At 44.8% G+C, this 72,089-nt stretch overlaps 1 long non-coding RNA gene across 1 annotated transcript; it reads right to left on the bottom strand.

The window, feature by feature from the left end:
* Nucleotides 1–11,696: 11,696 nt before the first annotated feature.
* On the bottom strand, nucleotides 11,697–68,082 carry LOC140393524 (uncharacterized). Its single transcript, XR_011935645.1, has 3 exons — nucleotides 67,942–68,082; nucleotides 21,499–21,700; nucleotides 11,697–12,627 (listed from the first exon to the last, which is right to left on the bottom strand). It is a non-coding gene; the product is annotated as an uncharacterized lncRNA (long non-coding RNA).
* Nucleotides 68,083–72,089: the final 4,007 nt, after the last annotated feature.

Raw genomic sequence — 72,089 nt, 5'->3', positions numbered from 1 at the left:
AGTTATGTCATGGTCAAAACTCGGACTAGGAAGGGGTCGGAGCCGCGATGGGACGGGCCCTTCCAAGTTCTCCTTACCACCCCCACAGCAGTTAAAGTGGAGGGGCGAAGTGCTTGGGTCCACCTACATCACTGTAAATTGAGTCCATCTCCACTACTGTAAAAGGTCGGATACTAACCTGCCTCCCTTCTCCAGTGCTATTTTACAGGTGTGGAGCATGATGGAGTGGCTACGCATCGTCTGTCTGATATTTGGCCTCACTTCGCTTGGCGTGTTATTGGCGATGGACATGGAAAAGGGGAATATTATGTATCTGTGTAGCCCCAACCAATCTACAAGGATACATCACCTATGCAAAGGTGATGTTCTTCGCTGCCCCCATATACGAGGACATGGTATCAACTCTTGGAAGGTCATCAAAGTTAAGGAGAATGCAGGAGTCATGAAGCAGTTGCACCGGTCCCGGCGATGGGAAGGGAACATTATATGGACATTGCCTTGTTTTTGGAATACATGTAAATTTGATTTTGGATGTGTTAAGAGTGGTGCAATAAAGGTAAAATCAGGCTGTCAGAAGAGTGTAGGAAGAGGCTATGAGAAAGAGAAAGGGACTAGAGAGAGGACGGGGCGTATGAGAAGGGAAGTACAGCTAGAACGTAGGTTACCGGGAGATACACTTAAGTTAATTAAAGGCCAAACTGAGGAAAACCCGGGTAGTATGAATCTCTTCTACCAGATTTACCACCGCTTGTATGGCCAGGGACGGGTTGTCTGCTACCCAAACCCCGCAGCGGTGTCTAGGTTATTTTCTGTTTCACCGCTTTGGGGCACTCCCCAAACGGTGGTTCATTGTCAGCATTCCGAACCACTGCCCGATCAGGTCACTCTTCCTTACGATCCGGGTTCAGCACCACCGGCTATTTGCCTTCCCCTTCCTCGGGATAATTCCCATTCACAGTACGATAGGCTGCGACGGTGGAGGGCGCATATACCTAGCCACTTCACTCCCAATAGGGATTCCCGGTCGTACGAGAATTGCTTCAGCAGTGAAGGATATGGCTGTTTGCTGGTAGAGGTGGACACAAATATGACATGTCTGTTTCCCACCTGTACGGACAGGAGGTGCCATATCACCCAGGCGTCTGGCCAATGCGTTTGTTACAACACCACTTGCGTTCCATTGAACGCCGGCCTCCAGCTCCTCTGTGGCTGGGCGAATGTCTCTCATATCACTTATCACTGTTGGGACTAGGGCTTTCCGCATTGCTGGGCGGCCCGAATGGGCATTTAAAAGTTGGATAAACTGGGCTACTGGGAGGTCCTTACGCAACCGATATGCTGATTGTGATGCTAGTCTCCACACGGAACAAGGATACTACTTTTTATTTAATGTACAGCGACCAACGTTTTGTCACCCCCATTTCCCCGCCGAATTGCTATAGGGACTCTAGTCCCTACCACAGTCCCCTGCCCTTCGGCGTGGAACCTGCATAATCAGTTAGCACGCCGGGCAGTCTCTGCTGAATTTTGCGAGAACTGGAAAAAAACCTCAGGTTCTTGCACCCAACCGGGGCCACTCAGCCGGGTGGGGCATTCTGAGCGTATTGACACTGGGAGGTGTGGGGGGTTCCTTGGCTGTCAGTGATCGGAATTATTTTATTTGCGGCCTTACCATCTTGGGAAATGAAACCTTGGGAGCCCTCGGGGCAATAACTAAGGAGTTGTCTCAGCTACGGTTGTTTGCAATGCAGAACCGGTAGGCTCTTGACTATCTTCTGGCCCGTGAGGGTGGGGTATGCGCCATAGTACAGGGCAAGTGTATCATGGGAGTTCAGGACTTGACCGCTAACATCACTAAATTTATGGATCGCATACGGGATCACTTGGACGGGATGCAGGATCCTGGCTCTTGGGGTAACTGGGGATTTGGAGGATGGAAGGACTGGTTGATAAATATGGCCATGTATCTAGTGGTAGTTATCGGCTGCATCTTTGTGGGCCTGGCCATCCTTAAATGTGTGATGGGTAGAATGTGGGGTGCACTGGATCAGATCACCGCCCCAATCACCGAGAAAAAAAATTTAACTGTTAAAATCCATGAGGGTGAGGCAGATGAAGGGGGGCTAAGACAGGAATTGGAAATGCAGCGACAGATCTTTTTAGATGAGGAACCGTAGCTATGGATTGGATAGTTCGGTTATCATGGAATGATAAAAGGAGGGAATGACGAATGTGATATAAAATAGTTACTTTAGAGATACTAGTTAATGTAATGTAGAAATAAGCCACTTTGATTCTGGCAGTTAGGGACAAAGGGGTTTGAGACCGCATGGAAAAAGCAGGAAGAGGTGTGTCTATGAGAGTGATGCTGCATTGATAGGGGCCAGAGAAAGGGATTGGAAGTGAGCCAATCAGAATAGATCAAACAGGTCAGGAGGGACATAGGCTGACCTATGTCCGTCGAGTATGTGAAACTTGATACCATTTGAATTGATTTTACAGAGATCCCTTTGTCTCTTTGTTCAGTCGTTTTTCTGGAGCTTAAGAGGCTGGATGTCTCTTATGTTTCTGTAAGATGACTTAAGCTTGCAAGCTAAATAAATAACTTCTTTTTACGTGCGAATCCATCTCAACTTTTATTGAGGCCAGACTGACAGAGAAAGAAATTTGGGAATCAACAAATGAAGAGGTGGGTTCCACAAACACATATATAGACAAAGTCAATGATGCAAGATGATACTTTGAATGCAAGTCTTTGCAGGTAATTAAGTCTTTACAGGTCCAGATGGTGCGACTGGAGAGAGGGATAATCACAGGTCAAAGAGGTGTGAATTGTCTCAAGCCAGGACATTTGCATTTCGCAAGCTCAGGCCAGATGGTGGGGGGGGTGAATGTAATGAGACATGATTCCAAGGTCCCGGTTGAGGCTGTGCTCATGCGTGCGGAACTTGGCTATCAGTTTCTGCTCGGCGATTTTACGTTGTCGCGCGCCCTGAAGGCTGCCTTGGAGAACGCTTACCCGAAGATCAGAGACTGAATGCCCTTGACTGCTGAAGTGTTCACCAACTGCAAGGGACCATTCCTGCCTGGTGATTTTCATGCGATGTCCATTCATCCTTTGTCGCAGCGTCTGCATGGTCTTGGCAATGTTCCATGCCTGGGGAAGTACTCTAATTGGCAGAAGATGACTAGTGGTGTACCACAGGGATCTGTGTTGGGGCCTCAATTATTCACATTATTCATGAATGACTTGGATGATGGCATAGAAAGTCATACATCCAAATTTGCTAATGATACAAAGTTCGGCAGCATTGTAGACAGCCTAGCTGCTGCCTAAAATTGCAAGGAGATATTGACAGACTAGGTGAATGGGCAAAATTGTCGCAGATGGAATTCAATGTAAACTAGTGCGAGGTTATCCATTTTGGACCAGAAAAGGATAGAGCAGAGTACTTTCTAAATGTACAGAGGTTATGTACAGTGGATGCCCAAAGAGACATGGGGGTTCAGGTGCATAGATATTTAAAATGCCCGTAACTTGTGCAGAAAATAATCAAAAAGTCTAATGGACTGCTAGCTTTTAAATCAAGAGGTTTGGCGTATAAAGACACAGAAGTTACGCTACAGCTCTACAAAAGCTTGGTTAGACCCCACTTGGAGTACAGGACACCACACATTAGGAAGGATATTTTGGCTTTGGAGGGAGAGCAACATCGGGTTACTAAAGTAATACTTGGACTATAGGGGTTAAGTTACGAGGTGAGATTACACAAATTCGGTCTGTTTTCGCTAGAATTTAGAAGGATAATGGTTGATCTGATGGAAGTATTCAAGATATTAACAGGGAAAGACAGGGTAGATAAAGATAAACTATTTTGACTGATTGAAGATTCCAAACCTAGGGGGCTTGGTCTACAAATTAGGGCTAGACTGCTCAGGGGAGATGTTAGGAAGAAGCCCTTCTTCACTCAAGGGGTAGTAGAGGTTTGGAATTCTCTCACACAAGCAGTAGTTGAAGCTAGAACAGTTGTTAATTTTAAATCTGAGATCGATAGACTTTTGTTAAGCAAAGATATTAAGGGACATGGACCAAAGGCAGGCGTTAGGTCACAGATCAGCCATGATCTCATTAAATGGTGAGAGAGGTTCGAGGGGCTGAATGGCCTACCCGTTCTTATATAAGTATTGGAAACCGTTAGCAGGCCAGGCAACACCTATGGAGAGAGAAAAACAAAGTTGCTGACCCAGAATTTGGCTGATACTAAATTTGTTTTTCTTCCCCTTTACCCTTGGGCTCCAAATAATTTGCGTGGCAAAAGTTTGATTGCAATCCACAGGACAGCAGGGACCTTGGTGAATGTGAGGACGAGTAGGCGCTAAGCTACCTAACCAATGAAAATTTAAGGGTGGAGGAAGAAACAGTGGAAATGTCAAAGATAGAAATTAGTCAAATTAGCTACAGAAAGAGAAATAAAGAGAGGGAAAGAAATAATGAATTGAGGGAGATAAAATATAAACGAGACAGAAGGGACAGGTGAAACAAAACCGGAGCTAGGGACAAAAATAACAAAAATCACAAAAAAGATGTTTAGGGAGGGGATTCCAGATCCTCAGGTCTTGTCAGCTGAAGGTAAGGTTGCTTATGGTGGTGCGATTAAAATTAGGGTGCTCGAAAAGCCAGAATTGTAAGAGGGTAGGTTTCTTGGAGAGTTGCCAGGCTGTGGAGATTACATAGGCATGGAGGGGAAAGACCACGGAGGGATTTGAAATCAAAGATGCGAATATTAAAACAATTTACTAACTTTGTGAATGAGCCTCTGCAAGTACCAATTGTTTCAAGCCTCCAAGTTTGAGAGACATGCCTGGACTATTGACCATCCATTAACAGGGTTGTTTACACTCTGAACTAGCATTCTGAAATCTCAGTTGCATGTTTCATTTTTACTTAATGTCAATTCAGCAGTTTCTTGAAACTTGTGATGAATTTGGTGATGAGCTCCCAATTTTGCAAGGCTGTTGATGGAGCCGTGCAACGCATCCAGCAACTCATGACATACCTTTTCCTCACCAAAGTCTCTGGAAAGTTTACACACTAATAATAGCATGCACCTTGAATTAAACTTTTTTTTTGGCAAATTGTGAGACACTTTGACTTAATAATTAACAATCTTTATTAGTGTCACAAGTAGGCTTACGTTAACACTGCAATGAAGTTACTATGAAAATCCCCTCGTCGCCACACTCCAGTACCTGTTCGGGTACACAGAGGGGGAATTCAGAATGTCCAATTCACTTCACAAGCATGCCTTTCGGGACTTGTGGGAGGAAACCGGTGCACCCGGAGGAAACCCATGCAGGCACGGGGAGAACGTATAGACTCTGTGCAGACGAGGGATGAGAAAATATCAGCCATGATTGAATGGCGGAGCAGACACGATGGGCCGAGTGGCCTAATTCTACTCCTCTGTCTTATGGTCCTTTGGTCCCTGGCGCTATGAAGCAACAGTGTTAAGCACTCCCTCATTGTTGACCTGCCAAAATGGGTTTCCTCCGGGTGCTCCGGTTTCCTTCCAAAATTAGCATTAGTGCTTTACAGAGTACACTGCATCTGTACTAAATTCTCACTTGTAAAAATATGTTTCAATAGTTTCTCTGAACCAATCAAGTTAACAACTCACTATTCTCCAGCTGCTGGAGTTAAGCAGTGTGATATCAGCCTCAAATTATCTTTACAACCCAATATTGTTCTAATGTTGTAAAGCATCAGATTATTTTTCTAAAAGCGTACTTTTTTGAATTTTTATATATTTAGAGGGAGCTCCCAAGATAATTGCATAAAAATGGGAGAGATTTGTTATGTATTGATTTGAAAATTCCAATCTTTTAATTCATAAAAGGGTTTACATTGTGTTAGGAAATAGAGATTGTTTAAGTAACTGATATTTATATTGTGTGTAATAAGGATAAGATTAAGTATGCTTAATTTGTGTTTCTGTATTTGTGTGCTAAGAAAGAGTTAACACTTTTATTTAATTTCATGTTAAACAGAAGTACTTACAAGATTTTAGGCTTAGTTTCACTTTAGGTTTTGCCTGCATTGTAATGAAGATTTTACAGTGTAAAAACAATTGCAGTGTTTAAAAAAACTAAGCTGCTGCTTTGCAACCAGACACCCACGCTAATGAGAAGAAGCACTTGAGTTTCAGTTTGGAACCAGGAACTCAAAAGGCAAGAAGCATCTCACAGAAACCGCTAGAACAGGCAGGACAGTGCACAGGGACAGAAAACCAGTCCTAATCTAAAGAACAGAAAGTTATAGAAACTAGCAAATGGGACAGAGGAAAGTCCCTGTTCGACTGTGAATTCAAAGGCAGTTAAATACAGGGTCAGAGAGAGGCTCCCAGTTAAAGACAGGGCTGCAAGGTGCCAACCTGGAGACGTCGGCTAGTGAGAAGCCGGATAGCCAAAGTAATCTAAAGTTTGGTGACACCACTGTGAAGCAGTGGTGTTCTGTTGGCATGGCTGGGTACCTGAGAGATTTTGTGGAAGCTTGAAGGTACATGATGATCCAAGGCAGAAGAATACAGAAAGAAGAGATTGAAATCCTGGAAGTGAATACTTGGCGAAGACATCCAAGAAAACGCATTGCTTGGAGGAAGACCAAAAGGTGTGTTCTTCAAAACCCTCATGTGAAAATCTGGTCAGTCCAGTTGGTGCAGAGTGGGTGTAAGCATCTGGGCTGATTTTATAAGAAATCCAAAAGGTTGTTCTGCGTAATACTTGTCACTCGGTTTCAATGTGATGTGTCTGACCACATTTCACCTATAGGTTTGCATGGACTATGTGCTTACTTCGTGCATAAAATATATTTTATGGAACTTGAATTATCCTTACAAAGCTGTGTATATCTGTAAATGCACAGCTGGGGTGAAGGAGTAGTGCATTATAGTTAATCTTTCCTCATTTATAAATGTTTTGTTCTTTTGTTAAGAAACAATTGGTAGTCCTGTTAGTCTGTTCATCCACATCTCTAAATAAAAAATAAAATCTATCAAGCTGGGTTCCATTCAGGAATCTGATTTATCCAGCAGTAACATCAGCTGGGATCATAACAAAAGAGTAAATAAAAAACATTTCCAGTGGCTGAAGGGTTGATAACTAAAGGCCACAGATTTAAAGTAATTGACAAACAAATCTGAGGCGGCAAAATGATTTTGTAAAAGTTCAGTAGTCATTTTGGCTTTGAAATGCACTGCCTGATAGTGTAATAGAATCAGATTCAATAGTAGCCTTCAAAATTGAATAAAGATTTGAAGAAGAAAAAATTGTAACAACCGAGGAAAGCGTGGAGGAATGGGACGGACCGCTCTTCAAAAAGAGAGGGGAATACTCGAAGGGCCAAATGGCCTCCTCTTATGTTATAGTATTATCATATTTTGATTCTATCTTTTTGTCACGATGCGAAGAACATTTGCTGAAAGAATCAGTGCTCTATGGCTTGCCTCCCCTCTCACTAATTATCTTCCTGAGCCCTGTGGCTCAACTGCTGAATCAGGTTCAACAGTGGGTTCAATACTAATGATTGCAAATGCAAAAATTGCGTGCAGGCAATGATCATTTCCAACAAAGGAAGAGTCTAAACACCCCCTGCTTCATATTTGTCACTGAATCCTCCACCATTAGAAATCTGGAGATTGCGATTGACCCCAGAAACTGAATTGGCCCAGTCACATAAATACTGGAGCAGGAAGATCTAAAAGGCGGTAAGGACCCTTTCTGACTTGAGAGTTTCACTCACTTGAAAAGGTTGTGGAAGATCATCCCATCAATAATTTTAAAAGGGGGTTGGACAGATAATTGAGGATGAGGAACTTACAAGGTCTGTGAAATGAGGCGTGACTGCATTTCTGAAGAGCTAAGACAAGCAGTGTACTGAAAAGCCTCCTTCTGTGATGAAAGTTCCTTTGGTTTCTTTTAGACTTCTAAATATAGTTGAGTCTTGTGGGATTAGCAAACTAATTTTAGTTTGGATGAATTATTGGTTGCATTCTCAAAGACAGAAGGCGGTTATTCATGGCAGTGCATCTGTCTTGACTCTGCTGTTAGGTCCATACCAATATCGTGGTCATAAATTGAAGCAATCCAAGTCAGTAGGTTGCAGTAACTGTGACTTTATTCAGAAATGTACTTGGGAGATATAACCTTGCTCCTACAGAGTGTCTGCCTGATACCAAGGCTATGTTTATATCTTTAGGTTATAGGAAAATGGGAGGTTGCACACTGAAAGGGTTAAAAGCCAACAGGCTCACACAGGCTGCTGCTTGCTTGCTGGTAAATTCTTAAAGACAGAAAACTAGTTTTGAGAAACCAATTGTTTCAGCTCAGAAAATCTACAAATCTATGGACCCTTGATATATTAATTACACAAAAATTCAATTTATTTTGCAGTGGCAGCTTGTGCGCCTTACAGAAACACTGGACAATGGAAGGAGGGTACGGTACATCACAGCTCAGGCATATCTTTAGCTTACTCATGTTATTGTTATTTACAGCACAGAAGGAGGCCATTTAGCCCATAGTGTCTGCACCAGCTCCCAAAAGAGCTATCCAGCTAGTCCTATTCTCCAGTCCTACCTTTGTAGCCCTGCAAATGAATGACTTTCAAATGCGTATCCAGCTCCCTTTTGAAACCTCCTATGGAATCCGCCTCCACCACTCTCCCAGGCAGTGCATTCCAAATCCCAACAACTCTCTGAGTAAAGAAGTTTCTCCTCATCTCGCTCCTAGCTCTCTTGCCGAACATCTTAAAATTGTAACCCCCCGAGTCACTGACATATCAACTAGTGGAACAGAATATCCTTCTTTACCCTGTCAAAATTGTTCATAATTTTGAACACCTCTGCTCCAAGGAGAATGAGCCCAATTTCTCCAATCTTTCATTGTATCTAAAATTCTTAACTCCTGGTACCATTCTGGTAAATCTCCTCTGCACTCTTTCCAGGGCAATTAACATCCTTCCTTAAATGAGTTGCCCAGAACTGAACACAATACTCCAATGTGGTATAACCAATGATTTGTAGAGGTGTAGCATCACTTCCTTGCTTTTATACATTATGCCTCTATTTATAAACCCAAGGATAGTATAAGCCTTCTTAACAACCGTTTCAACTTGCCTGGCCACCTTCAGAGAATTATGCACTTGAACCCCGAGGTCACTCTGCTCCTGTACTCCCCTCAAAGTTGTACCATTGAGCCTATATTGCTCACCCATGTTTCTTCTACCAAAATGCATTACCTCACATTTCGCTACATTGAAATTCATCTGCCAGGTGTCTGCCCATTTGGCCAAATTGTCAATGTCGCACTGAAGTTGCTCAGCATCATCCTCACACAAGCCCCCCCCCCCCCACACCCCACCTCACACAGGCAGGACACTGCTGGGCCGTGCTCAGGTGGTACTAGCAGTGCCAGGGTACCACCCTGTCTGGAGGCCAACCACCCGGGGGCCTCCGCTCACATGGGAGTTCTACCCCAAGGTACCGTTCTGCCTGGTCCTCATTTGAATGGTGCTCAGCTGGGGTCTCCTCAGCGAGGCCGATAGATCCGGCGCGAACACAGCTAAGTGGGTTTTGAAACTCAGTTAACTGTGCGAGACTGGGACCCACCCATTGTGGGCAGGACCCAAATTTCAGTATCTCACAAGACCTAGTTAGATCTCGTGAGGTGTAATGCCCGTCGGAATCCCAGGGGAGGCCTCGCCCAGGATCTACCAGTTGCATCCAACCAGAACTGGGGCGCGATGTGGCTGGTAGGTCATTGCCGAAGTGTTGACTGGTCAGTTGTGGATTGAGAAACACTAGTCAAATAGACGTGAAACTCCCGCAACACACACGTACATCAATAAATTAGTTACAGAGAAAAAAATGTCATCCACAGTTGGTCTTTTATCGCTGCAGGGACTGGTTTAGCACAGTGGGCTAAACAGCTGTCTTGTAATGCAGAACAAGGCCAGCAGAACGGGTTCAATTCCCATACCGGCCTCCCCGAACAGGTGCTGGTATGTGGTGACTAGGGGCTTTTCACAGTAACTTAATTGAAGCCTACTTGTGACAATAAGCAATTATTATTATTATTATTAGTTATTTTATCTCTGGCCTTCTTGACATACAGCTCAATGACTCCCTCTCTGCTTTACCATCTTAATGCCTTGTTTTGGCTAGCTTTTCCATCATGCCTGAATGGCTCCCATAGCTGACTTTAAAACTGAAGTCGGTTGAATTAACTTTCAAACGAAATCCACCTATTTCTAAAGTCATACATTTTAATATGAGTTTCAATATCGAATTATTTCAATTAGCCCAATTCATCATCATAAGAAATAGGAGCAGGAACAGGTAATTCAAACTTCCAAACCTACTCTGTCATTCAATGTGATCATGACTGATCTTCTACATCAATTCCACCTTTCTACACTATTTCTGTACTGCCTTTAGGGTCCAAAACGACCCTCGCTGTTCATTGCCTTTTATTAATCACAAAATTGTTATATTGCAGAAGGGGGTCTTTGGACCCAACGTATCTGCATTGACTCTCTGAATGAGCCTTTCATCTAATGCCATTCTGTTGTCTTCTCCCTATAACCCTGGACATTGTGATTGAGCTGCCTCTGCCGCACTCTCAGGTAGTTCATTCCAGACCCTAAAAACTCGCTATGTGGAACCGTCTCTCCTCATGTCTCTGTTGCTTCTTTTACCAATTACCTTCAATCTGTGCCCTCATTCTCGATCCTTCTGCCAGTGGGAACAGCTTTGCCCTATTTACCCTGCCCAGGCACTTCACGATGTTGAATGTTTCTGTCAAATCCCTTCTCCTCCTCCTTTCCTCCAAGGAGAATAGTTCCAACTTTTCTAATCTATCGTAATGATCTGGATGAGGACGTCAGGACAACTGCTTGTGAATATATAAAGATATGGCTGGATGTAAGAATCTTAGATGGGGATAAAAACAGGTCTGGATGTGATGAGAAAAATTGAAGCACATTGGAGAGTTGTCTTTCAATGCAGATAAATATAACACGTGGATTGGGAAACTCCAATCATGTGCATATCATGTAAGGTTGTTTGCTGAAGGATGCTGAGTGAGAAGACCTGAATGTAACACTATGAATTTCGCAAGGTCGACAATTAGTGCTCTGAGGTGACTTGAAAACAATTCTGCCAGCGTGATTAAAACTGAAAAAAAGTAACCCAATGCTGTCATTATACAGGGCATTGATTAGGCCTCATTTAGAAGACTTATCTAAAATTAAAATAATAACTTTAAATTTTAGCTTATTCACTTGTGGTATAAGGGCCCTAGGAAAATTTTGGATAAAAGCCCACCAGATTGATAGCTAATTTAAAGGCCTTCTTACCATGTCAGCGTGAGAGAGCTGGAGTTTCATATTCTTGGAAAGTGTAGCCTTTGAGGAGAATTGATTGAGGTCTTTGAAATAATTAAAGGATTAAATTTGTTTTAAGTGTAAAGACTATTTCAGTCAGATGGCTTAGTGAAGGCCAAGGAGGAAAACTACAAGATACCTAATCATTGAGTTCAGTTTCATGGACAATTTTAAGGTGTTACCTTTTATTGCCACGGTCAAATGATGTGTAAATTATTTTTACTTTCGGGGTAACTTAAATAACCAAGCAGCAAGCTTTTCAATTTACAAATGAAGAAGGTTGGTTTATTTCTCAGACATTTGCCCCAAAGTTCAACAAACACATTGGGCTGGATTTTCCGCCCAGCGACACCAGAATCAGGAAACATGATCAGGCAGAGAATCGTGCGTCCGCCGAAAATCGAGGTCAGCACCCAACAGAATGCCATGCTCCCGTGCCTCAACAGTGGCGTGAATGTGTTCAATGCCGCATGCCGCCGTGGGCATGCAAATTGTACAGTAATCGCCATCGGCATATCATTTCCGGGCACCCCGCAATGCTCCCCCTCGGTCAGGAGAAATTACTCATGGCGAGATTCACTTGTGGTATTTAAAATCAGGAAACAGGCGCCTTGGCTGCGAAGGGAGAGGAAAGGAGTATGAAAAATGTCCAACATCGCTATAGTGTGGTGTTAACGGTTGTGCTGTTGGCTGGGGAGTTTCTGCCAGGGCCAGGGAGAGTAGCGGGGGTTGGCCAGGAGGTGGACAGTGGGGTCGAAGTGGACGGGTATTGACTACCGTTGCCGCAGTCTGCAAAGCAGCCATGCGGCTGTGCATGCCGCTGACTGTCCACTGGGAACTTTGCACCATGGGTCATATGGGTGCCTCCCTAGGCCACCCCCTAGATACCCGCTGGCCCCAGCCGACCCATCAATCAGATCAGCATGCTCCAACGCAATCAGTGCCATCTTCTTAGCTGAGATGAGGGTGTGTGGGGAGTAGAGTTCCTATATGCAGCTCCTTCATGTCAGGCTCTCCAGTGCCGATCCTGACCCTGGCGAATCACATGCAAGCATTCGTTGGAATTGCATTAGTTCCACCTGGTGACTGTGCTAGCCCAATAGGATGTCCTGAATCATTCCGGGACCGGCGGCACTTTCGGGATCGTAGCACTCACGCGATTCAATCCCAATGTCAGCACTTGATCTCTGAAATGGAGAATCGAATAATAATAATAATCATTATTAGTGTCACAAGTAGGCTTACATTCACACTGCAATGATGTTACTGTGAAAAGCCCCTAGTCGCCACATTCCGGCGCCTTTTCGAGTACATAAAGGGAGAATTCAGAATGTCCAATTCACCTAACAAGCACGTCTTTCGGAACTTGTGGGAGGAAACCGGAGCACCCGGAGGAAACCCACGTAGACACGAGGAGAACATGCAGACTCCGCACAGACAATGACCAAAGCCGGGAATCAAATCTGGGTCCCTGGCACTGTGAGGCAGCAGTGCTACCCACTGTGCAGTCGCATGACTCACCCACACTATCAAACACACACACACAAACTTGATACAGTTGATGGCAAAACAGTAATTATAAAAATGGAATTTAACTCGATCTCTATTGTGGTGCACCACTGATGTTTTATCATCAAGTTGTTATTTAGCTGAAATGAAGGTCACGGAAATGCTGAGTAGTGGTTATGGTTCCTAGAGTTGATCTGCCCAGAAGTAATTCTCAGAGGTCTGCTTGAAGATGGAACAGATTAGTGCAGAGAGAGAGAGACTTAGCCTCGGATTTTCAGGCCATTCTCACTGGCGGGATCTTTTGAGGTGCATAAAACCAGAAACCCTGTTGTTGACAACAGTGGGACCACTGATTCTGCCACCGGCCAATAGGGGGGGGGTGCACTGCCACTGTGAAACATGCGACGGGCGGGTGACAAGAAAAATCCCACCCAAAGTTTGTCTTTTGAGATATAGTCGGTAGTTACCATGCTGCTTAACTAGCTGCGGCAGTCGATGGCTTTACCTCTTTCTCTCTCTCTCTCAAATTGAATTCTTTCTACATCTCTGAAGATGTCTCTGAAAAATAGTTTACATTTTCTGCTACATCTTTATCAGGGAACCAACATGGCCGCTGTATCATGTAACCTCACATCAGTGTCAAGTCATGGTCCCAAATAAGGGATTAAGTTGACAGTCTGAAGTTTTCTCCCATCTGTGGATTTTATTTTAGGCCTTTAGATTTGACAAGGTAAGTTTGCATTTTTACAGAGAAGGAATTGAGGTAACTTTGCTATCTCCTAGCCAAATCACAGCGAGTCAATGACAGAAAAGATATCTTTGTTCTCTGGAGAGATAAGATGCTTTGTATGGTATAAGGGCTGAACAAGAATGAATGTGTAACTCAGGAAATGGCACTGCCCCCCATGGTGATGTAGAGAGCCACGTTATAGTGGAGTGGGTGGAAGATTCTGGAAGCAGTCAACATGGAGATAGCACCAAAGCAAGACTATACCTTGGGGTTGTATTTAGTTATGAGTTGTTAGTTAACACTTAATGTTCAATCATATCAGCCTCCAGACCGCTCTGGAGACACCAAATAATTTGTACAACATGGTGACAGTGAATGATAAAATCCAGAATTTCAAAAACATGAAAAAGGGGAGAAAGTGCAGTCAGATCTGTGAGAAGTACATCTAAATGGAAGACACAGGGTGAGATTGCCTCAAAAGTTTCATTGCCAGACCCGATCAGTGACAGAGGCAGAGTCAAGGGACCTAGCCTGATCAAAAAAAAAAGCTGAACAAAATTCAAAGACAAGAAAAGGCTGACAGACAAAAGAGAAATCCACAGGACAGTTGAGGACGCCAGGGAGGTCTGTTGTGAACACTCGCAGCTTGTTGAGTCAAAGGACTTACAGGGATGAGCAAAATACAGTAGAATGGCAGAAATGACCTTTTGGAATAAGCAGTGATGAGGATCAGCTCTTGGATTTCAGAATGCAGCTGGAAGAAAGCTTCATAATGCACAATGGCCGAGCTCAAATTAATGCATTAAAAAAGTTTTAAGACTGAAGGAAGAGCTTAAAAAAATCAACTTCCTCAGATTTAAAAGTTCAATCGATGGCTCAAACAATTTTTTTTATATGTTTGTTGCAGAGAAAATAAGGTTTAAAAAATGGCTCTGTCATAGCAATGTGAGTCCACTGAAACTATCAAACATGGGAAGAAAAAAAAGAGAGGACAAAAAAGTTACAGAACAGCCATTTTTAAAAGGGCAACAGCATTTTAGCCATGCTCCCAGTGTGGAAAAACAGACAGAGGTAGCAAAATAACATTACTGGAGCAATTTAGGTTAAGGCATGAGCCAAATCACACACAAAACTTGGTGTCAGGGAGAAGAATATTTTTAGATAACAGCAGTACATCAGGATTAAGTATGAAATCAGAAGTACTAGTTAATATGTTTTCATACTTGGTGTATTTGTGGATGAGGTCACCCTAAAATAGGGATGGATGAATCCTCAACCACATTAGGTGAGATATTAATTGTGCAAGCATAGACCTTAAATAAAAGGCCCAGAACATCCCCATATAGCACCAAAAAGACAGGGAGACCCATGGATGAGGGAGACAATACCTAAGCTAACAACAAGATGGTTGCCGACAATGTCAATGCAATGAAGTAGACAAGCTGAAAGGTTTAGTGCAGAAGAAAGAAGCCAAGAAGCAGCTTTAAAAAAAAAAAAAAATTGTTCATTGGCCGTGGGTATTGCAGGCTGTGCCAGCACTTATTGCCCATCCTTATTTGCCCTTGAGGGGGCAGTAAAGAGTCAACCATGTTGCTGTTGGTCTGGAGTCACATGTAGGCCAAATCAGATAAGGATGGCAGATTTTTTTTCCATAACGGACATTAGTGAACCAGATGGGTCTTTACAAAAATCGACAATGGTTTCATGGTCATCACTAGACTTTTAATTGCAGATTTCTTTTATTGAATTCAAATTTCACCATCTGAAGTGGTGGGATTTGGACCTGGGACCCATCTGGGTCTCGAGATTATGAGTCCAATGACAATACCCCTATGCCACCGCGTCCCCTTGAAAGACTTAAAAATAAAACTTTCTGAATATACCAACACAGTACCCAAACTGCAAAGCAGGTGGGAGAGAAGAGCAAGCAGATCGATGGCTGTGGATACAAGCTATCTGATGATAGCTATCTGATGATATCCTTCTCGATTGACAGTCTCTTTGAACAAAATTTCTGCCCGATCCATCCATTCCTCTACTCCTCGGCAATTCTCTTCAGAATCAGATAATTTAGTTCAATCTGACCACAGAGACCCTTGCAATTCTCCAATACAGGAACATTGGTGATCACAGCTTTCAGGCAGTCAAATGCCTGTTGAAAGTCCGCTGTCCATTGGAATTTTTTAGGTTTCTTTAGCAAGCCCTTCAGTGAAGTAATCACGCCACAAAACTTTTGACCAAAGGTTTGATCAAATTCATTCATGTTAAGAGATCGCAATGCCTCCCTTCGTCTTGAGGATATCGGAAACTCCTCAAGGAAAGTGATTCGGGCTTCTCCAAATTCACTTTTGGCTAGGTTCATCACCAAACCCGCCACCTGAAGTCAATCGAAGAACTCCATACGATGGTTTAAATGTTCTTTCCATGTCTGGAAGTTGGAAATAAAAGCAGATTGTCCCACTTTCTCCATGCAATCCTTCAATGGTGGGACAGGATAAGAGTCGGTTCTTGTAACTGCATTAACCTTTCTATAGTCCACACACAACCGTTGGGTATCATCTGGTCTAGGTACCATCACTATGGGTGAGCTTCATTGGCTGCAACCCACTTCAATTATGCCATTCTTCAGCACATCTACATCATGTATAGCCGTTTTAGTACTTCCCAATTTATCTCCACAAACTTGACCACGTGACATCAATAACTCTTTCAGGTCAGTTCGTTTTTCCTCTGGAAGGTAACTTCGCAATTTATCCCAATTTTTAAGAACATCCTCATTTTCCAATTTAATTTGAGGTATGTCAAATTCACAGTCATCTGGATTTGGTTTGTCACTTTGAGTTAGAATCATTAAAACCTCCATTTTCTCTCCTTCCCTTTCAAAATACCTTTTAAACATATTCACATGAAACACTCGGTGAATCTTCCTTCTATCTGGTGTTTTTACCACATACTTCACCTCACTTAATTTCCTTTCAATCTGATACGGTCCACAAAACCTAGCTTTTAAAGGCTCACCTACCACTGGTAACAACGCTAAAACTTTATCCCCACTGGCAAAACTACGAACTTTGGATCTCTTGTCCGCTACCCGTTTCATCACATTTGGTGCAACTTTCAAATGTTGTCTAGCCAATTCACCTGCTCTATTTAATCGTTCCCTAAAATTTGACACGTAATCCAATAGTGTAATTTCCGATTTCTCACCCACCAATTTTTCCTTAATCAATTTAAGTGGTCCTCTTACCTCATGACCAAAAATTAGTTCAAAAGGACTAAATTTGGTAGACTCATTAGGTGCATCCCTAATTGCAAACAATATGAATGGGATTCCTTTATCCCAATCCTCTGGATAATCTTGACAATACGCCCTCAACATTGTCTTTAATGTCTGATGCCACCTTTCTAACGCTCCCTGCGATTCTGGATGGTACAAAGTTGATTTAAGTTGTTTTATTCCGAAGCTATCCATAACTTCTTTAAATAACTTTGAAGTAAAATTTGTTTCTTGATCCGATTGAATTTCTGTGGGTAGTCCATATCTAGTAAAGAATTTAAGTAACTCCTCCACAATCCTTTTAGCTGTAACTTTACGTACTGGAATGGCCTCTGGAAACCCAGTAGACACATCCATTACAGTCAAAAGATATTGATTCCCACTTTTTGTTTTCGTAAGTGGTCCTACACAATTGATTATGACCCTCGTAAAAGGTTCCTCAAATGCTGGAATGGGTATTAAGGGTGCTGGTTTTATCACTGCTTGAGGTTTCCCTATCACTTGACATGTGTGACATGATTGACAACATTTAGCGTCATCTTTACGTAGTCCAGGCCAATAAAAATGTTTCTGGATTTTAGCTTGAGTTTTCCTTATTCCCAAATGACCTCCCACTGGTACCTCATGTGCAACTCGCAACACCTCCTTTCTATACCCTACCAACAATACTACTTGATGAACTTCTGCCCACTTTTCATCCGCCTGCATATGTACAGGTCTCCATTTTCTCATCAAGACATCATTTTTACATAATTCATAATCATCTACCATTTCCGCTGCTAATCTCGCAGTTTTAACCCTCTGCTCTTCCACGAGTTCTCACTACATCAGGAATTTAATTTTTAAACTCCTCCAAAAGTATAATTTCTCTGAGAGCTTCATACGTTTGGTCGAAATGCCCTTATCCACCTATCAAACTTACTCTGTTTGAGCCTTTCAAACTCCATGTATGTTTGACCAAATTCTTTCCTTAAATTTCTAAACCTTTGTCTGTAAGATTCAGGCACTAGCTCATATGCACTTAAGATGGATTTCTTCACCTCCTCATACGTTCCAGATACCTCCTCCGGTAGTGATGCAAACACTTCACTAGCTCTACCTACCAGTTTTATTTGAATCAGTAACACCCACATGTCCTGTGGCCATTTCATTTGTTCAGCTACCTTCTCAAATGAAATGAAAAAGGCTTCCACTTCCTTCTCGTCAAACCTTGGCAATGCTTGGACATATTTAAATAGATTCCCACCAAGCCTACGACTCTCTTTCTCACTATCCTCATCACTACCATCCAACTGTACGTTTCCCTTTACGTCTGCCAATTTTAACTGATTTCATGTTTCATGGCCATTTTCTGAAGTTCAAACTCCCTCTCTTGCTAAACTGCAAAAATGGCTGACCTGACCTATGCTCCACCCATTCTCTAACATCACTGTTTTCTTAAAGGTACATTGCTTAAACATCCATGTCTTAAAGGTACTCTCACATGACACACTTAACAGCTTCTTTGGTCTGTCTTCTTCAATAACCTTTTGCAAACTGTGCTGACGAAAGTCCAAGTTCCAGTTAACATTACATTTCCCAATTTAATAAAACAGTTAAACCACAAAATGAAATGCAGCAAAAGTGTTCCTTGCAAATTGCTGAATAAACATTGCATAAAACATTTTCCTCCTACAAAGGTTTCCACGTGTTTTGGGCAGGTATGATAGCTGGCTAGTTTGAGACTTGGGATGGAATTCTCCTATTTCCCCCACTGACAGGATCAATGACAGCAGTGGTGGGGGCCTTGAATTCAATGAATGGCCGCAAAATCAGATTTATGCTGGCATTTAATGACAGCGGGATCTTCCAATGCTGCCCGCCATGTCAGATTGCGAATCCCGCTGGAGAAACAGATTTGCATCCAGCTAATGGATGCAGATGAAGACCCAACTGTAATCCTCCCCCCACTTCGGATTCTCCACGACGCCAGCAGAAAAACACGCCGGGCCAGAACACGCCTGACCCAATGTTGTATGCAAATGTTGAGGCTTATCCATAGAAGGTCTGGGACTGCCTTCGGAGTTCAGGATGGAAGCGGCCAATGACCCTAGACCATGAAGCACCATAGCAGTGAATGGGGTGGGGAAGCATCTATCAGGTGGATATTCCAGCTTCCTTGTCTTCGAGAAGATCCATCTTCCAGCCTCAGAATATTACTGGAGGTCCATCTTCTCCTGCAATGTTGGGTCAGTGATTTTGGATGCCTCTTCAATATGGCATCTGGTTAGAAGAGTTGGATGCATGCAATGAATCACGCCCCTCCACGGAAGATGGTGCAAAACACAGAGCTGCATAATTAATTACTCTGGGGAACAGAAGATATGGCATGTGTTCTTACTGACCTCCTCTGTGGGAAACATAACACTTCCTTACCCCCATCACAGATTGGAAAATTCCACCCTTGGTCAAATTGTATCAGGGAGGTCATAGCTGATCAATGACCCAAATTTGTTTCTCAATTTTCAATGGCCTAGCATATCAATTTCCAACATGAATATGGTAGGAATGTAAATAATCTCTGGTCTGTTATATTAGAAATAATTGTGGAAGCAGAATTCATAATCACTTTTAAAAGAGAAACAAATAAATATTTGAAAGAGAAATATTTGGACAGAAATGGTGAAAGTGCTTGGTTATGGTGTTGGATATTAGAAATATGGGATAGATTTAAGTGGGTTCAGTTTAGTATTTCTGTGTAAGGGTTAAATCTCGAGTTTGAGTCATGTTAAACAAAGATGTTTGCATGTATGGGGGTTTCTGGATTCAGTTCAAAATGTGTCGGCATTGTGCGGAAAGAGTTTACAACATGAAAAGTAAACATGAGCTTGGAGAAAGAATGAAATGTTGCTTCGCAACCAGGGGCCACTTTAGGAAAGACAGGCCTTGTGATTGTGTTTAACTGAACTCATTGGCGTTGGAGCGAGAAAGCCAAAGAGTGAACAGCTCTCAGCCCTGTGAGAAGCGGGAAAGCCATACAATAGAGTAATGGACAAGAATGCTGGTGGGACTGAAGGAGTATTGTATTATAGTCACACTTTCCATGTTTAATTAACTTTATTTTTGTTGGGCAAAGTTAATTGGCATTCCTGTGACTTTATTCATCCATGTTTTCTGGAAAAAAAAAGGTAAAAGTTAAAGGGCAGGATTCTCTGCCCCTCTGCGCCCGTTTTCTGGTGCGGCGTGCTCCCACCGACAACGGGATGCTCCATCCTGGCAGCTGGCCAATGGGGTTTCCCATTGTGGGCACCCTCACGCTGTCGGGAAATCTGCGGGCATCAGTGCGCTGCCGGTGAAGTGGAGAATTCCGCCGACGGAGAATCCAGTGACAGTCATTTGAGTCAAGGTTCCATTCTGGGACCTTCACGTCCCGTAGTAGCATCTACTGGGATTGTAACAAAAGGGATTAAGATAGGTAAATACATATTTAGTAAAAGTTACACGGGCAGAAGGGACTCAGAGCTTCCTTTTGTGCTGTGTATGTGCATCACCAGTTCAACTTTGGATTGCCTTGTAAAAAGTCCTTCTTCAGATAATCAGTTAAATGGATAAAGCTACTACTCTTTATGATTTAATGTAGTATTCTATGATTTAACATAAGCCTGGATCACGATTATCAAATTCAAATCTGCCCTAAATTGTCAGAATACAATGTTAAATGGAATTTGTTTTGGACTTTTTTCCAATATAGACTATAACACCTGGATAACCAAGGGACCCAAAGCAATCTTTCTTGTGGCTGATGCGTCTCTTGATAATCCGCTTGGTTAGTACAGTGTAATATGATTCATGTTTTCAGCTGACTAGCAACCCTACTTGCCTGTCTGATTAGATTCTATGTGGAGTCCCACTGGTCAATAGAAACAAAAATTGGAAATTAGTTAGGAGCAGTGGGAGCAATTTCAGATAAGCAATTTTCTGACGGTTCATAACTCATTAGTCATCTTCTACATTGTTTGAAATTAATGGGTATATATCAAAGAATCTTTGACTGATTTCTCATTCATTTTTGATGGGTATGAAACACTATTACCCAGTACAAAAATGACCAGATATCTATCATTTACTGATTTTCAATTAATTTCTGAAGTTCCCATTGCCCTACTGAATCAGAGCAGCATCGGGATTCCTGAAAAGAAATGCTTACTGGAGAGAGAATGGTAAATTAGCCAGTAAATTATAGGAAAAGCTTTACTTAAGCAGACATTCTCGGAGCTTTTCACTGTTGAAACACAGCTGATGAGTGAAATCTGAGAAAAAAAATGTTCTATTTGCTGAGAAATTGATTTTGCTTCAGAGTCTGTTTTGATCCGTGTATATGTGTGTCTGTGTATGTTTATATATATATAACATACATATATACACACATGTAATATATTATGTAATAAATCTTATTTATATATTCTGTACTTTATAAATTATATATTCAATACAACATACTGTATATTATAGAAAATAATTTTTATTCCAATTTTGTTGTCTTAAAAAGGAAACCACACACACCATTTGAAAATGGCTGACGGCCCTCTTCGCGTTAGGTCCTGCTGCCTCTTCGGTCTTCCTCGGGTTAGGTCCTGCTGCCTCCTCGGTCTTCCTTGGGTTAGGCCACAGGTCAGCCATGATCTCATTAAATGGCGGGAAAGGCTCGAAGCGTTGATTGGCCTACTCTTGTTCCTATGTTCCAATGGCTGTGCCTCTACCTGTCCTGAAAGAGGGAGGGAATTGTAACAGAGAGTTTGGCGCAACTTGTTTGGTTGATGTGGCGCCGTGGTTGTTTTGCTGGCCATGTGCAAGCTGCGAGATGTGTTGTGCGACATGCGGCAGCGGTAACTGTGTGAGGTTTGTCATGATATTCAGGTAAACATCATAGCACATACACACATACATACTGATGGACAGATGAATGGACCAATCAACACACACAACACGACAGCCAATCACAGGCAAGAGCATACACAGTACAAAACAGGGAACACGACACTTCCTGGGCACTCGAGCAGGAGGCGGCTCAGGGCACAGAGCTCATTGCAGGCCACTCAGACATCCACCATGTGCTGAGTGCCACTACAAGACAGAATTAGGAATAGGTCCACAGAATCAAGGGTCATGATCGAACCTCAGTAAACAGTTTACCAGTGTAAATAGATGTTTGAAATAAAACTGCATTGTACCATTCACAACCGTGTTGGTTCATCTATGTGGCAGAGTACCCAACACTTCAAGGTTGAGGTGACGTTTTGGATGTTGGGTATGAAAATGAAATGAAATGAAAATGAAATTAAATGAAATGAAAATCGCTTATTATCACAAGTAGGCTTCAAATTAAGTTACTGTGAAAAGCCCCTAGTCGCCACATTCCAGCGCCTGTTCGGGGAGGCTGGTACAGGAATTGAACCGTGCTGCTGGCCTACCTTGGTCTGCTTTCAAAGCCAGCGATTTAGCCCTGTGCTAAACAGCCCCTACGAATGGGTATGAATGGGCATTGTGCAGCGTGTGAGGCTAGTGCTGCAACTGATGGGATATAACATTTGGAAATACATTTAGTGATCTTGATCCCTTATGGTAATGACCTTTTTGCAACACTGCTTCAATGCTAGGCACCAGGCACTGATCATCACAGCTGTCCCATGGCTTTCTGAACTTTTTTCTGGTGGCCCTCCTGGGACCTTGTGAATAGATCACAACGCTCCTCTTCTCCATCTTCTGCTCCAAGGCTTTCAGTGCACCATCAGAAAATCTCAAAGGCTGCTCTCTCCCATTGTCAGGCATTATTGAGTGTTCCGTCCTTTAAACTTACTTTTAAAATGTCTTCCAACATGTGCTACACTCACAGGACACCTTTCTTTAAGAAGTGCAGCTGAACTTTAAGTAGTGCAGGTTATTTTAACTCATCTGGCCTCTCACGATTTTGCACCTCTGACCATAAGACCAGAAGAAACAGGAACAGAAGTAGGCCCCTTGGCCCCTCCAGCCTGCTCCACCATTCAATAGGATCATGGCTGATCCGACATTCCTCACGTCCATTCTCCTGCCCTTGCCCTGTAACTCTTGATTCCCTTACTGTTACAGAATCTGTCTATCTCAGCCTTAAATATACATGAGAACCCTGCCTCCACAGCTCTCTGTGGCAATGAGTTCCAAAGACTCTCAGCCCCCTGAGAGAAGAAATTTCTCCTCATATGTTTTAAATTGCCATCCTTTTATTCTGAGACTAGGCCCTCTGGTCCTAGGCTGTCTCATGAGGGGCAACATTCTCTCAGCATTTACCCTGTCAAGCCCCTTAAGAATTGCATATGTTTTATTGAGATCATCTTTTAATAATAATAATCGCTTATTGTCACAAGTAGGCTTCAATGAAGTTACTGTGAAAAGTCCCTAGTCGCCACATTCCGGTGCCTGTTCGGGGAGGCCGGTACGGGAATTGAACCCGCGCTGCTGGCCTGGTTCTGTATTACAAGCCAGCTGTTTAGCCCACTGTGCTGAACCAGCACCTAAACCTTCTAAATTCCAAAGAGTCCCAACCTGTTTAAACGTTTCTCAAAAGACTCTCCCTCAATACTGGGGATCATCCTAGTGAATCTTGTCTGAACCACCTCCAATTAAATAATGTATTTCCTTAAATAAGGGGACCAAAACTGCTCATAGTTCTCCAGATGTGGCCTCGCCAGTACTTTGTACAGTTGCAGCAAGATGTCTCTACACTTAAACTCCAACCCCCTTGAAATAAGAGCCTTCATTCCATTAGCCTTCCTCATTATCTGTTGCATCTGTGTGCCAGCTTTCTGTGTTTCATGCACAAGTACCCCCAAGTCCCTTTGTGTTGCAGCTTTCTGCAGTTTTTCTCATTTAAATGATACTCTACTCTCTTGTTCTCCCTTCCAAAAAAAGCGACTTCACATTTTACCACATTATACTCCATTTGCTAACATTTTGTCCAAATACTTAACCTATCAATATCTCTTTGCAAACTCTTTGTGTCCCTCTTGCAACTTGTCTTTCCACCTATTTTTGTGTCATCTGCAAATCTGGCTACAGTACCTTCACTTAGTTCATCTAAGTGATTAATATATTTTGCAAGTAGTTGCGGTCCCAGCGCTGATCCCTGTGGAACCCCACTGATTACAGTTCGCCAACCTGAAAGAACCCCTCTTCCCACTCACTGTTTCCTACCCATTAGCCAATTCTCTATCCATGCCAATATACTACCTCCAACAGCATGGGCTCTTATCTTATGACAAAACGTTTTATATGAGGTATCTTGTCAAATGCCTTCTGGAAATCGAAATACTGGTCCAGTTATTGGTTCCCCCTTTATCCACTCTGGTTGAGACTTCCTCAAAAAATCTAATAAGTTAGTCAGACGCGATTTCCCTTTCATGAAGCCATGCAGACTTTGCTTGATTACATTATGTTCTTCCAAATGTACTGCTATTACTTCCTTAACAATTGATTCCAACATTTGTCTAACAATAAATGTTAGGCTAATCAACCTATAGTTACCCTCATTTTGCCTCTTTCCCTTTTTGAATAGGGGTGTCACATTGGCAGTTTACAATCCTCCAGCACTTCTCCAGAATCCAATGTTTTTTTGAAAATTACAACCACTGCATCCACCATCTCTGTAACAACTTCTTTAAGGATCCTAGGATGCAAACCACCAGAGCCAGGTGTCCTACCTGCCTTTAGCCCCATTAGTTTGTCCAATACTACTTCAGTGGACTCATTGGTAGAAATTTTTCATAACTCACTGAATTCCTGGAGGGTACCGGTTAGTTTAACATCTATTATTGGCAAGACGCTGGAGTTAATAATCAAAGAGGAAATAGCTCATCATTCAGGAAAGCTGAATATAATCTGACCTAGTCAACATGGTTTTATGAAAGGTAAATCATGTTTGACAAATTTGATCAAATTCTTTGAGGATGTAACAGGGAGAGTAGCTAGAGGGGGACCTGTTGATGTAGTGCATTTAGATTTCCAAAAGGCATTCGACAAGGTGCCGCATAAGAGGCTGGTGCATAAAGTAAAAGCCCATGGAATTGGAGGAAGTGTGTTAGCATGGATTGAAAACTTGCTGTCACATAGAAAACAGAGTTGGAAAAAATGGGTCCTTTGCAGAGTGGAAAGATACAACTAGTGGAGTACCGCAGGGATCAGTACTTGGCCCACAATTGTTCACTACTTACATTAATGACCTGGAGGAAAAAACAGAAAGGTAAGGTTTCAAATTTTCCACTGATATGAAAATAGGTGGAAAAGAATGTTGTGATGAGGATATTGTGATCTTGCATGGGATTTAGATAGATCGATGACTGGGTGAAAACCTGGCACATGGAGTTTAATGTGGGGAAGTGTGAGGTCATGCACTTCGGTAGGAGGAATCAAAAGGCAGATTACCTAAATGGAGAGAGGCTGCAGGAGAGTGAAGTTCAGAGGGATCTCGGTGCTCTAGTACATGAATTCCAAAAAACTAACAGACAGGTGCAGCAGGTAGTTAAGGCAATTATGACCTTTATTACAATGGGGTTGAAGTTTAAAAATAGGGAGATTTTGTTGCAATTGTACAGGGTGTTGGTGAGGCCTCACCTGGAATACTGCGTACAGTTTTGGTCCCCTTGCCTAAAAAAGGATATAGTAACATTGGAGGCAGTACAAAGGAGATTCATCAGGCTACTTCCTGGGATAAGAGGGTTGTTATATCAAGAGAAACTAAGTGGTCTGGGTCTGTATTCGTTGGAGTTTAGAGGAGTGAGAGGTGACCTTATTCAAACATATAAGATCCTGAGGGAGCTTGACAGGGTAGATGGTGAGATGTTTTCACTAGTGGGAGAGTCTTGAACAAGGCGACATAACTACAAGATAAAGGGACGGTTATTTATAACTGAGATGTGCAGAAATTTGCTTTCGCAGAGCATGATGAATCTCTGGAACTCTCTGCCCCGAGGGTCGTAGTGGCTAGATTATTAGAAGTATTTGAAATGGAGGTTGATAAATATTTGATAGATCGACGAACAGAGGGATTTGGGGAAATAGCACAGAAAAAAGGTTGAGGCTGGCATAGATCAGCCATTAATAATATTGAATGGCGGGGCAGGCTGGAAAGGCCTGGTGACCTACCCCTGCTTCAATATCTTGTGTTGTGTTCTCGTGCTGTGTGATAGTATTTAATTCCACCCCTGTATTCTTAAATATTAATGGGATGTTCAAAGTATCTTCCACCGTAAAGACTATAGTAAAATATCTGTTTAACTCCTCTCCCATTTCCTTGTTCCTCAAAAACTATCTCCCCAGATTCATTTCTAAGGGGCCCATGTTCACTTTGACCTCTCTTCCTTTTTATAGATTTAAAGAAGCTCTTATGTATTTTTTAATTCCTCGCTCGTTTGCCCTCATAGTTTATTTTCTCCCACTTAATTATCTTTTTAGTCCTCCTTTGCTGGACATTGAATTTATCCCAGTCTTTGGGGCTATCACTGACTTTTGCCTCCTTAAATGCTTTCTCTTTCAACTTAATACTCTATTCATGCTCAGGCACGCTGCCACTCAGAACCCACTTAGTGTTGGCTGTTCGCTATGTTCAGAGAAATTAACAGGCAGGCTGAAGGCATGCTGGAAGTAACAGGCACAGGTTAATTCCACCTAACACTCCTTGCACCCAGTAACAAGCCCTGTCCAGATTTGACTGCTCTCATTCTAACCTCCATTGTAATCACGGGATCTAGGGATCATGAATAAAACATCAGCATGTAAAATGCAAGATTAAAGATTGGATTTACTTTCTTACAGTAAATTATGGAATAGACTCATGTCACAACAAAAAAAAGTGATGTTGATTAATTCCTCCATCAAAGCTGGGCCCATTTCTAACCACAAAAAGGATTGAAAGTTATCCAGATATATGCAGAAATTGATGATCTACACCCTTACAACACTGGATCCTGTCATGGGATTGCCATTTATTAAAAGCAGTTGGGCAGAGAGATTGGAAAAATAGATTAATATCGTGGGGTTTTTGCTCAATTAACTTCAGCATCCGAAAATAAATTTCAGAGTGTGCTCTGCTTGAAGATTTACTTGTGGTTATTCACTGACTTCAGGAGAGTAAGTCAACAAGAGTTTCTGGCATTGCGAATAGAATATGTCCCATTGAAAAATGCTTTTTTCATTGCTTATTTTTCAGCTTGGTGTGATGATATTTCTTGCTTGACTAAATGTGCCCAGGATGGCTTTTGGGCTTCAACGAGGATGCATACCTTCAATACATCTAAATGGTGCTTTTTGCAAGCCTCCAATGCAAGACCATTGACACACTGTCAATGTGTCACTGGGGCTGGTTTAGCACAGGGCTAAATCGCTGGCTTTGAAAGCAGATCAAGGCAGGCCAGCAGCACGGTTCAATTCCCGTATCAGCCTCCCCAAACAGGTGCCGGAATGTGGCGACTAGGGGCTTTTCACAGTAACTTCATTTGAAGCCTACTTGTGACAATAAGCGATTTTCATTTTCATTTTTCCTTTGGAAACTACGCGACTCTTACACATTTTGGCGTATGAATCTACCTCATTTATATCTAAAACATTCCATTATGAGCTCACTGGGGAGTACCATGTTATTTTATGGTAAGAGGTAAAAAATACAGCCTAGTGGAACTTTCAGAGTTGCAGATTAATTGTCAATGAAATTTCGAATGGAAAGTTCTGACCATAATCCCAGTGTATAATTTCTGACTGAATGACCAATGGGGAATATAGCAGAAGTTTCCAATAGCCTACAGGTAAACATATTTTGCCTCTACATATCTATTTCCTCTCCACTCAGAATCCCACAGATTTTATACTCGTGGTATTATATTCAAAATTTAGTCAGAACAGTTTTGTCGTGGGGAATGCCTGACGGGAACGGAACACATCAATCAGTTCAAGTTATAGCCATTTACCTCTCTGAATATTAACAGCTTCTATTTATGTAATGCCTTTAATGTAGCAACATGTCTGAAAGTGCGATACGCCATTAAAATACTATGCCAGGTAACAAGGTTGCGAGGAGGGTGACGAAAAGCTGGTCAAGTGAGTGGGTGTTGAGGAGGATTTTAAAGGAGGAAAATGAGGTTGGGTGTGAGATGAAGTGGAGGTTGCAGAGATAGGGAGAGGTGAGATGTTAGCATGCTGGGAGTCACGATGTAGCGAGGGAGGAGTGATGAATAAGCAGGATTTGGTGTGGGACAGAATATGGACTTACAGAGCTTTCTTATATTTATGGAAGGTAGAGGATAGAAGTATTAGAGCATTGAAATAATAGAGTCTGGTGTATGGCTAAGCGTTTCAGTGGCAGATGAATTGAGGGTACCGAGGGGAAACCAGGTGATGTTACATAGATAGGTAGTGCTATCTAGGCATTGTTTATGATACAGATGATACGGGTCAGAAGCTCTGTTTTAGGTAAGGTTGTGAACAGTCTAACTTGGTTTGGGAGTATGGCTGGGGAGGAGGATGGAATCGATGGGCGGACGTCTCCCTCCATGGCAGTGGCGGGTTGGTGGCGGGTAGGCCCGGTGAATCTGCCGGGAACCAAAAAGTCAGAAAATTACATTACAATCCTCCTAACGGCGGGTTAATTGCATCGGTCATCCCGCTGACAGGTGGCGCGAATTCCATTTGTGTTTATTTACATCCCATGAACGCTCATTAAGACAGCTGCCCACCGGTGCCCCGTCAGGCTTTCCAATCTTGCGTCACATCAATTGGAAATCACGTCTGCTCAAACCCAATTGAGACAGCCTTCAGTTCACCAGAGTATCTGATGTGAGTGCAACACTGCCATAATGATGCGCCGCTCCTGATGCACTGATCACCACACTGCCAGGGTCAACCGCTTCCTGCTCTTCATCTCCATTCCGAGCCGGTCTTCAGAGACAGCACCGTGATGCTGGGCCCGTGGACCCGCCTGTGTCATCGAGTCAGATCAGTACTGCGCCTGGGGTTGGGGAGTCTCTTTCCGCTCCAGTATCACACAAGAGTGTCTTTCTGGATAGCACTGCACTGTGGGGACTCATACAGCCACTGCAACTAAGGTCCGATGTTTGACCTGGGTGGAGTGCGAGGAGAGGAGAGTGTGGCTGGGTCCAGCTCATAAACAAGGGAGTCAAAGGGATATCACATTGTTTACTGTAAGAGGATGCACAAAGACTCCAGATGCAATGGGCAGAAGTACAAGTTGGACATGGGCGCCTCATGGGTGATAGGTACGGGAGGGGTGGGCACAGGGGGAGGTGGGTGGTTGGATTTGAATTTGGATTTGTTTATTGTCACGTGTACCGAGGTACAGTGAAAAGTATTTTTCTGCAAACAGCTCAAACTGATCATTAAGTACATGAAAATAAAATAATTTTAAAAAAAAACACAAGGTACATAATGTAAACACAGACACGGCATTGGGTGAAGCATACAGGAGTGTAGTATTAATCAGGGGTCAGTCCATAAGAGGGTCGTTTAGGAGTCTGGTAACAGCGGGGAAGAAGCTGTTTTTGAATCTGTTCGTCAATTGAGGAACAGACTTTTTCTTGAGGCTGTTAGCCTTTTTCCTCTCAGTTGCTGACTTTCTGCATGATCCAGTGATGACTGGTGGGCTGGAGAGAGTGAAAAGAGTGTGCTGGACTGGTATGTAAATATGGTGCTGGGACCTTTAAAACCGTCAGCTGAGAGGAGGCGGATGAATCAGCTGCCTGCCTGCCAGCCAGCCAGGAGAGTCAGAGGGGAATGCACCTGTACTTAATTAATGAGGTCCCAAATGCTGAATCAGGTGCGGGTCCCTACCATTCTGGTCAGCGGGACAGGTGATGTCAGAACTGCTCACCCTCGCACTTCGTCTCAAAATGGGAAAATTCCACCTCGTGAGTATGTGCAAAGCATTCCTTCTAAAACTAGTTTCTCAGCTTTGTTTCCCCATTGAATGTTAATTTGTTTGTGACTATCTTAGCTTTTTCTCTACTTTTAGTTTAACTTCCTGAAACTACTTCAAAGGTCATAAAACCTCATTAAATTGCAGGTATACAAACAGCTCCAGACGTGCTGTCTCCTCAGTTAAAATGAAACTAGACCCAGGTTTCACAATTCTAACTCACAAATACAACTTAACTATCTCTATTGCCGAACATGTCCTATGTAAAAATAAATTGTTGTTGAATAAAGAGAGCAAATAGGAAGGAATAGAGAGGGTGAAAGAGAAAAAAGGAAAGATAATTAAAAGCTTTCAATTTTAAAATATTAATTCAAATTATTTTGTGGTTCAGAAATAATCTGATAGTAACAATGGGCGCGATTCTCCGCTCCGGCGCCGGTTGGGAGAATCCCCTGGCGCGCCATTTTCCCCCGCGACGCCGGCCTGACGCTCTCCCGCGATTCACCCAAGCGGCGAGAACGGCCCCGTTGAGTTCTGCGCGGCGCAGGCCGGAGAATCGCCCGGGACACCCAAAATGGCGATTCTCCGCTACACCCGCTATTATCCGGCCCGGATGGGCCGAGCGGCCTCCCCAAAACGACGGCTTCCCACCGGCGCCATCCACACCTGGTCACTGCCGGCAGGAACAGCGCTGGAACGCTGGGGGGGGCGGCCTGTGGGGGGGAGAGGGGGGTTTTCACCAAGGTAGGACTCAAAAGGGGTCTGGCCCGCGATCGGTGCCCACAGATTGGCGGGCCGGCCTCTCTGAAGGAGGACCTCCTTTGCTCCGCGCCCCGCAAGATCCATCCGACATCTTCTTGCGGGGTGGCCTTGGGGAGGACGGCAACCACGCATGCGCGGGTGACGCCAGTTACGCCAGTTATGTGGCGCCGGCCGTGTCATTGAAGCAGCGCCGCTTTTACGCGGCGCCAATGCCCGGCGCGCGCTTACGACGATGCTTTCGCGACACGCCCCCCCCGAGATTCTCGCGGCCCCGATCCTAGCCCATTTTCGGGCCCTGAATCGGTCGAGATCGGGGCCGTTTCGCACCGTCGTGAACCTCAACGGCGTTCACGAAGGCATGGGCACTTAGTCGCGGGAGCGGAGAATCGAGCCCAAAGGCAGTTCTCGATTCATTACTGCAATGTTAGTATTTGTGACAAAATTAGGATGCGCAGGCTACAGGTTCCAATGTTGGCTGGACCGAGGAGGCTCATTTAAAGGAACTTATCAGAAAGACAAATGTTAGGCCTGCCTGTTATTTATTTCTAATATGGTTATACATTAATAACTATTTTAATTGTAGTACTTGCACTCACATTTTGATGTACTGATGAAAATAAGTAAATGATATCTCATAGGTGACAAATATTGATGGTCCTTCAAAAGCATAAAGAATAATACCTCACAAATGCCGCAGGTAAAGTTGAGTTATTAAACTCTCCCACCTAACCAAATAAATTCCTGGAGGTTACCGACTTTAGCCCTATTTGCATTACATCCAAATCACCAATATCCTGAATTATTTTACCAGCGTAATATCAGCCTTCCGCTCGTAAAACTTAGCAATGGACTAGACAATTATTAGAGGTATCAGTATTGCCCCATTAAAGATTATAGAGGTAAAGACCTGCCATAAGTAACTGCTAATTTTCTATCCAATATTGTTTTACAACACGAGTGCCCAGTCTCGTTAATAATTTAGGTAATATATGAAGCAGGTTGGCGGTTCCACCACATTCCACTTTGTCATCACCATTACTCACAACATGTTTATAACTTTCTTTCCACTTCAAGAATTCCACCATGATAAACAGTCATTGCAAAAATGCAGTGTTTTTATTGAATTATTGCCGTTGGAAAAAAGTTACTAAGCTTTTATGAGGTGATTAGTTAGCTGTGTGAATATATTCTGTTTGTTCAATGGGAGTGGATGACTGTGAAATTTTAGTACTGACATTAATTTTGGGATAATGTGAACAGCTATCAACTGCTAAATGCTAATTTGCATGTGCGTATTGTCATTTTTATTTTTCATGTGGATAAATTATCTCCGCGTAATGAAAATAACATGTCCCCGTAAAATAATCTATTGTTTTTCCCGGTGAAATAAAATGCATGGTTGGCAGTTTGAATCTCAGCAGTAGTTGATGTGAAGACATGAATGCCAATTTGTTTGATGAGCTTTGTCAGTTCTGGATGGGGGCAATTAGATGAGGCATCACCGTGTACAAAAATGAAAGATCTCAAATGTTAGTATGCTCCTCAAGAACAATATGCTGATGTTCAGAAATGAGGAGGATTCTGCAGATAATTTAACTGCATTCAACACGAAAAGGTGAAACACGGCGTGGCTCAAATGAAACTATTGTAACACTTGTGGGGACATATCTGATTTTTGATCCTTGGATCGAATATAAGAGTCCCAGTCAGATGCCGAACCTCTGGACAGGCTATTCCAGAGCTGATGCAGACGCTAGACACGACCGTGAGATTCAGAAGGGCATGTCAGCGGCATTCCATCGAGTGCCTAGCCAATTGGAGGAGTCCCAAAGATTATGGGTGCAGAACATGATGCTGATAATGCGTGGCACCGAGGCCAACACTGCAAGGGTGGCGATTGCAGTGGAGAGCCTGAAGCACAACGTCAGTGTCTTGCGTGGTAGTGTCCAAGGCATGGTTCAGTCTGTGGTGACTATGGATGAGGGCCTCGGCTTCATATCCCAGTCGATGAGGGACATGTCCCAGACAGTATCTGTAGCTGGGAGGAATGGAAATATCAAATGTTCACAATTAAACATGTTCCACCTCATACATGTGAAGCTTCTTCGCGTTAATCTTCACAGCTGGCCTGCCTGCACTTGCATTTCCTGGTGCCCTCCGCTCCCCACACCGCCCGGGCACAGTGGTCCAAGATCAAACTCCCCCAATGCAGACCCCGTTCATCAGAGTATGGGCGTGAGAGTGTTAACAGCAGAAGGACAGGAGACAGACTTTGGCATAAACTGAGGAGCACCGGAGCTAACCTCATCACGAGTTATCATCATACTTCTGCCTTGCACATTGACCCGCTGACAGTGCCGACACAGGCCCATCACCCTGGGGTGAGGTTACACAGACCCTTGAAGGGTGGAACAGGCTAGTCGGGGGATGGAGGGGAGGGAATCTTGGTCTCGGGGGGTCAGGGAATGGGGGGTTTGAGGGAAATGGGTAGAAATGAGGGGAATGGGAGAGTGGGAAGGAGAATGGGGGATGGGGAATTGGGGAAAGGGAAGGAGGGATTGGAGGGGCTGCAGGGATTGGGGGTAGAGGAGATTGGGAGAGGGGAGGAATGGGGAAGGCGGCGGGTGGGGGAAGGGGTGAGCTTTAATCTTTCGTAATATTTGTTGTCACAAGTAGGCTTACATTAACACTGCAATGAAGTTACTGCAAAAAGCCCCTAGTCGCCACATTCCAGTGCCTGTTCGGGTACACAGAGGGAGAAGTCAGAATGTCAAAATTACCTAACAGCACGTCTTTCGGGACTTGTGGGAGGAAACCGGAGCACCCGGAGGAAACCCAGGCAGACACTGGGAGATCGTGCAGACTCCGCACAGAGTGGCCCAAGCCAGAATCGAACCTGGGACCCTGGCGCTGTGAAGCAACAGTGCTAACCACTGTGCTACCTTGCTGCCCACGCATGGACAAGCCTCATCCTATGAGAATCAGGTGAGGGTAAAGACCTCCGTGGTCCTCCGGGCATCTGGACCTTTGCCTCTGCCTGTTCTCCATCCTCTGGCACCTCCTATGGTTCTGCCCCAGGTTCATCCTCCAGCCCTTCCAGGTCTGGCTCCTCCTCCTGCTCAGACAAGGCCGCATGTCCATTCTCCTCGTCCAGCATGTCGCATCGCTGCTGTACCAGGTTGCGGAGGGCACAGCAGACCACCACAAAGTGGGAGACCCTCTGGAGGGTGTACTGCAGTGCACCACTAGAGTGATCCAAGCATTGGAACTGCATTTTGAGCAGAGTAATGCACTGCTTAATAACAGCACGGGTGGAAAGATGGGCCTCATTGTATCCAGGTCTCTGGCCTCCGTACTGGCATCATCAACCAGTACCTCATCAGGTACTCCTTATTCCCCAAGAGCCAGCCCATCATTCTGGGGTGGTCCTCGAAGACAGCGGTGATCTCTGAGTGTCTGTCATGCATGCTCCCTGGGCAGTGTGCACACATGTGCAAGATCCAGAGGTGGTGGTCGCACATGAACATTCAGGGAATGGAACCATTTCCTGTTAATGAAGGACAGTTCCTGATGCCTCAATGTGCGCATGGCGGCCTGCGGCCATCTACTGCCTCGTGCAGCTGGGCATACAGCCAATGTTGAAGAATCCGGCAGCCTGTGCATATTGGCGGCCCTAGTCCAGCTCAAAGATTATATAGTCTGATGCCCTCATTGATGCACTTGAGGGCTGTAGCTTGTGAAATGCCGCTCAAGCCCTGGAATGAACCAGTTGCTTCGAAGTTCCTGGCCATCGTAACGGGTGTCAGTACACGAGGATGTTGCCCAGGTGCCACACTGTCTCTTTGTTGTCACGCAGTGTCTTGTGGCACATGCTGTCCATCATCTCCTCGAAAGACCAACGATGCCTGTGCACCTTGGGCAAAACTCTCAGCTGCAGCAGTCTCCAAGCATTTGCAAGTCACCAACAGGAACAAGCAGCCAACTTAAACTCTCACAACAAACAAGGTCAATTCATCATTAACCATAGCCTTCTGCTGTGAAGCTAGAGGTTGCTAACAGTCAATGGGAGTTAAAGTGACCTTCAGCATAGAACCAAGAGCAAGGCTCTGTCCTGAAAGTGTTTGTTAGGACAGACAGGCAGCAGCTGCAGTTGCTCCTGTTAGAGGTATCTACAATATTTAAAGATGGCTTGATGGTCTCACAGACGAAAACCCCCTCAACCCTCCTCATGGCTCAGGGGTGACCCCCAACCTCGAACGCTTCAGCCCCTGATTAAACCTAACCCCCTGAGGAGTGCCCCTCCCAAGCACTGGGGCAGCAGCTCAGTGCCCTTGAGCTGCATGCCGGACGGAACATGGAAATGGCTATTCACCTCCTCAGTTCCCATCAGCAGCCATTGCACCAACTTCACATTTTGAAAAAGGAGTAATAAATGTCTCCCGCATGATTTCTCACTGGGAAACCGGTTCATTCCTGGGAGGCCATTGCATTCGACTTCAATCTCGCTAATGAGATGGAAATGAATGTTAATGAAATGTTCGCCATATTTGGGCGGGATGCTGAACTTTCCATCGGGTACGGGCGATTAGATAGCAAACTGATTCGTGCCTGAAGCGTATCTTGATTTTGGCCTTTCTTGCTATTTAACCAGCATGCCCAGATCTGTGCCTGGTACAACACGGTGGTTAAATCGCAGACCTAGAATCCCAGAATTGTTATAGTGCAGAAGGGGGGCATTCCACCCATTGTATCGGCGCCAGAAGCCAAATTCCTACTGCCACATGGGGAGGCGGTGGATTAGGGTATTGTCACTGGACCAGTAATCCAGAGACCCAGGGTAATGCTCTGGGGCCTCGGGTTCGAATCTCACCACGACAGATGGTAAAATTTGAATTCAATAAAAATCTGGAATTAAAAGTCCAGCGATGACCATGAAACCATTCCCAATTGTCATAAAAACCCATCTGGGTCACTAATAATATCCTTCAGAGAAGGAAATCTGCCGTCCTTATCCGGCCTGGCCTACATGTGACTCCATACCTTCGCAGCTTGACTCTTAACTGCTTCACTGAAATAGCCTAACAAGCCATTCAGCGCAAGGACAATTAGGGATGGGCAACAAATGCTGGCCCAGTCATCGATGCCGACATCCCAAGAAAAATTCCCCTGCCTTCTCCCTATAACCTTATATATTCTTCCTTTTCAGATAAAGCAAAATAAATAAATCCTTCTAAATTCCTATAATACTGTTCCGTATACGTACTCAATACGCATGTTACAACCTCTTGACATCTCTCACACCTCAAGCCCTGGAGCCCATTACCTTTCCATTATTTTGTAATCTTCACAATTTCAAAACCATATCACCTTTTTAAAAAAATTCAGAGTAACCAATTTTTTTTTTTTTCCCCCAATTAAGGGGAAATTTAGCGTGGTCAATCCACCTAACCACATCTTTTGGGTTGTGGGGGTGAAACCCATGCAGACACGGGGAAAATGTGCAAACTCCACATGGTCAGTGACCCAGGGCCGGCATTCGAAACCGAGTCCTCAGCGCCATAGTCCCAGTGCTTACCACTGCGCCACATGCCGCCCAAAACCATATTACCTAATCACTGGATCCGGATTTCCTTCTCAATACTCTATTCCAATTTATCTCATCTTCGCTTTCATTCTTTCCACTCTTCCTGATGTGCTGTACGATAGGTCAGAACTTTTTGCTTTGGTTTCTCATTAAAGTGAACAAATAAATACAGACGGCCGATGAAAAAAATGAAGAAATGAAACAACAAATACAAAGTGCAATAGAATAGGGAATCCCGTTTCATGTCCAATGAGACATAACAGGGATGTTTTGACATCTTGGAGCTCTGTCAGTTCAACTGAGGTTTTAGCCAAAAACAGTGTCGCTTCTGAGCTGTAAAGTCACCCACAAAATTAAAACTAATCCACAGACAGCATATTTCCTCATTAAGCCAATTAGACAGAACACAGGGGATGTTGTGATAAGCGGTACAAGTCAGGTAAAAATGCTTTAACTTAATAGAAAATTAGACTAGAATTAATATATTGCTTCTTTGGTCCTGCTTTAGTGAAGCTGAAATATCTTGCATACTAAATTGTTCAGAAAATTACTTCCTAATTCAATTAATACTTCTGCATGTTATATCTTGGCCGTCATTCTCCGATTGGGAGATGATGTTCTCACGCCGGAGATGAACCGCCTCTGATTTGCGCTCGCTCTGGGAGCGCAGATCAGAGGCGATTCACTACCCTTGCCATGCAAATTTTTGCTTCGTGGTGACGGCACGGGATTCCATCGTGAATCTTGTTATTGGGCCTCCAATTTGTATGGGTGGCTCAATAACAACGTTCGCCGGCTGGGTCCCATCCCCCTACCACCTGCAACGGAATTCTGCCCCCCCACCATGGGATTTTCTGAGTCACCACCTCTCACAGTATGAGGGTGACCTGATGCCCACACAACCCACCACCAGAGACACCCATGACAGATACCCCCTATTATGGATGCTCCCATGAGACAAAGTCCCCCATAAGAGAGACCCCCACCAGAACCCCCCCACTAAGAGAGACCCCCACCAGAAACCCCCCCTATAAGAGAGATCTCCACCAGAAACCCCCCTATAAGAGAGATCTCCACCAGAAACCCCCTCTATAAGAGAGATCTCCACCAGAAACCCCCCTATAAGAGAGATCTCCACCAGAAACCCCCTCTATAAGAGAGACCTCCACCAGAAACCCCCACTTCAGTGACCCGCACCAGAAACTCCCATAAAAACGACCCCACCACAGACACCCCAAAGAAGAGACGAAGGAGGGTGAAAGAGAGTGAAACGAGATGCAGGAGGGTGAAAGAGAGATGCAACTGGAGACCCCCATAAGAGAGACCCCAATTAGAGACTCCCCGATAAGATATACCCCACCAGAGACCGCCCATAAGAGAGACCCCAATCAGAGATCTCCCATAAGAGGTACCCCCACCAGAGACCCCGATAAGAGAGACCCCAATTAGAGACTCCCCCATAAGAAAAACCCTCACCAGAGACCCCCATAAAAGAGGCTCCCACCAGAAACCCCCATAAGAGAAACCCCCACCAGAATCCCCACATTACAGACACCCCCCCCACCAGAAACACCCCCATAGGAGAGCCCTCCACCAGAGACCTCCATGAGAGAGACATCTGCCTCAAAGCCTGCCATGAGAGAGACACCTACCTGGGGGCTGGAGAGCTATCCAGACAGAGATGGTGAAAGAAATCACTGCTTTAAAACTCACCTGTGCAGTGCACCTGCTGGCTCACACTCTGTAAAGTCATAAAAATGGAAAACCCCATAAGGTGGGTTTAAAGCTCAGATCTTCAATCTGCAATGCTTTCATTCATATCAATGTGAAATTGATTTTACTCGGCTGTGATTGACAGATTGCACACATAGCCAATTATCTGCACTGTTTAATATAATTTCCCTTCACTCTTGAGTGGATTTCAAGTAGCCAGCTGTGAAACTAGCCACAATGTTTATGAACATCTAGCTATAATTGACATCTTTTGGACCACAATAAAGGCAGTTAAGTGCTTTCTGCAGAGAGAGCACTTAACTGCCTTTGATGTGGTCCAAGTGCTGTTAAACATAGCTAGATGAAATGGGGGGCTTCCAAGTAGTGCTCTCTGTAATGGGGGTGCTTCCAGGCAGGAGTCTCTCTTCTGGGGTGGGTCTCTGGTGGGGGTCACTGGTGGGGGTCTCTCTTATGGGAGTCACTGATGGGTGTTTCTCTTATGGGGGTCACCTTCGGAGGGAATGGGGGTGGGCAGGGTGGCTCTCTGACCAGCTTTGGAGGCAACACTCTTTACCCCCTTAGGCCACCATGAGGCCTACCATGCCAGGGCCATGCTGGCAAATATCTGCACTAATTCTCACCTACATGAATCCTGGCCCAGAGGACTGGAGAATCACAAATGCACGGGGAATCTGGGGCGGGATTCTCTGACCCCACGATGGGTCGGAGAATCACCGGGGGGGGGGGAAGGCGCGATTCACACGACGCCGCTCCGACACCGGTCCGCCGATTCTCCGGTGACCCCCCGCCACGAACCCCACCCCCCTCTGTCGATTCTCCTCACACGATGGGCTGAGTGCCGCCGAGTTAAGCCGAGTCCCGCCGGCGCCGTTCTTGCATGGTCCTACCCAGCAGACCTCGGCATTCATGTTGCAGGGGGCGGCCTGGTGCGGGGAGGGGGGATCCGACCCGGGGGGGGGCGGCCCTCCACGGTGGCCTAGCGCGCGATCAGAGCCTACCGATCGGCAGGCGGGCTTATCCTGCTGGGGGCCTATGTTCCTCCGTGCCGGGCCCCCATAGCTCTCCGCCATGTTGCATCGGGGCCGACGCAGAGAAGGCAACCCATGCGTATGTGCGAACATGGCCCGGCGGTAGCGCACAAGCGCGAACTCGCGCTGGCCGTCGGGCTCATGCGCGAACACGCGCCGGCCATAGCGCACATGCGCAGACCCGCGGCACCCGTTCTGACGCCCGGATCAGCAGCGTGAGGCTCTCCAATGCTGTGCTGGCCCCCTGTGCGGCGCAGGATCGCTGATCCTAGGGGCCAGATGACGCCGAGGTAAAACGTTCCGGCATTTTCGCCGGCATCAAGACTTAGCCCAGTGTCAGAGAATCCCTCCCCACCTGATGCTGGATTCTCCGCCGCATTCGGAACTCCGTTACTGGTGGCAGGTGGTGGAGAATCCAGCCTTTAATCTCTGCATAAATACAATGACCATATTACTCACTAATTAATTATCTGTTGATATCAGTTTGTATTATTAATGTTTACAACACATGGATTTCAGCAATCAAGAACTAAGTGTCTGTTAATAATGACACAAATCTGAAAAATCTCTGGCGAAGCATTCACCGTTGTAAATGATTTCTTCCATGTAGCAAAGTCAACAATTTGTTAAACACAGTGGAAAGAGAAAATACGCACCAGTGTGTAAATCAAAATAGTATGTGCTTTGGAGGGAATCTGATGCTATTGTTTCTTTGTAGAATTCAAAAATAAACTTAACAAGGTTAATTCATGATTTCATAGTACCATCTGAACCTCACCATTAAAATACTGTATTTTAGTAACTGCCAGGAATCTCTGTGTATTCAGACAACGCCACAAAATATCTATGGAAAAGTTATGTATTCAAGTAACACTATTGGCTGGTGAAAGGCCATGTGATGCATAGTGGAGTGTTTCACAGGCTTTGTGGAGTTCGCCATCTTACCCTGGAGAAGCAACATCTCTTAATAAACTCTGTTTTTACGAACTTAAAGTGTGGCGCCTCGACTTCTTTAACAAATAGAAAACAGAAAAGAAAATCATCAACGAGGATTGAGGCATTAATAAAACTATCGGCGAGGACTTGCGGCATAAATAACCATCAACGAAGATTTGAAGGTCTGAAGAAAACCACCGCTGACACTCGGGTTGAAAATCATCGAGTTTGTGACAAGTAAAAAAAGAAAACCGTTCAGATCGTAGAGAAGCTTTGACGGGTCAATTGATTGTGCGAAGTAAGGATTTTCAACATTAATCGGGGCTCAACTGCGAGTTACTGGAGCATATCTTTCAAACATAAGAATCAAAGTTCCGGAAGTCAAACAAAAATCTGATTAATTTCATAAATATCTTGTATCTTGAAAACATACCGATAACTTCATCAAATACAAAGGTAGAAAAGAACTGGTCCTGCGATGGGGAAGGCTATGGATATGATCCAAAAGGCACTTTAATAAATGTGCACCAAGAAAATCCAGACCTTAAGCCCTACATCACCAGGCATCTTGAGTTGACAGTTCAGAGTGGAGTTGTGCTGTGGGGTATTCGAGTGATAATTATCTATGAAACAGATTCCTTAAGCAGCTACATCCTGATGCTGTTACAGTGAAGAAGTTGACACAAAGCTACTTCTGGTGACTGGGATTAGGTCCCCAAACTGAATAGAAGGTGGGGTCATGCCAATTCTGCTACATTAAGGAATACTCCACCCCTTCAACTTTTGCATCCATGGGAATGGCTTGCACAGCCATAGCAGAGAATTCATATTGATTCTGCTGGTCCAATTGAGAGCCATATATTCCTACTGATGGTTCATGCACACTCAAAATAGCCAGAGGTCACAATCACGAAGTCAATGACACCCGAACAGACAACAGAGTGACTACATGTGGTATTTGCAAAGGTCAGAAGGACAGAGAAACTTGTGAGGGATAATGGGATTCAGTTTATATTAACAGAGTCCAAAGATTACTTGAAGGGGATTGATATCTGTAATAGCCTACACAGGGCCTACAGGATGGAATTAATTATCTTTCCGGTGTTCCTTGCAGAGAATGAGCTCCTCCGCTAGGGGTGGGGATCTCGAATAACCTCTGAATTAAAGGGCGGCTCCGTATTAAAAGTAAGGCACTGACCAGAACAGGAACCTGATAGAGATATATCTGGCAGTGTATATATTGTGTGTAAATAAAACTATGTTTCTTTATCTTACTCGGTGTGGATTCCCATGTCCTTATTCAAGTATCCTCCATATTAAATCTGCTCTGTGTCACCCAGCAACCAGTGCGTTGGCTGAAAGCTTTGTACAAACGCTCAAACACGCAGTAAAGGCATCAAAAGATCAAGGTTCTTTATCCAGGTGCATTAACAACTTTCTAATGTAGTGTAGAAATTCCGCATATTGAACAATACAATGCTTACCAGTGATGCTACTCTTCAAGAGTAAATGGATCTCGACGCCACCTATAACTTCAGAAATTGTCCGGTAACAGCATCAAACACAAACGGTTAGAAGAGAGTAAAATTCAAAGAGTAGAGTCTATAACCGTGGAGAATATGTTCTAGCTATAAATTATACCATGAGTGAAACAAGGACTCCAGCCATCATTTTAGCCAAGACAGGACCGATATCTTATACAGTTCACACAGACGATGAACAAGTTTAGAGTCGGCACACTGCCAATTATTAGCTTCACGAAGTGAATGTACAGAGTCTTCACCAGAAATATTCACGTCAGAGTGTAAGGACAGTGATATGACAGAACCGAGATCTACTACTGCAGAAATTACTGAATCTGTCACCACAGAATTGTCAGTACCAACAGAGACAGATACTGAGTTAGCTTCACAAGAAGTGCCACTGACAAGTGAACAGAAAGACACTTCCATGATCTCAAAGTACCAAATTCCTGAATGTCAAATATTACCTAAATGAGACAGATGTCCACCGAACAGACTGTCTCACTGATGTATATAGGTATAAATTACATAATGATGTAATGTAATGAACATTGTGTTGGACCGTGGCTGACTTGGGTCACTGTCTGTGCAGAGTCTGCATGTTCTGCCTGTGTCTGCGAAGGTTTCCTCTGGGTGCTCCGGTTTCCTCCCATAAGTCCCAAAAGACGTGCTTTTAGGTAATTTGGACATTCTGAATTCTCCCTCCATGGAGCCGAACAGGCGCCGGAATGTGGCGAATTGTGGTGTGCTGCCCTTCACAGTAACTTCATTGCAGTGTTAATGTAAGCATACTTGTGACACTAAGGATTTTTATTATCATTATTATTAATTCGTCCTTCACCTGTCATGTGACGGGCAGCACGGTAGCACAGTGGTTAGCACAGTTGTTTCTCAGTGGCTTGGGTCACCGTCTGTGCAGATTCTGCATGTTCTCCCCGTGTCTGCGTGGGTTTCCTCCGGGTGCTCCGGTTTCCTCCCACAGTCCAAGGATGTGCAGGTTAGGTCGATTGGCCATGCTAAATTGCCCTCGGTGTCCTAAAAAGGTTGGATGGGGTTGCTGGGTTACGGGGATATGGTGGAGGTGTGGGCTTAAGTGGGGTGCTCTTTCCAAGGGCCGGTGCGGACTCGATGGGCTGAATGGACTCCTTCTGCACTGTAAATTCTATGGTTCCAAGTCAATAAATTGTTCCCAACTTTCTTCATAGAACATCAACTCTTGGTCTTATAATCTCACCTGTTCACCCCTTACCACAAATCTTCCCTGTGTTCTTTTCCTCACCCTTCTCCCTTTCATAAACATATTACACCTCTAATTATTTTCCAGTTCTGATGAAAGGTCATCAACCTGAAATGTCAAGTCTGTTTCTCGCTCCACTGATGCTGCCAGACCTGCTGAGCATCTCCAACTTTTTCTGTTTTCATTCTCAGGAGGCATGTGTGGGACTGAATCAGCCTCCTGTGGTTTTATGTGCTGGTTTCATCGTTTTTTTTCAAGCAGTTGATCAATTTACTTCCTCATTGTCAAAGTCATGATTCATTCTAGGTCAACCACAATCTCACATATTTGTCTGTACCGAAATGTCCCACATGCACCTTTTTTGAAATACATCTTAACAGAATTACATTATTACCCTATTCTATCCATCGCTGTTAACTTAGTGCTCTTGAATTTCTGAACTTTGTTTGACTTGTGACCATCGCTTTATTGTTCCTTTGGACATGGTAAAGATTGCATCTTTTTTTTTGTCCCAGGCCTGGTGAGATGCACTTTCTGGTTGGATAGTGACACAACCATAACAGCTTTATAAGAAGGGATATTTTCACCAGGTTCTCATTGGCTTTTTATTTTCTGATCTACTGTCCTTGATGGTCTATTTGCAATGTACATATACTCTGTGCGTATAAAACCTTCAGACCAGCCATTTGACGATGGTTTTACGAATATAGCAGTTGAGAATTTGGTCCATTTCAATATTAATGTTATGGCCACGCACAAACTGATTGAACCAAGCACACTTAATATTTCGCAGATCCTTTTCAAGTGGTGTTTATTTTGCATCTGTCAGTCAATGAATGTGAAGTATACACAAGGGGTTGAGGCTGATCCCAACACTTTTCCAGCAGTGTGGCCCCCTAATCCTCTGTGAAGCAGCTGATAAATGTTTACTGGTCTTTCGGGATCTTGGAACTGCAGAATGGATTTGCTTTGAAAAATCTTTTAAACTATTCCCATGCTTTGCTCTATTCGCGATTCCAGCTTCATACAATCATCTTTTCTAACAAGAGATGAATTTGTTTCCAAAGATGGTGGTCTGAATTTATGCACAGAATTGGTCATTCGTATACATCTCTGTGGGTTTTTTGAGTACGATGAACGTGTAGCTGAAATGTTTACATAATTAGGAGGCCTGTGATCACTGGACCTGTGGGATCCAAAGCATTAAGCAACTGTAGTGACCAGGGTGAATTCATAGAATTTAGTGTAGAAGGAGGCCATTCGGCCTATCGGGTCTGCACCGGCCCCTGGAAAGAGCACCCTACTTAAGCCCACGGCTCCACCCTGTAAGCCAGTAACCCACTTAACCTTTTTGACACTAAGGGACAATTTAGCATGGCCAATCCACCTAATCCGCACATCTTTGGACTGTGGGAGGAAACCGGAGCACCCGGAGGAAACCCACGCAGACACGTTGAGAATTGTTGCTACATTTTGGATCCCAGGGATGAAATTTCTGAACTATTGTACTTTGTGGTTTTCATTGGCAGTGGTTGGTTGAATCATCATGTGCCACATATGTGGGTTCATATGTTTCCATGTACAAAGTGGAAGCATGTTTGTATTTGGACTTGGTATCTAGTTTTGGGTATAAATTATGCTGTCCCTGCATTTGTGGGCATATAATCTGGTTGATGGGAAAGACCTCTGTTGGTAACACTGCCAATATATTCTTTGATGTACACCATGTTGAATGTCTGCTCACTTTTTGTATTGACAATATCATCTGACCATATAGCTTGGCTAGGCATTTTATGGATCTTCTTTGGACAATGTCTTTTATGTGTTCTTGCTTGGTTGGAATGCTGCACCTCTCAGGCCTTTGGTTCTGGCTTCTTGTGATGTTGAACCACTTGTTCCAGTTTTTGCTTTCTGCACTGGCATTTTCAGTGTCCTCTGGTGATACATGACTTGCACACATTGCAAATTAAGGGTACATGTATGCAACTATACTGCCCATATTGCTGACTTAACTTGTTTGTATTGGCTATCGTAATGGTGGATGAATTATGAACAGCCTGTACACTCGGTCTGGACACCTGTATGGGGTCAGACTTTGATCTGCATTGTAATGCTATTTCTATGTTTTAACCTTTGGGTTGGTCTAAGATGTCTTTTACAACTGCCAGACATAGAGTGGCATAGTGGTGCAGTGGTTAGCACTGCTGTCTTATGGCACTGAGGACCCGAATTCGATCCTAGCCCCGGGTCACTGACATGTGGAGTTTGCACATTCTTCCCATGTCTGCATGGGTCTCATCCCCACAGACCCAAAGATGTGCAGGGTAGGTAGATTGGCCATGTTACATTTCCCCTTAATTGGAAGATTGGGTACTCTAAATTAAATAAAACAAATGCCAGACTTACCTTCTTATTTCGGGTGGAGGTCGTGAAGTCCAAGTCCCAACAGACCTGAGTTCCTCCACTTGCACAGCCTGGAAGTGTAGTGATATCATGGTTACGTTGTAATTCATTGACTGAACATGAGGAGTTTCACGAGTATATAAATGAATGTTAAAGTCAGCTGACATCAGATTGGCTGGAGGAAATTGAAGAGTGAGGCTGCTTGTGCATGTTTTTACTGTTATTCGTCTGTTGTCTTGTATATAGTTTACCCACAGTTAATGTTAAATCGTTTATAGCTTTAGCTACAATTGTTCTTGTGATAAATCAGGCCAGCCGACAAGAATATTACACGGTACCAGGGTTGGATGATATCAAACACTGAGAAAGCCTACCACAGAGATTTGAAGATATTGCAGACTGCATAATTAACAACATGGTAATGTGGACACAACTGGCAAGTGCTTAAACAACAATTTAATCTGTTTCTCACTGCAGTGAATTTAGAAGATCGACCAGATTTACGTATGGTAGCGGTGCTCCTAACAGCAGCAGGGCCTGAAGCAATTGCTGTGTTTAATATGTTTAAATTTGCAAACGATGAAGATAATATAAATTTTATCAAAGTTATTCGAATATTTGATGCCCATTGTAGCCCAGAAAGAATTACATTTATGAACGCTATGTGTTTAGATCACATTTACAGAAGACAGGAGAGTCCATAAATCGGTTCAACACTGTTTTAAAGTTAAAAGTCAAAACCTGTAATTTTTCTGCGTTGGAATCTTCCATGATTTGGGAACAGATTGTGTTTGGTGTGAATGAAAATAAGGTGAGAGAAAGGTTGGTGAGGGATAGGAGCTGTCTTTGGAACAGACAATTAAGATTTGTCAGGCTCACGAGCTAGCAGCACAGCATTAGATAGAAGATAGAATTTACAGTGCAGAAGGAGGCCATTCGGCCCATCGAGTCTGCACCGGCTCTTGGAAAGAGCACCCTACCCAAGGTCAACTCCGCCACCCTATCCCCATAACCCAGTAACCCCACCCAACACTAAGGGCAATTTTGGACACTAAGGGCAATTTATCATGGCCAATCCACCTAACCTGCACATCTTTGGACTGTGGGAGGAAACCGGAGCACCCGGAGGAAACCCACGCACACACAGGGAGAACGTGCAGACTCCACACAGACAGTGACCCAAGCCGGAATCGAACCTGGGACCCTGGAGCTGTGAAGCAATTGTGCTATCCACAAGGCTACCGTGCTGCCCCTAACATTCTGAAATGTTTCTCAGTAATGGCGTCTTCTTGGAGGAGAAAACTCCGGTTGCCGCCCTTTTTCCAAAAAGACGGGAAACTTAAAAAAGGCAGGAAAGTTCCTGCAGCTCCTTGCACACCAACAAGTTAAACATCAGGATGAAATATTTCCGTGTAAAAGATGTGGTCAAAGGGACAAATTAAGGCAGTGTCCAACGTTTGGCAAGTTTCGTTCCAGGTGCAAAGGGAAAAAAAATCGCTTTGCTCTGAATTGTTACTCTAAGCTCAACCCCAGATCAGTCAGCACAGTGGAAGACAGTCGCCAGTGAAGAAACATCATTGTTTGTTGGAGTAATAACCGAGAAGAAGAATTTTTTGTAGACATCAAAAAGTTCTCCAGCACTAAAAAAAAAATGCAAACTGATACTCCATTTAAAATAAATGCGGTTGATGAGGACAAATGGCTGGTACCACTTGAAGTAAATGGTACAGTGGTCCGATTGAAGTTAGACACTGGTGCCAAAGCCAATTTAATCAGCATGACTGATTTCAAAGAAATCTAAAAATGCAGCTGGTTAGAAGAAATCACGAAATATTCTGAAGCGATTATAATGGTTCAAACATGGGCGGCATGGTAGCACAGTGGGTAGCACTGTTGCTTCACAGCAGCAGGGACCCAACTTTGATTCCCGGCTTCAGTCACTGTCTGTGCGCAATGTGCACAGTTTTCTCCATGTCTGCATGGGTTTCCTCCGGGCAGTCCGGATTCCTCCTGCAAATGCCAAAAGACTTGCTTGTTCAGTGAATTGGATGTTCTGAATTCTCCTTCAGTGTACCTGAACACCCGAAGGGTGATGACTCGTTTTTTTTTACATAACTTCTTTGAAGTGTCAATGAAAGCCTACTTGTGACACTAATAAAGATTATTATTATAAATGTTATGGTGCTTGTGATCCGAGTGTGGTGGTGAAAAACACATTTATTCCGCCCCATTCTATATTGTATCCGAGAGCTTGGATTCATTGTTTTTTAAAAAATATATATTTTTATTCAAATTTTTTGGACAAACAGGACAATACAAAGGTTTTCCCTTTTCACAACAATAAAACAATATAAATAACAGTGACCGTTTTAACAAGTAAATAAATAATATATAAACTAAATGGCAACTGCCATAACAAAAATAATAACTCTCCAGATAATAAAATCAAACAATCCAATATACATAACCAAGTACAAATATCTATACAAAGACCGCCCCTGAGGACCCCCCCTCCCCCCTGGGTTGCTGCTGTCACCTTCCCATTTCCTTTATCGTTCTGCGAGGTAGTCAATGAACGGTTGCCACCGCCTGGTGAACCCTTGAGCCGAACCCCTTAGCGCGAACTTTATCCGTTCTAATTTTATAAACCCTGCCATGTCATTTATCCAGGTCTCCACGCCCGGGGGTTTGGCTTCCTTCCACATAAGCAATATCCTTCGCCGGGCTACTAGGGACGCAAAGGCCAAAACAGCAGCCTCTCTTGCCTCCTGCACTCCCGGCTCTTCTGCAACCCCAAATATAGCCAAGCCCCAGCCTGGCTCGACCCGGACCCCCACCACCTTCGAAAGCACCTTTGCCACCCCCACCCAGAACCCCTGCAGTGCCGGGCATGACCAAAAAATGTGGGTGTGGTTTGCTGGGCTTCTCGAGCATCTCCCGCACCTATCCTCTACCCCGAAAAATTTACTGAGCCTTGCTCCGGTCATATGCGCCCTGTGCAAAACCTTGAATTGTATCAGACTTAGCCTGGCACACGAGGACGACGAGTTTACCCTACGTAGGGCATCAGCCCACAGCCCCTCCTCAATCTCTTCCCCCAGCTCTTCTTCCCATTTTCCCTTCAGCTCATCCACCATGATCTCCCCCTCGTCCCTCATTTCTCTGTATATATCCGACACCCTACCATCCCCCACCCATGTCCCTGAGATCACTCTATCCTGAATCTCCTGCATCGGGAGCTGCAGAAATTCCCTCACCTGTTGCCTCGCAAAAGCCCTCAGTTGCATGTACCGAAATGCATTCCCTTGGGGCAACCCATATTTTTCCGTCAGCGCTCCCAGACTCGCAAACGTCCCGTCTAAGAACAGATCTCTCAGTTGCACAATCCCAGCTCTCTGCCATGCCCCAAATCCCCCATCTATTCTCCCCGGACAAACCTATGATTATTTCTTATCGGGGACCGCACCGAGGCTCCCGTCCTTCCCCTATGCCGTCTCCACTGCCCCCAAATTTTCAGTGTTGCCACCACCACTGGACTTGTGGTGTATTTCTTCGGGGAGAACGGCAACGGCGCCGTCGCCAGTGCTTGTAGGCTGGTTCCTTTGCAGGACGCCATCTCCAATCTCTTCCACGCCGCTCTCTCCCCTTCTCCCATCCACTTACACACCATTGAGATATTGGCGGCCCAGTAGTATTCACTTAGGCTCGGTAGTGTCAGTCCCCCCCTATCCCTGCTACGCTGCAAGAACTCCCTCCTCACTCTCGGGGTCTTCCCAGCCCACACAAAACTCATGACACTTTTCTCGATTTTCTTGAAAAAAGCCTTCGTGACCATCACCGGAAGGCACTGAAACACAAAAATGAATCTTGGGAGGACTACCATTTTTACCATTTTGACCGCCTGCACCCTACCCACCAGTGACAGGGGCACCATGTCCCATCTCTTAAAATCCTCCTCCATCTGTTCCACCAATCGTGTTAAATTAAGCCTATGTAATGTTCCCCAACTCCTGGCTATCTGAATCCCTAAGTACCGGAAATCTCTTGTTACCTTCCTCAGCGGTAAATCAACTATTCCCCTGCTCTGCTCCCCCGGATGCACCACAAACAACTCACTCTTCCCCATATTCAATTTGTACCCCGAGAATTCCCCAAACTCCCTGAGTGTCTGCATTATCTCAGGCATCCCCTCCACTGGGTCCGCAACATACAGCATAAATCATCTGCATACAATAATACCCGGTGTTCTTCTCCTCTCCTGAGTACTCCCCTCCATTTCCTGGAGCCCCTCAGTGCTATGGCCAGGGGCTCAATCGCCAATGCAAACAGTAACGGAGACAGGGGACACCCCTGCCCCGTCCCTCCATAAAGACGGAAGTAGTCAGACCTCTGCCTGTTCGTGACCACACTCGCCACCGGGGCCCTATACAGCAGCTGTACCCATCCAATAAACCCTTCTTCAAAACCAAATCTCCTCAGCACTTCCCACAGATAGTCCCACTCCACTCTGTCGAATGCTTTCTCGGCGTCCATCGCCACCACCATCTCCGCCTCCCCCTCTGGTGGGGGCATGATCATCACCCCTAGCAGACTCCGTATGTTCGTGTTCAGCTGTCTCCCCTTAACGAACCCAGTTTGATCCTCATGGACCACCCCCGGGACACAGTCCTCTATCCTCGTCGCCATCACCTTGGCCAGGAGCTTAGCATCTACGTTTAAAAGGGAAATGGGCCTGTAGGACCCACACTGCAGCGGGTCTTTTTCCTTCTTCAAAAGGAGAGATATCATCGCCTCTGACATAGTCGGGGGCAACTTCCCCCTTTCCCTGGCCTCATCAAAGGTTCTCGTCAAAAGCAGGGCCAGTAGGTCCATATATTTCCTATAAAATTCCACCGGGAATCCGTCCGGTCCCGGGGCCTTCCCCGCCTGCATGCTCCCAATCCCCGGTACCACCTCCTCCATCTCAATCTGTGCTCCCAGTCCCGCTCTCTCCTGCTCCTCCACCTTCGGGAATTCCAGCTGATCCAGGAAACACATCATTCCCTCCTTCCCTTCCGAGGGCTGAGCCTTATATAACCTCTCATAGAATGCCTTGAACACACCGTTCACTCTCTCCGCTCCCCGTTCCATCTCTCCCTCCTCATCTCTCACCCCACCTATCTCCCTCGCTGCTCCCCTCTTCCTCAGTTGGTGGGCCATTAGCCGACTCGCCTTCTCTCCATATTCATACTGTACTCCCTGTGCCCTCCTCCACTGTGCCTCTGCCTTACCCGTGGTCAGCAGGTCAAATTCCACATGTAGCCTTTGTCTTTCCCTGTACAGTTCCTCCTCCGGTACTTCTGCATATTGCCTGTCCACCCTCAGAAGTTCTTTCAACAATCGCTCCCTTTCTTTACCCTCTTGCTTCCCTTTATGTGCCCTTATGGATATCAGTTCCCCTATGACCACCGCCTTCAACGCCTCTCAGACCACTCCCACCTGAACCTCTCCGTTGTCATTAAGCTCCAAGTACCTTTCGATACACCCCCTCACCCTTAGACATACCCCCTCATCCGCCAGTAAGCCCATATCCATTCTCCAGAGTGGGTACTGTTCTTTTTCCTCTCCTACCTCCAGGTCTACCCAATATGGAGCGTGGTCCGAAATGGCTATGGCCGTATACTCCGTCCCTGTCACCTTCGGAATCAGTGCCCTACCCAAGACAAAAAAGTCTATCCGTGAGTATACTTTGTGAACATGGGAGAAAAATGAGAACTCATAACTCCTAGGCCTACTAAATCTCCAGGGATCTACTCCTCCCATCTGCTCCATGAAGTCCTTGAGCACCCTGGCCGCTGCCGGCCTCCTCCCGGTCTTGGACCTCGACCGGTCCAGCCCTGGATCAAGCACCCTATTGAAGTCTCCCCCCATTACCAACTTTCCCGCCTCCAGGTCCGGGATACGTCCCAACATATGCCTCATAAAATTTGCATCATCCCAATTCGGGGCGTATACGTTCACCAGAACCACCGTCTCCCCTTGCAATCTGCCACTCACCATCACATATCTACCCCCACTATCCGCCACTATGGTCTTTGCCTCAAACAGCACCCGTTTCCCCACTAAGATAGCCACCCCCCTATTCTTCGCATCTAAACCCGAATGAAACACCTGCCCCACCCATCCTTTACGTAGTCTGACCTGGTCTATCAGTTTCAGGTGCGTCTCCTGCAACATAACCACATCTGCCCTTAATTTCTTCAGGTGTGCGAGTACCCGAGCCCTTTTAATCGGCCCGTTCAGCCCTCTCACGTTCCACGTGATCAGCCGGGTTGGGGGGCTCTTTACCCCCCCCCCCTTGTCGACTAGCCATCCCCTTTTTTAAACCCAGCTCCTCTCCCGGTTCCGATGTACCCGTATATCCCACCGACGGTGCCCTCCCGCCTCGACCACCCCATCCCATAACAGCTCCCCCTTCTCCTTAGCAGCAGCAACCCAGTTAACCCTCCCCCCTCTCTCTGCTAGGTCCCCCTCTAGCGTAGTTGCACCCAGAAGTCAGCGAACTCTGGCTGACCTCTGCTTCCCCCCTTATCCTCGGCCCCCACTGTGCGAGGCCCCCTCCTTCCTGTGTCCCCGTTCCCGCCACAATTACCATAGCGCGGGAACAAAGCCCGCGTTTCCCACTCGGCCCCGCCCCTAATGGCACATTTCCCTTCTCCTTCCCCTTTCCGTCCCACTGACGCCCACAGTTCCTCATACGCCCCTCCCCCCCCCCCAACATGGGGAAGAGAGAAAGGTTACAGGATCACAGAATTAACAAATTGAAAAATCCTCCACCCCCCGCCCTTTCCCCTTCCTCGCCCCACATAATCACCCCACCACTTTGTCCCAGAAGCTCTTTCTCTCGCCAGACTATCCCAGCTTCTCGTCCATAATGAATGTCCACGCCTCTTCTGCCGTCTCAAAGTAGTGGTGCTTCCCTTGGTGTGTGACCCACAGTCTCGCCGGTTGCAACATTCCGAATTGAACCTTCTTTTTGTGAAGCACCGCCTTAGCCCGATTGAAACTTGCCCTCCTTCTTGCCACCTCCGCACTCCAATCCTGGTATACGCGGATCACCGCGTTCTCCCACCTACAGCTCTGAGTTTTCTTCGCCCATCTGAGGACCGTCTCTCTGTCATTGTAGCGGAGAAACCTCACCACTATAGCTCGAGGTATTTCTCCAGCCTTTGGTCTTCGCGCCAGAACTCGATAGGCTCCCTCCACCTCCAAAGGGCCCGTCGGGGCCTCCGATCCCATTAGCGAGTGAAGCATCGTGCTCACATATGTCCCGACGTCCGCCCCTTCTACGCCTTCGGGAAGACCCAGAATTCTTAAATTCTTCCTCCTCGAGTTATTCTCCAGTGCTTCCAACCTCTCCACACACCTTTTGTGCTGCGCCTCATGCGTTTCTGCCTTCACCACCAGGCCCTGTATTTCATCCTCGTTTTCAGCAGTCTTTGCCTTCACGACCCGAAGCTCCAGCTCTTGGGTCCTCTGCTCCTCCTTTAGCCCTTCAATCACCTGTAATATCGGGGCCAACACCTCCTTCAACTCCTTCTTCAGCTCTTCCACACAGCGCCGCAGGAACTCTTGTTGCTCCGGGCCCCATAACAAACGGCCATCTTCCGACGCCATCTTGCTTTGAGCTTCCCTTCCTTGCCGCTGCTCCAGAGGATCCTCCCTAATCCGGCCGCTATCCTCTCCCTTTTCCATGCGTGTCTGGGGGGATTCCCTTCTGGTTTACCGCACAGTGTTTTTAGCCGTTTAAATTGCCGTTGGGGCTCCTATTAAGAGCCCAAAAGTCCGTTACAACGGGAGATGCCGAAACGTGCGACTCAGCTGGTCATTGCCGCACCCGGAAGTCTGGATTCATTGTTAGGTGGTCAGTCCTGTGAAGAATTAGGTCTAGTGCAGTTGGTATATAGCATCCACAACGGATTGGGTCAACACTCCAACGATTCTGAGAACATTATCAGAAAATTCAGCGATGTGTTCACAGGTTTTGATACATTACCATTCACCTACAAGAATCACCTACAAGAATCAACTCAAAGAGGATGCAAAACCTGTGATACCAGCACCAAGAAGAGTACCTGCAGCTCTTCAGGATTACCTCAAAAAGGAGCTAGACAGAATGACAAACTTAAAAGTAATCAGAAAGATAGAAGAACCTACCGACTGGGCAAACTCCATGGTTTGTGTAAAGAAAGAGAATGGTGATATTCGCATATGCATGGATCCTAAAGATCGTAACGAGAGTATCAAAAGAGAACATTACCAAAGTCCAAAGCATAAGGAAATCACATCTGAGATGGCTGGTGCACAATTCTTTAAGAAAATCGATGCATCTCAGCGTTTCTGGCAACTAAAGCTAGAGGAACAATGTACAAAATACTGCATTTATAATATGCCATTTGGACGGTAATGCTTTCTGAGAATGCCGTTTGGCATAATTTCGGCAACAGAAATATTTCACCATGCCATGATGCACTCAATCGAACGCATTAAAAGTGTACATGTATACATGAATGATGTAATCGTTTGGGGCTCAACCACAGAATAGCACAATACGAGATAGCTTAAAGTTCTAACGAGCATCAGGAGAAATGGGCTGATGCTCAACAAGCAAAAGTTCCAATTTGGAGTACCTGAGGTCACATTCCTAGGTGACAAGTTCTCATCACATGAAATTGAACCGGACAAGGACAAAAACCAAGCAATTCTCAACATGCCAAAACCACACGATAAGAAAGCCATCATTTCTTTTTATAAATTCAGAGTACCCAATTCATTTTTTCCAATTAAGGGGCAATTTAGTGTGGGCAATCCACCTACCCTGCACATTTTTGGGTTGTGGGGCGAAACCCACGTAAACATGGGGAGAATGTGCAAACTTCACACGGACAGTGACCCAGATCTGAGATCAAACCTGGGACCTCAGCGCCATGAGGCAGCAATGCTAACCACTGTGCCACCGTGCTGCCCCAGAAAGCCAACTTAAGACTGATGGGTATGATCATGATCAATTTTATAGGGAAATTCATTCCGAACTTGACAGCAAAAATAACACATCTAAGTGATCTCCTGCACAAAACGGATTGGACTGAGCAACATGAGCGAGTGGAAGAAGCTCAAGACTTCACGAACCACCACATCAGTTCTCACATTTTTTGACCCATCGAAGCAGATTAAAGTGTCAACAGACGTGTCACTTTGGGAGCAGTTCTCCTGCAACTCGAGGATAATGATTGGAAACCAGTCGCGTATGCATCACGATCCATGACAAAAAGCAGAGCAGAGGTATGCTCAAATCAAAAAGAATGCCTGAGTTTAGTTGTAGGCTTGGAGAAATTCCATGACTACATCTATGGGCTTCCAACTTTCACAGTTGAGACAGATCACCAAAGTAGTGGTGGGGAGATTGCTGAGGGTGCAGATCTGTATGTCACTCTTACTTCCACACTATTAGATATGAAACTACGTGAGGTCCAAGAAGAGATCAGGAAGGATCAAACTCTTCAAGAGGTGATGAGGAACATTGACTCACACTGTCCAGAGGTCAATGTATGGAGTACTACAATATAAGATCTGAACTTAGTATCATTAATGGAATGGTACTTCATTTCAACATTGTAGTCATACCGCAATCTCTTTGCAAGGATATACGAAAGAGGATACATGAAGGACATCTTGGGATTGAAAACTGTAAATGGGGAGCTCATGATTCTGTTTCCTGGCCAGGTATAAACCAGGAGATTGAAAGGATGGTCAGTTGTTGGGACACATGACAGACGCATTGTTGAAAGCAAACAAGAGAACCTATGCAAATATCTGATTTACTTACAACACTATGGCAGAAAGTAGCTATTGATTTCTTTCACCTACATGGGAAAGATTATTTAATGATCATAGACTATTTTTCAAAATATCCCGAAATGGCTCTCCTGTCAAGCATAACGGCAAGCAGTGTAACATTGCTTCCAAGTCAATTTTTGCTAGACACGGAATTCCACAAGTCGTCGTGAGTGACAATGGTCCTTGTTTTAGCTGTAAAGCGTGGCAACACTTCGTAGTCATGTATGATCATGCATATTGAGTCCACTGTACCTACAAGCCAATGGAAGCACCGAAAAAGGTACATATATTAAGCAATTGTTGAAGAAAGCAATGGACAGCCAATCTGATCCATATTTCGCACTATTGAGTTACAGAACGTCACCATTGTCACATGGCAGGTCGCCAACAGAGTTACTCATGAATAGAAGGTCGTGTACCACACTTCCATACTTGCCAAAGAAGGAGGAGAATGCAGTGATTCTGCAGGAAATGCAAAATATTAAAGAGAAACAAAAGCAGTTCTATGATAGAGTGTCTAGAACTTTACCACCCGTGAATAGTGATGACATTGAGAGAGTAGAAGAATCAGGCAATTGTTTGAAAAAAGTCATTGATCTTGAAGAAGAAGAAGCACCTCGTTCCTAAAATGTACAGACAGAGGATGGGTTGGTTTTAAGAAGAAATTGTTGCGTAATCTTGCAAACCAGAGAAGACTTTCACAACAATGTGATGGATGATGAATCTACATCAGGGGCGAGATTCTCCGATCCCCCGCCGGGTCGGAGAATCGCCGGGGGCTGGCGTGAATCCCGCCCCCGACGGTTGCCGAAGTCTCCGGCACCAGAGATTCGGCGGGGGCGGGAATCGCGCCGCGCCGGTTGGCGGGCCCCCCCCCCCCGCTCGATTCTCCGGCCCGAATGGGCCAAAGTCCCGCCGCTAAAATGCCTGTCCCGCTGGCGTAAATTAAACCACCTACCTTACCGGCAGGACAAGGTGGCGCGGGCGGGGGGGGCGCGGGGCGATCTGACCCCGGGGGGTGCCCCCACGGTGGCCTGGCCCGCGATCGGGGCCCACCGATCCGCGGGTGGGCCTGTGCCGTGGGGGCACTCTTTCCCTTCCGCCTTCGCCACGGTCTCCACCATGGCGGAGGCAGAAGAGACTCCCTCCACTGCGCATGCGTGGGAAGCTGTCAGCGGCCGCTGACACTCCCGCGCATGCGCCGCCCGGAGATGTCATTTCCGCGCCAGCTGGCGGGCACCAAAGGCCTTTTCCGCCAGCTGGCGGGGCGGAAATTCGTCCAGCGCGACCTAGCCCCTCAATGTTGGGGCTCGGCCCCCAAAGATGCGGAGCATTCCGCACCTTTGGGGCGGCGCGATGCCCGTCTGATTTGCACCGTTTTGGGCGCGAGTCGGCGGACATCGCGCCGATTCCGGAGAATTTCGCCCCAGAATCAATGCAAGCTGCAGTGTCAGATAGTTCAGCAGTCCCTGAGCATGAGAATGCCATGGAGAACATTGAATCTATAAGTTCTGAGCAGCAACGTCAAACATTGAGAAGATCGACCAGCGTCAGAGGAAAATCTGATCGACTCAATTTGTAAAGTTGGACTATTTGTACATAATATGCTTGCTGTTCTTGTGCGTGTGTGTATATATGAAAACATTTGTTATACCAGTTTTAAAATTTAAAAAAAAGTTAATACTGTTAGACTCATAGGCTCATGATATCACATGTAAATATACTGGTGATAATGTATTAATTTATTCTTTCAAAGGAAAGGAGATGTAGTGATATCATTGTGTTGTAATTCACTGACTGAACACTAGGAGTCTCATTTTTATATAAGTGAATGTTAAAGTCAGCTGACCTCTGTTATGGACCAGGGTTTAGAGAACCCCAAAGTGTATCATGGAGTTCACCTGACCCACAACTTTTACTAGATTGTGGTATGGGGAGCACACTGCCCCACTCTACAGGTGTGGTAGAGCAGAAATGGAAAAGTATTTTTTAAAAGCAAAACAATGTTTTTCTATGAACTCGAGTTAACCTTTTTAAAACATACAGTGAACATCTTAGCAACCATTAATTCAAATACAACCCCCAAAGAATACAACACTAAGTAATCCTTTAAGCTTCCCAAACAACATCCAGAAGACAGAAGAAACACCTTTCAACAGAAGCACATTAGGTTTACATTCACTACTGAGAACATTTATAATTCTGAATTCACCAAATGATCAAGAGATAGTCTTTTGATGGCAGAGAGAACAGCAGTACACCTGCTTGGTCTGGCTTCAGCTCCAACACTGAAAACAAAACTAAAACACACCCTGCAGCCTTCTCAAAAACGAAAGTAAAAAGCTGACAGACAGTCCAGCTCCACCCACTCTGACATCACTGCAGTAGTAAACACCCATTTCTTAAAGGTACTCTCACTACAGATATTTATATACACACCCATTTATAAACACCCATTTCATCAAGGTACTCTCACATGACACCTCAGACTGTCTAAAGGAACTTGAAGAGAGAGGTTGCTTGTGCATGATTTTACTGTTATTCATCTGTTGCCTTGTATATAGTTTACCTACTGTTAATGTTAATAAATCATTTCTAGCTTTAGCTACAAGTGTTCTTGTAATAAATCAGGTCATCTGACAAGAGCATTGCAGGGAGCAGGTTGCATGTGACTGGGAATGGAATGCAATTGCAGTCAAATGACCGAGGCAGGGTGCAACAAGAGGTCCCAAAGGAAGGGTCCTGGACTGGAAGAGGTCCCAGTTAAAAAGTCGGTAAAGCGCTATGGCTAGCAGACTTTTACTTGAAGAAGGCTCAGGGGAAGCCCAGATTACATAAGAACTAAGAACTAGGAGCTGAAGTAGGCAATTTGACTTCCCGAGCCTGCTACGCAATTCAATACAAACATGGCTGATCCCATCTCGGCCTCTTCTCCACCTTCCTGCCCTTTCTCTAGAATCCGTCATCCTGCTACTAATTAAAAACCAATCTATCTCCTCAAATTTACTTTGTTTTCCTACGTTACTGTCCTCTGGGATAGATAATTCCACCATTATATGGCCCTTTGAATGAAGTAATTCCTCCTGGATTTGGATTTGGATCTGGATTTTGTTTATTGTCACGTGTACGAAGGTACAGTGAAAAGTATTTTTCAGCAAGCAGCAGTCCTCACTTCAGTTTAAAATCTGCCACTCCTTAGCCTAAAACTATGGCCTCTCATTCTAGAATGTTCAACAAGGCGAAACATCTGCTCTACGTCTACACTGTCAATCCCCTTTAGCATCTGATATACTTCAATGAGATCTCCTCCCATTCTCCTAACTCCTGTGAGTACTTGCCCTACATGTGACTGCAGATCCACAGCAATATGGTTGACTCTCTGAAATGGGGGGCAGTTAGAGATGGGTAATAAATGCCCACATCCCGTAAGTGAATAAAAGAAAAGAACGGTCGTTGGACGCAGACACCCCATTGATGCTTCGCACTGCCAAGGAGCTGAACTTGTGCTTGTGACCTGTTGCTTGGGAATCCAGGGAATCGATTCTCGGCAATGAGATTGAAACCCTGCGAGGTGGGCCAACAATGATGCCAGCTGAATTTGGGGCAACTTTTGGAGAGAATTCCGAAGTGAGATCTTTGAATGTGAATACGGGAATCCCTTGTGTGAGAGAGATGCAGACAGTCTCAGTGGGGATTGGTTGACTCCCAGCGTTTGCTGACATCTTGGGGGGGGGGGTTGAGAAATCTTTGCATTGGTCACATCTGCAGTGTGGTGTGTTTGACTATAGTTTTCCTGTTAATTCACATGCACTTCACATTAACTCTGAATGTCAGAGTATAAGGTCGGTAAGGAAAAGAGTGTACGATAGATCATGGAAGTTATTTTATTTCTCTGACCTTGTATCATAAAGTTTATTTTGGTTTGTTCAAAACCCATGGAATTTTGTGGCCTTATTTACTGAGTAACTGTCTTGAATTTTAAACCTTGCCTTCTTTATATAAAATATTATCGGTCCCTAACTGAATCTTACCAAAACTTGAGGGTCTAGTCCGGGGTCATACACATCTTTTTGGAATGCTTCTACTGGGGGCGATGTTATCACAAGCTCAGTTAATCTGTCAGCTAGCTCTGACACCGTAAAGTAGTAATGACATCCCTTGTCTCTGCATCTGCCTGTAAATTAATCAATGGTCTCTGTCATTTGTTGCCTAAAGGATACGAATTCTAGATGATGTATTCAGACGTTGAGATTCACCCGTAATTGATCTTCAAGTGTTTACTATATATTATTTGGATTTCAAGGTTATCATCCAATAAACCTAAAGTGTTCAGTCTATTGAGGCCTTAATTGCCCAGAGTAATTTTAATATTAATGGCTTGTTTATCTGGTTCGAAAATATTGAGGTTTAGGAAACACAGCTCTATGCATTGTCGGTCACGTCAGTGATCTCATTAGAGTAGCAAGATGGATATTGCTCTTCATTTATTCCCTTGCCTGAAGAACACTAGGTACCTGTCTTTCAGCATCCCATGCCCAACAGCAGTTTCAACAATTTCCTTTCCTTCAACATGAAGGAAGGGTGGCACTGCTACCTCACAGCGCCAGACCCGGGTTCAATTCCGGCCTCGGATGACTGTGCGAAGTTTGCATCTTCTCCCCATGTCTGCTTGGGCTTTCTCCGGGTGCTCTGGTTTTCTCCCACAGTCCGAAGATCTGCAGGTTAGGTGGATTGGCCATGCTAAATTTCCCTTAGTGGCCAAAAAGGTTAGGTGGGGTTACTGGGTTATGGGCATAGGGTAGAGGTGTGGGCTTAAATAGGGTGCTCCTTCCAAGGGCTGGAGCTGAATGGTCTCCTTCTGCACGGTAAATTCTATTTGAATCACACGCCATTAACTCTTATATTCATTATAAACACTTGCTCTTTTCACACCGCAGTTGCTCACAGCATCCACAGTGTGTTAAGGCCAGGTGAGAAGTGGTACATAGAACATAGAACAATACAGCGCAGTACAGGCCCTTCGGCCCACGATGTTGCACCGAAACAAAAGCCATCTAACCTACACTATGCCATTATCATCCATATGTTTATCCAATAAACTTTTAAATGCCCTCAATGTTGGCGAGTTCACTACTGTAGCAGATAGGGCATTCCACGGCCTCACTACTCTGCGTAAAGAACCTACCTCTGACCTCTGTCCTATATCTATTACCCCTCAGTTTAAAGTTATGTCCCCTCGTGCCAGCCATATCCATCCGTGGGAGAAGGCTCTCACTGTCCACCCTATCCAACCCCCTGATCATTTTGTATGCCTCTATTAAGTCTCCTCTTAACCTTCTTCTCTCCAACGAAAACAACCTCAAGTCCATCAGCCTTTCCTCATAAGATTTTCCCTCCATACCAGGCAACATCCTGGTAAATCTCCTCTGCACCCGCTCCAAAGCCTCCACGTCCTTCCTTTAATGCGGTGACCAGAACTGTACGCAATACTCCAAATGCGGCCGTACCAGAGTTCTGTACAGCTGCAACATGACCTCCCGACTCCGGAACTCAATCCCTCTACCAATAAAGGCCAACACTCCATAGGCCTTCTTCACAACCCTATCAACCTGGGTGGCAACTTTCAGGGATCTATGTACATGGACACCTAGATCCCTCTGCTCATCCACACTTTCAAGAACTTTACCATTAGCCAAATATTCCGCATTCCTGTTATTCCTGAACTGGTGAAATGGTTCCCCTCTATTCAGCCTCCCCTCAGTTCCTCACAACAAAGGTATAAGTTTATTTTTCAGGATAGAAACATAGAACATAGAAAATAGGAGCAGGCGGAGGCCATTTGGCCCTTCGAGCCTGCTCTGCCATTCATTATGATCATGGCTGACCATCCAACTCAGTAATTTGTTCCCACTTTCCCCCCATATCCTTCGATCCCTTTAGCTCCAAGAGTTATATCTAACTCCTTTTTGAAAACATACAATGTTTTGGCCTCAACTGCTCATCTCAGTCCAAAACGGTTTACCCCGCATCCCTAGATTGTGACCCCCCTGGTTCTGGACCTGCCCCGCCATTGGGAACATCTTTCCTGCATCTACCCTGTCTAGTCCTGTTAGTATTTTATAGGTTTCTATGCGATCCCCCTCATTCTTCTCAACTCCAGTGAATATAATCCTAACCATTGCAATCTCTCCTCGTACGTCAGTCCCGCCATCCCAGGAATCTATCTGGTAAACCTCCGCTGCACACCCTTCATAGCAAGAGCACCCTTCCTCAGATAAGGAGACTAAAACTGCATACAATATTAGAGGTGTGGTCTTAGCATGACCCTGTATAACATTAGCATGACATCCCTGCTCCTGTTTGCCCATTTTGTCTGGGCATTCATATGCCGATCAATGACTGCAATTTACCTTAAAACATACGAATGCTGTGCTCAGTGATATTTCTGGTATTTCCATGGCTAATGTGCCTGTGCTCTACAGGCATGGTGGGGTGACGTTATATAATCCCATATCCCCTAACAGCCATCTTCTGACCTTCATGGAATGGTAGGTTTAGAAGGGTATTAATGAATTTCTCAGAACAAAGCATCATGGCAGCTGCCAGCAAAACTGGCACAGACTTACATGATCCTCCAGCAATCAGCATGCACCAGTTGGACAGGGAAGCAATGATAGCTCTAGCTGCTGAGAAAAGCACTGGCTCAGCTTCTGGTGCTCTTATAACCATATGCTTGCAGACAAAAGCTGCTATGTTCACAAGCGAAGCCAGTCGTTGCTAAAAATTAAGGCATTCTTTCGTACTGTTTGTTGACATCCATTGAGAAACAAATGTACTGATTCCCTCTGGTTAAGGAAGCATTGGTACCTGCTCAGTACTGCTGTGCTTGGCGGGCTGGGAGATGCGAGTGATTTGTCCCAAAGCAGCCTGGAATGAGCCTGAAGAGAAAATAATTCATGGCATTGCTAACTTCGACTGTGCCATAATATCTACTCATGTATATACTGAAGTGCAGACAGGCAGTGATTGACATACAGGATGACCAATAAGCACACAACACAGTGCAGCCAATCACCAGACAGGACACTACCACCATAAAGCCAGAGGGCACTAGGTTTCCCGCTCTCTCTGGACCCAGCCATTGAGACAGTCAGAGTCCACGAGCTAGCCAGTGCAAACACCATGCGGTAGCTAGTAAGTCTGGTCAGGCTAATACAAGGTCTCCAGTCAGTTCTGTATTGTGTCGACCCACAGCTGAATATTCTATCGTTGAATAAAACAGTGTTGGATTTTCTCCAGTGTTAGACGTTTGCTTCTAGCTTCCCTGCATCAAGTGCAGTCCACATCGAACCACTCAGCCTAACACATCAGACTGGAAAAGCATAAATCCCAGGCACAACAGGCCATGCTTCAGGAGGCTGCAGAAACCAGCAATAATGATGGCCATGATAAACTGAAAAAGCCTATTCTGGATGTGTAAATCAAACAAATCGAAAATAAGCCACTTTGAAGCTCTGAAATGCCCTGGCAATCCACCAATTCGAAAACCAGAGATCACAAAATCCAAGTGACTGGAGGTGAATGCCTTTTATAATAGCTCTTCTATTTAAGTCATTTATCTGCTCATCTGAAGCCAAAGAGGTTTAACTATGCCAATTGGTCAGGGATAAGGACTTCATTCCCATCCATTGAAAATAGCAGCACAGTCCCAATGCCGTATGGGACTCTGATTTGGATATATCCAAATACTCACTGGTGTTTGGCATGTGTATTTCTAACCCTAGCTCGTGGCAATGTTAAATTCACAAATGTCGAGTTAGGATCAAGGTGTCAATGGGAAGATAAGTGGACTTGGATAATGAGCCTGATTCTGCCAAGTAGACATCAGCCCTATGGTTCCCAATAATCCCATTGAAAATAATGTTCCCCTTGACTTGTAGATAAGTATAATCAATGGTAAATAAATATAAATTAGAACATCATGTAAGTTTTTCTTTTACTTGTGAAAAATCTGGAATCGTGATTATGTCATCATTTGTAATGCAAACTGTATTGGAGCTAACATAAAACAATTCTTTCATGGATACCTTTTGACATTAAAATAACTGGGCCGGATTCTCCATTTCTGCGACTAAGTGTTGACACCAACAGAGAATCCGTGGGCTTCTACGACAGGAAAATTAGCGGTGCACCTGTGCCGATTCTGCTATCACTGAGCAACTAGCAATGGCACCGCGTGGAACACCATTGAATCCCTTGAAAAATGGTGCGGGAATCGCCGTGTCCATGATGGACGCTCGCAGGGCTGACAAGCTGCAGCCGCGCATAAACAATGCAGTCCCTACACCCACACTGATTGAGGCAGAAAAGATGGGACAGGTTGAGCTGGAGCACCCATACAGCTGATGGGCCAGCTGGGGCCAGAGGGCACCCAGGGAGGTGCCCTGAGGGGGTCACCTATACGACCCAGGGCACCAGGTTTAAAGTAGGCTGTCAGCGGCATGGCTGCCTTGCCGGCTGTGGTAATGGTGTTGCGTACCCGTCTATCTTGACCCCACAGCCCACCTCCTGGCCACCCCCCACTACTCCCCCCTGCCCTGGCAGAAGCCCCCCAGCCAACAGCACGACTATCAGTGATGTTTGGCAGTGCTGGGCACTGTCTGCATGCCCTCTTTCTCTCTGAGCATCCACCATGCCAGGTTCATGATGTTTGAGAGCACACGTGGACCACGCCTTCGGGAACTCGGCCCACTGGAGGCGGAGCATCGTGGTTGGGCCTGCTATTGATATGCAAACGGTGATTATAGGACGCGTGGTGTGCGTCACATTGACGCTGCTTTCGAGGTGACGGAACACCGCGTTTTGGCGTCAAACCGCCGCCTGCCGCGATTCTGGCGTCGGAAGCTTTTCTCCACCAGATCGCACACCCTGATTTTGCTGTCGGCTAACAGAGAATCCTGCCCACTATAAGAACAAATGGAAAAGTTGAGTCAGACTTAGCAGTTTTATAATGAATGTAAAATATCGTAATACAACGACACCACTGTTTTTCAGCCTATATATTCAGTCAGTCATTATGCATGCAGTGGTTTCTGTACAGTAGCTGTGAAATGCCATCATGATCAGTTGGCTCATGATCTACTAAATCCAGGAGTCAATGGTTCTGGGCATGCAATATTCCCAATTTGCATGAGGCGCAGGACAAAACTCTCAAATTGTGGATTGATGAATTAATCATGAGTCGTTTAGATGTCAAGTCTTCCACTGAATGTGTATCTTTACATATAATTGCTGAATTGCATTTGATTAAAGAGTGCAGAGCATGGGTAAAACTAATTTCTATACCTAAGTCAATTCTGAGGGATTTCAATTCATGTTTATTGGATTCGCAGGATAGTTAACTATATTTTTTACAAATGGATGACCTTTTTCAGAAGATTCTGTCGATTCATTGAAAAGAATGTAAAACCCGTGCCTTCTGTTTAAGCCTCGGCTCCATCATAACACGAAGCAAATGAGGCAGAGCATGAAATTGCTTATATTATATCCTTTCATTAATGCCAACTTCAAACTGGATGGTGGTGATTGATCTTAAAGACATCTGAGATCCAGAAGGGAAAAATCACTTGTTTCGTGGATTGGACTAACTATTACTGTTCTCAGCATTTTTGATTTAATAAGCAAGTGCTGTGTGACGAGATAAGAGGATTTACAGCATCATGTTAACACCAATTATGCCCTGACAGTGCGAATGATGTTCTCCTTCCATGCCAGCAGCACATTTTCGACACCTGGCAGAGCAATTCTTAGCATTTGTTAGTCAGTGCTGCCCAATGTCATTTGTCAGTCATTGTTGCTTTGCTTCTGAGCATGTACCAGCTCTCCAAATCCTGACAGTGCCAAAGGAGAATGAAGAAAAAACAGTTTCTTCGGAATTTCTGGCTCCTCTGTTGTGTTTGCAACCATCATCTGTATACATATATCTATCTTTGCACCCGCAATGGGTGCACATGTTAATATTCACAAGGAAGTTTCTGTTTTATGGAAGTGCAGCTGGTATTCAATGTCAGAAACATCATCATGGATGTGTGCATGCTAGATGTACTGGCAACACCTCGAGCTCACTTCAATTGCTCATTTTAAACTCAATAAAGAGAACTGATTGCCAATTAAGATGTTACCATATGGATTTTGGAGTCTTATGCATTGTTAATTGACTCATGTTCCATTCATGTCGCTATCTTTAGGGGCAGTGAGAAAGTGTTGAGTCATGCTTCATGACCTCAAAACCAAATTGCCCCAAAACATGTTTCACATTATTTCAATGGGGCTCACTCAGCCAGTATAGAGATAACCCCACAATGTAAGGTTGGGATCTTATAAAAGACAATTTTGAAATCATGTAAAGAGCTCATAGTGAAGCAGCTTTGCGACCATACCTTTGTCTTTTGCATCCTGCACAACTGGCAAAGCTATGTGTTATTACAGACAATCCAGTAGAGAGAAATGACGTTAACTATGAGTGAAACCTCATCAAGGGATGCATTAATAGAACATGCCGTTGACAAGGACACTGACGATATCACCATTCTTAATTAGTTTTCCTAAATGGAATTAGATACTAATCTCACAAGTCTACATTTTCCACATTGTGACTGTTTTAAAAAAATGTTGTTGTGCATATGTGCAGTTTTAAATTTGTAGCTTGTTTCCAGGCATTCCAGAATAGTTGAGTTATGCCACATTCATAGAATCCATAGCCATAGAATCCCTTCAGTGCATAAGGAGGTCTTTCGGCCCATCAAGTCTAAACCGATCCTTGGAACGAGCACTTTACCTAGGCCCACTTGCCCGCCCTTTCCCTGTAACCCAGCGCATAGATCACGGCCAATCCACCTAACCTACACATTTTTGGACACTAAGGGGCAATTTAGCACGGCCAATTCACCTACTCTGCACATCTTTGGACTGTTATTAGGAAACAGGAGCACTCTGAGGAAACCCTCACAGACACGGAGAGAACGTGAAACATCCACATGGGCAGTCTCCCAAGGCCGGAATTGAACCCAGGTCCCTGGCATTGTTAGGCAGCGGTGTTAACCATTGCGCCATCCATAATATTTGATTAGAGTTTCTACAAACCTGAATGGAATAATGATGAGGCATCACCCATGAAAACCAAGTGGATTAACCCTGCTGTGATTAATGGACTCAGCAGAATGTTATTTGTACAGGTAAGCTGCTGACAGCATTACTGTCTCTGATTGGAAGCTTGCAATTCAGGGATAGGGATTTGTGGTCCGCTGCAGGATATAACGTGCTGCAAAAATCTGGCTCATGGTTTATATTTTCGAACATAATTTTTAGGTTGAGGTGTGAAATGTAAAATAAATGGAAAAGCCTAATTGAGAAAATAAGAATAACCCCGATGTCATACATACTTCATACTAGCTTGAAGTTGATTACACTAAAAAAAGGTGACATATGTTCATCTTCATGGATAACCTTAATGTTGGGGGTGCCATAAATAATAGGGATCTTCTTAGCATGTAGAGCCAGAAGGCCTGCCCTTAAATCAATGGAATGTTTAAATTATGTATGAGGCTTTCAGATGAAAGGAAACTGAAAGCCGCTTTGTGAAAGTAGGGTGTCTTCATGAATCCAAGGAGTCTGGAGAAAGGGTCATAACACACCATTAGCAATACAAATTATTCATGTGGGTTAATGAATCAAAGAGTAGTATTGGATATAAAGTAATTAAGTTAAATTTCTATTTGATAGCATCCAAAAGCACTCCAGACTGATGGAGTGATGCGTTTATTGGGCAGAAGTTTCCTTTGTTTAAATTATCTGGGTATTTTATGGCAAAAACAGCTATTTGCAGAGTTCTGTGGTGTCAATGCATCTTCGATGTAGTGAGCACGCAGCAGATGATTGTCAGCCATGTCAACAGTTTAATCAGAGAATATGCGTGTTCACCATGTGGAGTATGGGTGGGATCTATTTCAGTTTGTATTTCATGAGGAAAAAGCAGCTGGAAGATTTTCCCTAGTTTTCAGCTTATGGAATAAATCTATAATGGTCCTCACAAAGTCTTGTTAACAGAGTTAACTTGGAAACCTGTGGGAAGGCAATTGGGTATCTACCATCAGCCCAAACAAAGAGCTGCAGCATCCACAATCATAAGGTATGTAAAGAAAATGTGGAAGATTGTGTAGCCAAGAAACTAAAAGAGAAACATCCCACAAACTCCTGGAGGATTACTGGAACATGAAGAAGAATTAAAGAGAATTCCAGAGGGCTGTGGCACACCTTTAGATTTATGTCCAGAGACATAAATACATTTTCAAGATTGTTGTAATGCCTAAGGTAGTTCCTGGGGTGGGGGGTGCTAAAAAGTTAAACTAAGTTCATAATATTTGTACACTGCAAATTATGGTGCTAAGTTAATAGTGCTTACATTGATATTGCTGAGGCAAGCGACATGTTACCCAATCGTTTCACCTTACATTCATCAGGACAAACACAAAACGTTCAAACTTCTCTGATGGTGGGTTTGAAGGCTGAGGGTTCCTGAAATCCAGTTCATGACCTTTCACTGTCTACCTTGTACCCATAACTGGGGGGAGGGGGAGGTGTTTGAGGGAGCAATGGGTGGCCTCCTGTCCTTGGACCTATAGAGGCCCTTAAGCAAACCAATTAATGGCCACTTAAGAGTCGCATCCCACCTTCACCGCAAAGGGAGGACCTCCTGGCAATTTTAGTTGTGTAGGCTGGTGTCAGGCAAGGCTGGGAGTAAAACTCCTTTGTGGGTCGCCTGTTCCCATCAGAAGCATCCTGTATCCAAGATCACAATTTCACCTTTTCTCTCCCCTCCTGCCCTCTTAAATCCAGCCTCCCACTTCACTCACTCCCCAACCTGCTAGGGCCTGCCAGCCTGACCCTGGCAAAATCACCACCCCACTTACCTTGACACATGTCTGCAGTGATGATCTCCATTGTAATCTCAGCAGTAGTCACCACTCACGTCTGATGCTGTTGGGACTACAGAGCTACTGACCACCCAATTGGCCAGAGGATTCTGAGACAGAATCTCGTGTCCCTGAGGGGCAGATATGCCCCCTTATAGTGCCCCCCCCAGACTATGCCACCCCCTTATAGTGCCAAAGCCAGCTAGTAGGACATATCCCTATATGTCCTACTAGCTGGCTTTGGCACTATAAGGGGGGCACATGACTCAGGGTCGCATCACAATCGAGGAGTTGTTATATTATATGACCTCACATTGGAAACCATGACAACACAAAAAACATAGGGGTGGACATAACACAGCAAAGTAGTGCAAACTGTGCACTTGCACCTGCAATCATGACAAGGCCAGAGTTTAAGGGCAAGTGCATTCAGCAAGTTGTTCAACTTTTGCCACATTACCAAAGAACAGAATCACACTGCACATAGCATTGTCTATTATTGAAGCGAAAGTCAGATAGCTGAGTCAATCAAGTGGATATCGGACTTCAGCTGAGTAAGTAAAGCAAAACGTTCTTCAACACTTATGGAAATTAATTAGTTCATGCCTTTCTTCGCATGAAAGAGCAATAGGATATAGGAAATCTAGTGAAAAGGAGGGAACAATATTTAATTCAGACATTAAGAGGGTCTGTTGGGCGAGTGAATGAGTGGGGGATGGGGTTTGGGAAGAGGTGTGTGGGTGGTGAAGGAGGGGATGTGGGGAGAGAGAGGTTGATTACAACCTGTGTGTGTGTATGAGAAAATGGTTCGGAGAGGAACTTCAATCAGGGAATATGGAGAACTTGGCTACAACCCACACAAAAAAGGCGGTGGGGAATTACAACGGGGTCACATTGGGAAATAGTTATTGCAGCTCTACCTTTGCTTTACCACACATGTACTTTACTCCAGCAAGGCCATGTATTGTGGATCTCATCTCCTATGCACTAAATGCTTTGAAAGCTGAAGTACTAAGGTCACTTTGGTGATTGGAAACAAATGTATTGGTTCACAACCTTGATGGTAATAGAAGATAAACGAAGATAAAACTGGGACTGGATTCCCCGTAGACCCGCCCCGGGCGGAGAATCCAATTTTACGCTGAAATCGGGCCCGGCACCAGTCCGGCGATTCTCCGGCACCCGAGAATCAGCATGATGGCAGAGTATGCCGCGCGGTTGGGGGCCCATTGACAGAGGCCAGCCCAGCGATCCTCCGAACCCGACTGCCTGAGTTCACGACGGCTTGGAATTAACCAATTAAGTTGGTCAGGATGTTGGCGTGGCAGCTGCTGTCTCAGTCTGCGGCCGCCCTGATTGGGGGGGGGGGGGGGGGCGGGGGGATCGGACACCGTGGAGTGTGGGGTGGCCTTATAAGCGGGCGGGGTTAAGATCCGCGCGGTCAGATCCTCGGGTGCGCGGCCGATCGGGGGGGGGGGGGGTGGTTCTAATTTTTCAGTCTGCCTCCGCGGTCCGAGTCCGTCATAGCGCTCGGCGCGGCCGCTGGACGCGGACCCAAAACCGGAAGTGCGGGTGCCCGTATCCGCAGCTAAATCTGCGTGAGTTACTCCGGATCCCTGCTAGTCCCCTTCAGGGCATTGAGTTAGCTTTTGCAGGAATCTCTGGAGTAAAACTCCAGCGTTTTTATGCCGGTGTGGGAACATAGTCCCATTTTGGGAGAATCCAACCCCTGGTGTTTCTATCCCAGGAAGTCTAAAGATTCCTAAAGATTTTGAAGAGGCCGAGAAGCATCGCATTTCACAACAGATTAGAAATTTGCTTCAGTTACATAATTCCTTGCCACAAAAATATTTTCAGACCTTTTTGTCAAATTCACCAGATTATTTATAAGGAAATGAGAAACAAAATCTCAGTTTAACATCAATTTAGGAAAAATAACTGCAATCTTTCATCAGGGACAGTGTGACTGAACAATTGGCTAATAAAAGTTTGTGAAAGGAGGTGATGTCTGACGAATCAAGTTGAATTTCTTGAAGACGTCTCTGGCATGGTAGAGAGGTGATGTCTAACATAGAACATACAGTGCAGAAGGAGGCCATTCGACTCATCGAGTCTGTACCGACCCACTTAAGCCCTCACTTTCACCCTGTCCCCATAAGCCAATAACCCCTCCTAACATTTTTGGTCACTAAGGGCAATTTATCATGGACAATCCACCTAACCTGCACGTCTTTGGACTGTGGGAGAAAACCGGAGCACCCGGAGGAAACCCACGCAGACACGGGAAGAACATGCAGACTCTGCACAGACAGAGACCCAGCAGGGAATCGAACCTGGGACCCTGGCGCTGTGAAGCCACAGTGCTATCCACTTGTGCTACCGTGCTGCCCCTTGTGCTATCGTGCTGCCCTTGACTCTGCATGTTACGTACAGGGACTTTCAGAAGATATTCAATAAGATTCTGTACAAAAGATGATCAAAAATGAAAGTACATGGAATTGAACATAGCCTTGTGTCAGGAGTTGGGAGGTAGGAGACATTACCAAATCATGCAGCCTTCATTGTCTGGCAGAACAGCACAATGATATTCTCCATGTTATTCGGCAGTACCCTGTGGTAGAATCTAATAATAACCTTTAGTAGTGTCACAAGTAGGCTTACATGAACACTGCAATAAAGTTGCTGTGAAAATCCCCTAGTCGCCACACTCCCGCGCCTGTTTAGGTACACAGAGGGAGAATTCAGAATGTCCGATTCACCTAACAAGCACGTCTTTTGGGACTTGTGGGAGGAAACCGGAGCACCCGGAGGAAACCCACGCAGACACGAGGAGAATGTGAAGACTCCACATAGACAGTGACCCAAGCCAGGAATCGAACCCAGGTCCCTGGCGCTGTGAAGCAACATTGCTAACCACTGTGCTACCGTGCCGCTACGGGTGATGGGTGAGTTTCAGCAAGGAAGCAAAAGGATTAAAAACAACAAAGCTTGCAGCCCCAATGATATCCAGCTTCAGGTCTTCAAAGCTGGTGGGCTAATTCAAACTCTCTCTCTTTACCTTTTTCCCTGATCTGTATCTCCCTTTCTCTTTCTTCTTTATCTCTTTCGTAGTCAAGCTGCTTTAATTCTTTCTCAGGTTCCATTTGTTGAATTTGTAACTGAATTTTTGCCATTTCCAATGAGTCAAACTGTAACTCAGGCAACTTTAAATGCTTAGCCACCACCATATTAACCTCATCTTTTCGCATTTTGTCAGGTAATGTTAACTGCAATGCTTTTGCCAAATCTAACAGTCTGCTTTTAGTCTCTGGCAGTAAAGTACTGCGAGTGACCGTCTTCACCCGCAAAAACTTCAGAGCCTCTGAAAGAGCCATTGTCCACAACACAATCCCTACTTAAACTAAAATACCACACCTGAAAAGCAACCACAATATGCTCACCCCTCACTGTCTTTATGTTCACTTAGCCAATCCAATAGATAGACTTTTATCCCCTCGAGCCTTCAATTTGTTTATCCCCTCGAGCCTTCAATTTGTTATGGGCCAGGGTTTAGAGAACCCCAAAGTTTATCATGGAGTTCACCTGACCCATAACGTTTAATAGATTGTGGTATGGGGTGCACATGGCCCACTCAACAGGAGTGGTACAGCAGAAATGGAAAAGTATTTTTTAAAGGAAAACAATGTTTATTCTATTAATGCAAGTTAACCTTTTTAAAACATACAGTGAACATCTTAGCAACCATTAATTCAAATACAACCCCCAAAGATTACAACACTAAGTAATCCATAAGCTGTCCTTTTAACATCCAGAAAACTTTTTTATAAAACTTTAAAAGAAGCACATCAGGTTAAAGTCGCTACTGAGAGCAGTTCTTAGTTTTAAATCACCAAAGGATCGATTTACAGTTTTTAGATTACAGAGAGAGAGACTCATACACCTTTTGGCTGTGACTGTAGCTATCCAGCTCTGAAAACGAAACTAAAACACACCCTGCAACAAACAGCCTGAAACGAAAGTAAAAAGCTGACAGACAGCCCAGCTCCACACACACTCTGACATCACTGATAAACACCCATTTCTGAAAGGTACATTTCTTAAACACCCATTTTTAAAGGTACTCTCACATGACACTGGGGCGAAGG

The sequence above is a fragment of the Scyliorhinus torazame genome, chromosome 17 (genome assembly GCF_047496885.1).
Source record: "Scyliorhinus torazame isolate Kashiwa2021f chromosome 17, sScyTor2.1, whole genome shotgun sequence".
In the NCBI taxonomy this organism is placed as follows: Eukaryota; Metazoa; Chordata; class Chondrichthyes; order Carcharhiniformes; family Scyliorhinidae; genus Scyliorhinus; species Scyliorhinus torazame.
This window is presented reverse-complemented; position numbering and strand designations above follow the sequence as displayed.